The sequence below is a fragment of the Calliopsis andreniformis genome, unplaced genomic scaffold (assembly GCF_051401765.1).
Source record: "Calliopsis andreniformis isolate RMS-2024a unplaced genomic scaffold, iyCalAndr_principal scaffold0015, whole genome shotgun sequence".
Taxonomy (NCBI): domain Eukaryota; kingdom Metazoa; phylum Arthropoda; class Insecta; order Hymenoptera; family Andrenidae; genus Calliopsis; species Calliopsis andreniformis.
The window spans coordinates 6488548-6560636 of NW_027480428.1; positions in this window are offsets into that span (position 1 = coordinate 6488548).

Consider the following 72089-nt stretch of genomic DNA (forward strand, 5'->3'; position numbering starts at 1 on the left):
TCAACGCCAGAAGCATAAAACACAATATAAATACAACACCTTTTCCACCGTATATAATGTATATTTGTATACAGTGTGAAAGTAATGGTCATTTCCATGTTCCGGGCAACCTAGTCTTCACTCTAGGGCGTTGTTCCACCAGATCGAATAGTTAGGGCCTAAGAAGTCAACGTCAGAAGAATAAAATACAATATAAGTACAAAAGTTTTTCCATCGTATAAAATGAATAATTGCAAACATTGTGAAAGTAATGGTCATTTCTACGTTCCGAGCAACCTAGGCTTCACTCTAGTGCGGTGCTCCAACATATCGAATAGCTACGGCCTCAGATGTCTACGACTGAAGCATAAAATACAATAAAAATACAACAGTCTTTTCATCGTATAACAGGAATAATTGCAACAAGCGTGATAGTAATGATCATTTCGGCGTGTCGGGCATCCTAGACTTACCTCTGAGGCACTGCTCCACCAGATCGAATAGTTAGGGCCTAAGAAGTCAACGTCAGGAGCATAAAGTACAATATAAATACAACAGCTTTGCCATCGTATAAAATGAATAATTGCAAACAGTGCGAAAGATATGGACATTTCTACGTTCCGGGCTACCTAGGCTTCACTCTATGGCGTTCTTCCACCACATCGAATAGCAACGGCCTCAGAAGTCAACGCCAGAAGCATAAAATACGATATAAATATAACAGTTTTTCCATCGTATAAGACGAATAATTGCAACCAGTGTGAAAGTTGTGGTCATTTCTACTTTCCGGGCAACCTAGGCTTCACCCTAGGTCGTGGCTCCAACAGATTGAATAGTTAGGACCTTAGAAGTCAATGCCCGAAGCATAAAATGCAATAAAAATACAACAGTTTTTCCATCACACAACAGGAGTAATTGCAACCAGTTTGAAAGTGATGGTCATTTCTTCGTTCAGGGCAACCTAGGCTTCACTCTAGGGCGTTGTTCGACCAGATCAAACAGTTAGGGCCCTAGAAGTCAACGACCGCAGCATAAAACCCAAAATAAATAGAACAGTTTTTCCATCGTATAAAACGAATAATTGCTACCAGTGTGGAAGTAACGGTCGTTTCTACGTTCCGAGCAACCTAGGCGTCACTCTAGGGCGTTGCTCCACCAGATCGAATAGCTAGGGACTTATAATTCATCGCTAAAGGCATAAAATACAATTAAAATACAACAGTTTTTCCATCGTATAACAGGAATAATTGCAACCAGTGTGAAAGTAATGGTCATTTCTACGTTCCGAGCAACCTAGGCGTCACTCTAGGGCGTTGCTCCACCGGATCGAATAGCTAGGGATTTAGAATTCAACGCCATAAGAATAAAACACAATATAAGTACAACAGTTTTTCCATCGTATAAAATGATTAATTGCAACCAGTGTGAAAGTTATGGTCATTTCTACATTCCGAGCAACCTAGGCTTCACTCTAGGTCGTTGCTCCACCAGATCGAATAGTGAGGTCCTTAGAAGTCAACGCCAAAAGCATAAAATACAATATAAATACAACAGCTTTTCCATCGTATAAAAGGAATAGTTGCAAACAGTGTGAAAGTTATGGTCATTTCTACATTCCGAGCAACCTAGGCTTCACTCTAGGGCGTTGCTCCACCTGATCGAATAGTTAGGGCCTTAGAAGTCAACGCCAGAAGCATAAAATACAATAAAGATGCAACAGTTTTTCCATCGTATAGCAGGAATAATTTGCAACCAGTGTGGTAGTAGTGGTCATTTCTACGTACCGGGCAACCTAGGCTTCACTCTAGGGCGGTGCTCCAACATATCGAATAGCTACGGCCTTAGAAGTCTACGACTGAAGCTTAAAATACAATAAAAATACAACAGTCTTTTCATCGTATAACAGGAATAATTGCAACAAGCGTGACAGTAATGTTCATTTCGGCGTTTCGGGCATCCTAGACATATCTCTGAGGCATTGCTCCACCAGATCGAATAGTTAGGGCCTAAGAAGTCAACGCCAGAAGCATAAAATACAATATAAATACAACAGCTTTGCCACCGTATAAAATGAATAATTGCAAACAGTGCGAAAGATATGGACATTTCTACGTTCCGCGCTACCTAGGCTTCGCTCTATGGCGTTCTTCCACCACATCGAATAGCAACGGCCTCAGAAGTCAGCGCCAGAAGCATAAAATACAATATAAATATAACAGTTTTTCCATCGTATAAAACGAATAATAGCAACCAGTGTGAAAGTTATGTTCATTTCCACGTTCCGGGCAACCTAGGCTTCACTCTAGGGCGTTGTACCACCAGATCAAACAGTTAGGGCCCAAGAAGTCAACGCCCGAAGCATAAAACACAAAATAAATAGAACAGTTTTTCCATCGTATAAAACGAATAATTGCTTCGAGTGTGAAAGTTGTGGTCAATGCTACGTTCCGCGCAACCTAGGCTTCACACAAGGGCGTTGTTCCACCAGATGGAATAGTTAGGGCCTAAGAAGTCAACGCCAGAAGCATAAAATACGATATAAATACAACAGCTTTTCCATCGTATAAGACGGATAATTGCAACCAGTGTGAATGTAATGGTCATTTCTACGTTCCGGGCAACATAGGCTTCACTCTAGGGCGTTGCTCCACCAGATCGAGTAGTTAGGGCCTTAGAAGTCAACGCCAGAAGCATAAAATACAATAAAGATGCAAAAGTTTTTCCATCGTATAACAGGCATAACTGTAAACAGTGTGAAAGTAATGGTCATTTCTACGTTCCAGGCAACCTATGCTTCACTCTAGGGCGTTGCTCCACCAGATCGAGTAGTTAGGGCCTTAGAAGTCAACGCCAGAAGCATAAAATACAATAAAGATGCAAAAGTTTTTCCATCGTATAACAGGCATAACTGTAAACAGTGTGAAAGTAATGGTCATTTCTACGTTCCAGGCAACCTATGCTTCACTCTAGGGCGGTGCTCTACCAGATTAAATAGTTAGGGCCTAAGAAGTCAACGCCAGAAGCATAAAACACAATATAAATACAACACCTTTTCCACCGTATATAATGTATATTTGTATACAGTGTGAAAGTAATGGTCATTTCCATGTTCCGGGCAACCTAGTCTTCACTCTAGGGCGTTGTTCCACCAGATCGAATAGTTAGGGCCTAAGAAGTCAACGTCAGAAGAATAAAATACAATATAAGTACAAAAGTTTTTCCATCGTATAAAATGAATAATTGCAAACATTGTGAAAGTAATGGTCATTTCTACGTTCCGAGCAACCTAGGCTTCACTCTAGTGCGGTGCTCCAACATATCGAATAGCTACGGCCTCAGATGTCTACGACTGAAGCATAAAATACAATAAAAATACAACAGTCTTTTCATCGTATAACAGGAATAATTGCAACAAGCGTGATAGTAATGATCATTTCGGCGTGTCGGGCATCCTAGACTTACCTCTGAGGCATTGCTCCACCAGATCGAATAGTTAGGGCCTAAGAAGTCAACGTCAGGAGCATAAAGTACAATATAAATACAACAGCTTTGCCATCGTATAAAATGAATAATTGCAAACAGTGCGAAAGATATGGACATTTCTACGTTCCGGGCTACCTAGGCTTCACTCTATGGCGTTCTTCCACCACATCGAATAGCAACGGCCTCAGAAGTCAACGCCAGAAGCATAAAATACGATATAAATATAACAGTTTTTCCATCGTATAAGACGAATAATTGCAACCAGTGTGAAAGTTGTGGTCATTTCTACTTTCCGGGCAACCTAGGCTTCACCCTAGGTCGTTGCTCCAACAGATTGAATAGTTAGGACCTTAGAAGTCAATGCCCGAAGCATAAAATGCAATAAAAATACAACAGTTTTTCCATCACACAACAGGAGTAATTGCAACCAGTTTGAAAGTGATGGTCATTTCTTCGTTCAGGGCAACCTAGGCTTCACTCTAGGGCGTTGTTCGACCAGATCAAACAGTTAGGGCCCTAGAAGTCAACGACCGCAGCATAAAACCCAAAATAAATAGAACAGTTTTTCCATCGTATAAAACGAATAATTGCTACCAGTGTGGAAGTAACGGTCGTTTCTACGTTCCGAGCAACCTAGGCGTCACTCTAGGGCGTTGCTCCACCAGATCGAATAGCTAGGGACTTATAATTCATCGCTAAAGGCATAAAATACAATTAAAATACAACAGTTTTTCCATCGTATAACAGGAATAATTGCAACCAGTGTGAAAGTAATGGTCATTTCTACGTTCCGAGCAACCTAGGCGTCACTCTAGGGCGTTGCTCCACCGGATCGAATAGCTAGGGATTTAGAATTCAACGCCATAAGAATAAAACACAATATAAGTACAACAGTTTTTCCATCGTATAAAATGATTAATTGCAACCAGTGTGAAAGTTATGGTCATTTCTACATTCCGAGCAACCTAGGCTTCACTCTAGGTCGTTGCTCCACCAGATCGAATAGTGAGGTCCTTAGAAGTCAACGCCAAAAGCATAAAATACAATATAAATACAACAGCTTTTCCATCGTATAAAAGGAATAATTGCAAACAGTGTGAAAGTTATGGTCATTTCTACATTCCGAGCAACCTAGGCTTCACTCTAGGGCGTTGCTCCACCTGATCGAATAGTTAGGGCCTTAGAAGTCAACGCCAGAAGCATAAAATACAATAAAGATGCAACAGTTTTTCCATCGTATAGCAGGAATAATTTGCAACCAGTGTGGTAGTAGTGGTCATTTCTACGTACCGGGCAACCTAGGCTTCACTCTAGGGCGGTGCTCCAACATATCGAATAGCTACGGCCTTAGAAGTCTACGACTGAAGCTTAAAATACAATAAAAATACAACAGTCTTTTCATCGTATAACAGGAACAATTGCAACAAGCGTGACAGTAATGTTCATTTCGGCGTTTCGGGCATCCTAGACATATCTCTGAGGCATTGCTCCACCAGATCGAATAGTTAGGGCCTAAGAAGTCAACGCCAGAAGCATAAAATACAATATAAATACAACAGCTTTGCCACCGTATAAAATGAATAATTGCAAACAGTGCGAAAGATATGGACATTTCTACGTTCCGCGCTACCTAGGCTTCGCTCTATGGCGTTCTTCCACCACATCGAATAGCAACGGCCTCAGAAGTCAGCGCCAGAAGCATAAAATACAATATAAATATAACAGTTTTTCCATCGTATAAAACGAATAATAGCAACCAGTGTGAAAGTTATGGTCACTTCTACTTTCCGGGCAACCTAGGCTTCACCCTAGGGCGTTGTTCCACATGATGGAATAGTTAGGGCCTAAGAAGTCAACGCCAGAAGCATAAAATACGATATAAATACAACAGCTCTTCCATCGTATAAAACGAATTATTGCTAACAGTGTGAAAGTTATGGTCAGTGCTACGCTCCGCGCAACCTAGGCTCCACCCAAGGGCGTTGTTCCACCAGATGGAATAGTTAGGGCCTAAGAAGTCAACGCCAGAATCATAAAATACGATATAAATACAACAGCTTTTCCATCGTATAAGACGAATAATTGCAAGCAGTGTGAATGTAATGGTCATTTCTACGTTCCGGGCAACCTAGGCTTCACTCTAGGGCGTTGCTCCACCAGATCAAGTAGTTAGGGCCTTAGAAGTCAATACCAGAGGCATAAAATACAATAAAGATGCAAAAGCTTTTCCATCGTATAACAGGAATAACTGTAAACAGTGTGAAAGTAATGGTCATTTCCACGTTCCAGGCAACTTATGCTTCACTCTAGGGCGGTGCTCTACCAGATTAAATAGTTAGGGCCTAAGAAGTCAACGCCAGAAGCATAAAACACAATATAAATACAACTGCTTTTCCATCGTATATAATGTATATTTGCAAACAGTGTGAAAGTAGTGGTCATTTCCATGTTCCGGGCAACCAAGTCGTCACTCTAGGGCGTAGTTCCACCAGGTCGAATAGTTAGGGCCTAAGAAGTCAACGCCAGAAGAATAAAATACAATAAAGGTGCCACAGCTTTTCCATCGTATAAAACGAATAATTGCAACCAGTGTGAAAGTTATGGTCATTTCTACTTTCCGGGCAACCTAGGCTACACCCTAGGGCGTTGTTCCACCAGATCGGACAGTTAGGGCCTAAGAAGTCAACGCCAGAAGCGTAAAATACAATATAAATATAACAGTTTTTCTATCGTATAAAACGAATGATAGCAACCAGTGTAAAAGTTATGGTCATTTCTACGTTCCGGGCAACATAGGCTTCACTCTAGGGTGTTGCTCCACCATATCAAACAGTTGGGGCCTTGGAAGTCAACGCCCGAAGCATTAAACACAAAATAAATAGAACAGTATTTCCATTGTATATAATGTATATTTGCAAACAGTGTGAAAGTAATGGTCATTTCCATGTTCTGGGCAACCTATGCTTCACTCTAGGGAGGTGCTCTACCAGATTAAATAGTTAGGGCCTAAGAAGTCAACGCCAGAAGCATAAAACACAATATAAATACAACAGCTTTTCCATCATATATAATGTATATTTGCAAACAGTGTGAATGTAATGGTCATTTCCATGTTCCGGGCAATCTAGTCTTCACTCTAGGGCGTTGCTCCACCAGATCGAATGGCTAGGGCCTAAGCAGTGAACGCCAGAAGCATAAAATACAATATTAATACAACAGCATTTCCATCATATAAAACGAATAATTGCAACCAGTATTAAAGTCGTGGTCATTTCTACTTTCCGGGCAACCTAGGCTTCACGATAGGGCGTTGCTCCAACAGATTGAATAGTTAGGGCCTTAGGAGTCAATGCCCGAAGCATAAAATGCAATAAAAATACAACAGTGTTTCCATCATATAACAGGAATAATTGCAACCAGTTTGAAAGTGATGGCCAATTCTACGTTCCGGGCAACCTAGTCCTCACTCTAGGGCGTTGCTCCACCAGATCGAATAGTTAGGGCCTTAGAAGTCAATGCCCGAAGCATAAAATACATTATAAATACAACAGTTTTTCCATCATATAAAACGAATAATTGCAACTAGTATGAAAGTTATGGTCATTTCTACTTTCCGGGCAACCTAGGCTTCACCGTAGGGCGTTGCTCCACCAGATCGAATAGTTCGGGCCTAAGAAGTGATCGCCAGAAGCATAAAATACAATATAAATACAACAGTTTTTCCATCGTATAAAACGAATAATTGCAACCACTATGAAACTTGTGCGCATTTCTACGTTCCGGGCAACCTAGGCTTCACTCTATGGCCTTCTTCCACCACATCGAATAGCTGCGGCCTCAGAAGTCAACACCTGAAGTCTAAAATACAATAAAAATACAACAGTTTTTCCATTGTATAAAAGGAATAATTGCAAACAGTGTGAAAGTAGTGGTAATTTCTACGTTCCGGGCAACCTAGGCTTCACTCTACGGTGTTGTTCCAACAGATTGAATATTTAGGGCCTTAGAAGTCGACGCCCGAAGCATAAAATGCAATAAAAACACAACAGTTTTTCCATCGTATAACAGGGTTAATTGCAACCAGTTTGAAAGTGATGGTCATTTCTACGTTCCGAAACACCTAGGCTTCGCTCTAGGGCGTTGCTCCACCAGATCGAATAGTTAGGGCCTAAGAAGTGAACGCCAGAAGCATAAAATACAATATAAATGCAACAGTTTTTCCATCGTATAAAACGAATAATTGCAACCAGTGTGAAAGTAATGGTCATTTCTACGTTCCGAGCACCCTAGGCGACACTCTAGGGCGTTGCTCCACCACATCTAATAGCTACGGCCTTAGAAGTCAACGCCAGAGGCACAAAATACAATATAAGTACAACAGCTTTTCCATCGTATAAAACGAATGATTGCAACAAGTGTGAAAGTAATGATTATTTCTACATTCCGAGCAACCTAGGCTTCACTCTAGGGCGCTGCTCCACCAGATCGAATAGATAGGTCCTTAGATGTCAACGGCAGAAGCATAAAATACAATATTAATACAACAGCATTTCCATCATATAAAACGAATAATTGCAACCAGTATTAAAGTCGTGGTCATTTCTACTTTCCGGGCAACCTAGGCTTCACGATAGGGCGTTGCTCCAACAGATTGAATAGTTAGGGCCTTAGGAGTCAATGCCCGAAGCATAAAATGCAATAAAAATACAACAGTGTTTCCATCATATAACAGGAATAATTGCAACCAGTTTGAAAGTGATGGCCAATTCTACGTTCCGGGCAACCTAGTCCTCACTCTAGGGCGTTGCTCCACCAGATCGAATAGTTAGGGCCTTAGAAGTCAATGCCCGAAGCATAAAATACATTATAAATACAACAGTTTTTCCATCATATAAAACGAATAATTGCAACTAGTATGAAAGTTATGGTCATTTCTACTTTCCGGGCAACCTAGGCTTCACCCTAGGGCGTTGCTCCACCAGATCGAATAGTTCGGGCCTAAGAAGTGATCGCCAGAAGCATAAAATACAATATAAATACAACAGTTTTTCCATCGTATCAAACGAATAATTGCAACCACTATGAAACTTGTGCGCATTTCTACGTTCCGGGCAACCTAGGCTTCACTCTATGGCCTTCTTCCACCACATCGAATAGCTACGGCCTCAGAAGTCAACACCTGAAGTCTAAAATACAATAAAAATACAACAGTTTTTCCATTGTATAAAAGGAATAATTGCAAACAGTGTGAAAGTAGTGGTAATTTCTACGTTCCGGGCAACCTAGGCTTCACTCTACGGTGTTGTTCCAACAGATTGAATAGTTAGGGCCTTAGAAGTCGACGCCCGAAGCATAAAATGCAATAAAAACACAACAGTTTTTCCATCGTATAACAGGGTTAATTGCAACCAGTTTGAAAGTGATGGTCATTTCTACGTTCCGAAACACCTAGGCTTCGCTCTAGGGCGTTGCTCCACCAGATCGAATAGTTAGGGCCTAAGAAGTGAACGCCAGAAGCATAAAATACAATATAAATGCAACAGTTTTTCCATCGTATAAAACGAATAATTGCAACCAGTGTGAAAGTAATGGTCATTTCTACGTTCCGAGCACCCTAGGCGTCACTCTAGGACGTTGCTCCACCACATCTAATAGCTACGGCCTTAGAAGTCAACGCCAGAGGCACAAAATACAATATAAGTACAACAGCTTTTCCATCGTATAAAACGAATGATTGCAACAAGTGTGAAAGTAATGGTTATTTCTACATTCCGAGCAACCTAGGCTTCACTCTAGGGCGCTGCTCCACCAGATCGAATAGTTAGGTCCTTAGATGTCAACGGCAGAAGCATAAAATACGATATAAATACAACAGCTTTTCCATTGTATAAAAGGAATAAATGCAAACAGTGTGAAAGTAATGGTCATTTCTACGTTCCGGGCAACCTAGGCTTCACTCTACGGTGTTCTTCCACCAGATCGAATAGCTAGGGCCTAAGAAGTGAACGCCAGAAGCATAAAATACAATATAAATATAACAGTTTTTCCATCATATAAAACGAATAATAGCAACCAGTGTTAATGTTATGGTCATTTCTACGTTCCGGGCAAGCTAGGCTTCACTCTAGGGCGTTGCTCCACCAGATCAAACAGTTAGGGCCTTAGAAGTCAACGCCCGAACCATAAAATACAAAAAAAATACAACAGTGTTTCCATCGTATAAAACTAATAATTGCTACCAGTGTGAAAGTTATGGTCATTTCTACGGTCCGCGCAACCTGGGCTTTACCCTAAGGCGTTGTTCTACCAGATGGGACAGTTACGGCCTAAGAAGTCAACGCCAGAAGCATAAAATACGATATAAATACAACAGCTTTTCCATCGTATAAAGCGAATAATTGCAACCAGTGTGGAGGTTATGGTCATTTCTACGTTTCGGGAACCTAGGCTTCACTCTAGGGAGATGCTCCACAAGATCAAATAGTTAGGGCCTAAGAAGTCAACGCCACAAGCACAAAATACAACACAAATACAACAGATTTTCCATCATATATAATGTATATTTGCAAACAGTGTGAAAGTAATGGTCATTTCTACGTACCGGGGCAACCTAGGTTCTACTCTAGGGCGTTGCTCCACCAAACCGAATAGCTAGGGCCTTGGAAGTCAACGCCAGAAGCATAAAATAAATAAAGATGCAAAAGTTTTTCCATCCTATAACAGGAATAACTGCAAACAGTATGAAAGTACTGGTCATTTCTACGTTCCGGGTAACCTAGGTTTCACGCTAGGGCGTTGCTCCACCAGATCGAATAGCTAGGGACTTAGAATTCAACGCCATAAGAATAAAATACAAAATAAGTACAACAGTTTTTCCATCGTATAAAATGAATAATTGCAACCAGTGTGAAGGTTATGGTCATTTCTACGTTCCGGGCAGCCTAGGCTTCACCCTAGGGCGTTGTTCCACCAGATCGAATAGTTAGGGCCTAAGAAGTGAACGCCAGAAGCATAAAATACAATATAAATACAACAGTTTTTCATCGCATAAAACGAATAATTGCAACCAGTATTGAAGATGTGGTCATTTCTACTTTCCGGGCAACCTAGACTTCACCCTAGGGCGTTGCTCCAACAGATTGAATAGTTAGGGCCTTAGAAGTCAATGCCGGAAGCATAAAATGCAAAATAAATAGAACAGTTTTTCCATCGTATAAAACGAATAATTGCTACCAGTGTGAAAGTAGTGGTCATTTCTACGTTCCGAGCAACCTAGGCGTCACTCTAGGGCGTTGCTCCACCAGATCGAATAGCTAGGGACTTATTTTTCATCGCTAAAAGCATAAAATGCAATTAAAATACAACAGTTTTTCCATCGTATAACAGGAATAATTGCAACCAGTGTGAAAGTAATGGTCATTTCTACGTTCCGGGCAACCTAGGTTTCAATCCAGGGCGATGCTCCACCAGATTGAATAGTTATGTCCTAAGAAGTCAACGCCAGAAGCATAAAATACGATATAAATACAACAGCTTTACCATCGTATAAAACGAATAATTGCAACCAGTGTGAAAGTAATGGTCATTTCTACGTTCCGAGCAACCTAGGCGTCACTCTAGGGCGTTGCTCCTCCAGATCGAATAGCTAGGGACTTATAATTTATCGCTAAAAGCATAAAATACAATTAAAATACAACAGTTTTTCCATCGTATAACAGGAATAATTGCAACCAGTGTGTAAGTAATGGTCATTTCTACGTTCCGAGCAACCTAGGCGACACTCTAGGGCGTTGTTCCACCAGATCGAATAGCTAGGGACTTAGAATTCAACGCCATAAGAATAAAACACAATATAAGTACAACAGTTCTTCCACCGTATAACTGGAATAATTGCAACCAGTGTGAAAGTTATGGACATTTCTACATTCCGGCCAACCTAGGCTTCACTCTAGCGCGTTGCTCCACCAGATCGAATAGTTAGTACCTTAGAAGTCAGCGCCAGAAGCATAAAATACAATATGAATACAACAGTTTTTCCATCGTATAAAATGAATAATTGCAAACATTGTGAAAGTAATGGTCATTTCTACGTTCCGGGCAACCTAGGCATCACTCTAGGGCGTTGCTCCACCACATCTAATAGCTACGGCCTTAGAAGTCAACGCCAGAAGAATAAAATACAATAAAGTTTCAACAGCTTTTCAATCGTATAAAACGAATAATTGCAACCAGTGTGAAAGTTGTGGTCATTTCTACTTTCCGGGCAACCTAGGCTTCACCCTAGGTCGCTGTTCCAACAGATTGAATAGTTAGGACCTTAGAAGTCAATGCCCGAAGCATAAAATGCAATAAAAATACAACAGTTTTTTCATCATATAACAGGAATAATTGCAAGCAGTTTGAAAGTGATGGTCATTTCTTCGTTCCGGGCAACCTAGGCTTCACTCTAGGGCGTTGTTCCACTATATCGAACAGTTAGGGCCAAAGAAGTCAACGCCAGAAGCATAAAATACAATATAAATATAACAGTTTTTCCATTGTATAAAACGAATAATAGCAACCAGTGTGAATGTACTGATCATTTCTACGTTCCGGATAACCTAGGTATCACTCTAGGGCGTTGCTCTACCAGATCGAGTAGCTAGGGACTGAGAATTCAACGCCAGAACGATAAAACACAACATAAGTACAACAGTTATTCCATCGTATAAAATGAGTAGTTGCAAACATTGTGAACGTAATGGTCATTTCTACGTTCCGTGCAACCTAGGCGTCACTCTAGGGCGTTGCTCCACGACATCTAATAGCTACGGCCTTAGAAGTCAACGCCAGAGGCATAAAATACAATATAAATACAACAGCTTTTCGATCGTACAAAATGAATAATAGCAAACAGTGTGAATGTAATGGTCATTTCTACGTTCCGGGCAACCTAGGCTTCACTCTATGTCGTTGCTCCACCAGATCAAATAGCTAGTGACTTAGAAGTCAACGCAAGAAGCATAAAATACGATATAAATACAACAGCTTTTCCATCGTATAAAAGGAATAATTGCAAACAGGGTGAAAGTAATGGTCATATCTACGTTCCGGGCAACCTAGGCTTCACTCTGCGGCGTTGTTCCACCAGATCGAATAGTTAGGGCCTAAGAAGTCAACACCAGAAAAATAAAGTACAAAATAAATACAACAGCCTTTACACCGTATAAAACGAATAATTGCAACCTGTGTGAAGGTTATGGTCATATCTACGTACCGGGCAACCTAGGCTTCACTGTAGGGCGTTGCTCCACCAGATCGAAATGTTAGGGCCTAAGAAGTCAACGCCCGAAGCATAAAATACGATATAAATACAACAGCATTTCCATCGTATTAAATGAATAATTGCAAACAGTGTGAAAGTAGTGGTCATTTCTACGTTCCGAGCAACCTAGGCTTCACGCTAGGGCAGTGCTCCAACATATCGAATAGCTACGACCTTAGAAGTCTACGACCGAAGCATAAAATACAATAAAAATACAACAGTCTTTTCATCGTATAACAGGAATAATTGCAATAAGCGTGATAGTAATGATCATTTCAGCGTTTCGGGCATCCTAGACTTATCTCTGAGGCATTGCTCCACCAGATCGAATAGTTAGTACCTTAGAAGTCAACGCCAGAAGCATAAAATACAATATGAATACAACTGTTTTTCCATCGTATAAAATGAATAATTGCAAACATTGTGAAAGTAATGGTCATTTCTACGTTCCGGGCAACCTAGGCTTCACTCTAGGTCGTTGCTCCACCAGATCAAATAGCTAGTGACTTAGAATTAAACGCCAGAAGCATAGAATACAATAAAAATGCAACAGTTTTTCCACCGTATAACAGGAATAGTAGCAAACAGTGTGAATGTAATGGTCATTTCTACGTTCCGGGCAACCTAGGATTCACTCTAGGGCGTTGCTCCAACAGATTGAATAGTTAGGGCCTTAAAAGTCAATACCCGAAGCATAAAATACAAAATAAATAAAACAGTTTTTCCATCGTATAAAACGAATAATAGCAACCAGTGTGAAAGTTATGGTCATTTCTACGTTCCGTGCAGCCTAGGCTTCACTCTAGGGCGTTGCTCCACCAGATGGAATAGTTAGGGCCTTAGAAGTCAACGCCGGAAGCATAAAATACAATATAAATACAACAGTTTTTTCATCGTATAAAACGAATAATTGCAACCAGTATTGAAGATGTGGTCATTTCTACTTTCCGGGCAACCTAGACTTCACCCTAGGGCGTTGCTCCAACAGATTGAATAGCTAGGGCCTTAGAAGTCAATGCCGGAAGCATAAAATGCAAAATAAATAGATCAGTTTTTCCATCGTATAAAACGAATAATTGCTACCAGTGTGAAAGTAATGGTCATTTCTACGTTCCGAGCAACCTAGGCGTCACTCTAGGGCGTTGCTGCACCAGATCGAATAGCTAGGGACTTATAATTCATCGCTAAAAGCATAAAATACAATTAAAATACAACAGTTTTTCCATCGTATAACAGGAATAATTGCAACCAGTGTGAAAGTAATGGTCATTTCTACGTTCCGGGCAACCTAGGTTTCAATCCAGGGCGATGCTCCACCAGATTGAATAGTTATGTCCTAAGAAGTCAACGCCAGAAGCATAAAATACGATATAAATACAACAGTTTTACCATCGTATAAAACGAATAATTGCAACCAGTGTGAAAGTAATGGTCATTTCTCTGTTCCGAGCATCCTAGGCGTCACTCTAGGGCGTTGCACCTCCAGATAGAATAGCTAGGGACTTATAATTCATCGCTAAAAGCATAAAAAACAATTAAAATACAACAGTATTTCCTTCGTATAACAGGAATACTTGCAACCAGTGTGTAAGTAATGGTCATTGCTACGTTCCGAGCAACCTAGGCGTCACTCTAGGGCGTTGCTCCACCAGATCGAATAGCTAGGGACTTATAATTCATCGCTAAAAGCATAAAATACAATTAAAATACAACAGTTTTTCCATCGTATAACAGGAATAATTGCAACCAGTGTGAAAGTTATGGACATTTCTACATTCCGGCCAACCTAGGCTTCACTCTAGGGCGTTGCTCCACCAGATCGAATAGTTAGGGCCTCAGAAGTCAACACCAGAAGCATAAAATACAATAATGATGCAACAGTTTTTCCATCGTTTAACAGGAATAACTGCAACCAGTGTGAATGTACTGGACATTTCTACGTTCCGGATAACCTAGGTTTCACTCTAGGGCGATGCTCTACCAGATCGAATAGCTAGGGACTTAGAAATCAACGCCAGAAGCACAAAATACAATATAAATACAACAGTCTTTTCATCGTATAACAGGAATAATTGCAATAAGCGTGATAGTAATGATCATTTCAGCGTTTCGGGCATCCTAGACTTATCTCTGAGGCATTGCTGCACCAGATCGAATAGTTAGTACCTTAGAAGTCAACGCCAGAAGCATAAAATACAATATGAATACAACAGTTTTTCCATCGTATAAAATGAATAATTGCAAACATTGTGAAAGTAATGGTCATTTCTACGTTCCGGGCAACCTAGGCTTCACTCTAGGTCGTTGCTCCACCAGATCAAATAGCTAGTGACTTAGAATTAAACGCCAGAAGCATAGAATACAATAAAAGTGCAACAGTTTTTCCACCGTATAACAATAATAATAGCAAACAGTGTGAATGTAATGGTCATTTCTACGTTCCGGGCAACCTAGGATTCACTCTAGGGCGTTGCTCCAACAGATTGAATAGTTAGGGCCTTAAAAGTCAATACCCGAAGCATAAAATACAAAATAAATAAAACAGTTTTTCCATCGTATAAAACGAATAATAGCAACCAGTGTGAAGGTAATGGCCATTTCTGCGTTCCGAGCAACCTAAGCTGCACTCTAGGGTGTTGCTCCACCAGATGGAATAGTTAGGGCCTTAGAAGTCAACGCCAGAAGCATAAAATACAATAAAGATGCAACAGTTTTTGCATCGTATAACAGGAATAATTGCAACCAGTGTGAAGGTAATGGTATGTTCTACGTTCCGGGCAACCTATGCTTCACTCTAGGGCGGTGCTCTACCAGATTAAATAGTTAGGGCCTAGGAAGTCAACGCCAGAAGCATAAAACACAATATAAGTACAACAGCTTTTCCATCGTATATAATGTATATTTGCAAACAGTGTGAAAGTAATGGTCATTTCCATGTTCCGGGCAACCTAGTCTTCACTCTAGGGCGTCGTTCCACCAGATCGAATATTTAGGGCCTATGAAGTCAACGCCAGAAGAATAAAATACAATATAAGTACAATAGTTTTTCCATCGCATAAAATGAATAATTGCAAACATTGTGAAAGTAATGGTCATTTCTACGTTCCGGGCAACCTTGGCGTCACTATAGGGCGTTGCTCCACCACACCTAATAGCTATGGCCTTAGAAGTCAACCCCAGATGAATAAAATACAATAAAGGTGCCACAGCTTTTCCATCGTGTAAAACGAATAATTGCAACCAGTGTGAAAGTTATGGTCATTTCTACTTTCCGGGCAACCTAGGCTTCACCCTAGGGCGTTGTGCCGCCAGATCGAACAGTTAGGGCCTAAGAAGTCAACGCCAGGAGCATAAAATACAATATAAATATAACAGTTTTTCTATCGTATAAAACGAATGATAGCAACCAGTGTGAAAGTTATGGTCATTTCTACGTTCCGGGCAACCTAGGCTTCACCCTAGAGAGTTGCTCAACCAGATCGAATAGTTAGGGCCTTAGAAGACAACGCCTGAAGCATAAAATACAAAATGAATAAAACAGTTTTTCCATCGTATAAAACTAATAATTGCTACCAGTGTGAAAGTTATGGTCACTTCTACGGTCCGCGCAACCTGGGCTTTACCCTAGAGCGTTGTTCCACCAGATGGAACAGTTAGGGCCTAGGAAGTCAACGCCAGAAGCATAAAATACGATATAAATAAAACAGCTTTTCCATCGTATAAAGCGAATAATTGCAACCAGTGTGGAAGTTATGGTCATTTCTACGTTTCGGGCAACCTAGGCTTCACTCTAGGGCGTTGCTCCACCAGATGGAATAGTTAGGGCCTTAGAAGTCAACGCCAGAAGCATAAAATACAATAAAGATGCAACAGTTTTTGCATCGTATAACAGGAATAATTGCAACCAGTGTGAAGGTAATGGTCATTTCCATGTTCCGGGCAACCTAGTCTTCACTCTAGGGCGTTGTTCCACAAGATCGAATATTTAGGGCCTATGAAGTCAACGCCAGAAGAATAAAATACAATATAAGTACAATAGTTTTTCCATCGCATAAAATGAATAATTGCAAACATTGTGAAAGTAATGGTCATTTCTACGTTCCGGGCAACCTAGGCGTCACTATAGGGCGTTGCTCCACCACACCTAATAGCTATGGCCTTAGAAGTCAACCCCACATGAATAAAATACAATATAAATACAACAGCTTTTCCATCGTACAAAATGAATAATAGCAAACAGTGTGAAAGTAATGGTCATTTCTACGTTCCGGGCAACCTAGGCTACACTCTAGGTCGTTGCTCCACCAGATCAAATAGCTAGTGACTTAGAATTAAACGCCAGAAGCATAGAATACAATAAAAATACAACAGTTTTTCCTTCGTATAACAGGAATAATAGCAAACAGTGTGAATGTAATGGTCATTTCTACGTTCCGGGCAACCTAGGATTCACTCTAGGGCGTTGCTCCAACAGATTGAATAGTTAGGTCCTTAAAAGTCAATGCCCGAAGCATAAAATACAAAATAAATAAAACAGTTTTTCCATCGTATAAAACGAATAATTGCTAGCAGTGTGAAAGTTATGGTCATTTCTACGTTCCGCGCAACCTAGGCTTCACTCTAGGGCGGTGCTCCATAAGAGCAAATAGTTAGGGCCTAAGAAGTCAACGCCAGAAGCATAAAATACAACATAAATACAACAGATTTTCCACCATATATAATGTATATTTGCAAACAGCGTGAAAGTAATGGTCATTTCTACGTACCGGGCAACCTAGGTTCCACTCTAGGGCGTTGCTCCACCAAACCGAATAGCTAGGGCCTTAGAAGTCAACGCCAGAAGCATAAAATACAATAAAGATGCAAAAGTTTTTCCATCGTATAACAGGAATAACTGCAAACAGTATGAAAGTACTGGTCATTTCTCCGTTACAGGTAACCTAGGTTTCACTCTAGGGTGTTGCTCCACCAGATCGAATAGCTAGGGACTTAGAATTCAACGCCATAAAAATAAAATACAAAATAAGTACAACAGTTTTTCCATCGTATAAAATGAATAATTGCAACCAGTGTGAAAGTTGTGGTCATTTCTACATTCCGAGGATCGTAGGCTTCACTGTAGGGCGGTGCTACAACATATCGAGTAGCTACGCACTTAGAAGTCTACGACTCAAGCATAAAACACAATAAAAATACAACAGTCTTTTCATCGTATAACAGGAATCATTGCAACAAGCGTGATAGTAATGACCATTTCGGCGTTTCGGGCATCCTAGACTTATCTCTGAGGCATTGCTCCACCAGATCGAATAGTTAGGGCCTAAGAAGTCAACGCCAGAAGCATGAAATACAATATAAATACAACAGCTTTTCCATCGTACAAAATGAATAATAGCAAACAGTGTGAAAGTAATGGTCATTTCTACGTTACGGGCAACCTAGGCTTCACTCTAGGTCGTTGCTCCACCAGATAAAATAGCTAGTGACTTAGAATTAAACGCCAGAAGCATAGAATACAATAAAAATACAACAGTTTTTCCATCGTATAACAGGAATAACTGCAAACAGTGTGAAAGTACTGGCAATTTCTACGTTCCGGGCAGCCTAGGATTCACTCTAGGGCGTTGCTCCAACAGATTGAATAGTTAGGGCCTTAAAAGTCATTGCCCGAAGCATAAAATACAAGATAAATAAAAAAGTTTTTCCATCGTATAAAACGAATAATTGCTACCAGTGTGAAAGTTATGGTCATTTCTACGTTCCGCGCAACCTGGGCTTTACCCTAGGGCGTTGTTCCACCAGATGGAACAGTTAGGGCCTAAGAAGTCAACGCTAGAAGCATAAAATACGATAAAGATGCAACAGTTTTTCCATCGTATAAAACGAATAAATGCAAGCAGTGTGAAAGTTATGGTCATTTCTACATTCCGAGCAACCTAGGCTTCACTCTAGGGCGTTGCTGCACCAGATCGAATAGTTAGGTCCTTAAAAGTCAATGACCGAAGCATAAAATGCAATAAAAGCACAACAGTTTTTCCATCATATAACAGGAATAACTGCAAACAGTTTGAAAGTGATGGCCATTTCTACGTTCCGGGTAACCTAGGCTTCACCCTAGGGCGTTGTTCCACCAGATCGAAAAGTTAGGCCCTAAGAAGTCAACGCCAGAAGCATAAAATACGATATAAATACAACAGCTTTTCCATCGTATAAAGCGAATAATTGCAACCAGTGTGGAAGTTATGGTCATTTCTACGTTTCGGGCAACCTAGGCTTCACTCTAGGGAGATGCTCCACAAGATCAAATAGTTAGGGCCTAAGAAGTCAACGCCAGAAGCACAAAATACAACACAAATACAACAGATTTTCCATCATATATAATGTATATTTGCAAACAGTGTGAAAGGAATGGTCATTTCTACGTACCGGGCAACCTAGGTTTCAATCCAGGGCGATACTCCACCAGATTGAATAGTTATGTCCTAAGAAGTCAACGCCAGAAGCATAAAATACGATATAAATACAACAGCTTTACCATCGTATAAAACGAATAATTGCAACCAGTGTGAAAGTAATGGTCATTTCTACGTTCCGAGCAACCTAGGCGTCACTCTAGGGCGTTGCTCCTCCAGATCGAATAGCTAGGGCTTATAATTTATCGCTAAAAGCATAAAATACAATTAAAATACAACAGTTTTTCCATCGTATAACAGGAATAATTGCAACCAGTGTGTAAGTAATGGTCATTTCTACGTTCCGAGCAACCTAGGCGACACTCTAGGGCGTTGCTCCACCAGATCGAATAGCTAGGGACTTAGAATTCAACGCCATAAGAATAAAACACAATATAAGTACAACAGTTTTTCCACCGTATAACTGGAATAATTGCAACCAGTGTGAAAGTTATGGACATTTCTACATTCCGGCCAACCTAGGCTTCACTCTAGCGCGTTGCTCCACCAGATCGAATAGTTAGTACCTTAGAAGTCAACGCCAGAAGCATAAAATACAATATGAATACAACAGTTTTTCCATCGTATAAAATGAATAATTGCAAACATTGTGAAAGTAATGGTCATTTCTACGTTCCGGGCAACCTAGGCATCACTCTAGGGCGTTGCTCCACCACATCTAATAGCTACGGCCTTAGAAGTCAACGCCAGAAGAATAAAATACAATAAAGTTTCAACAGCTTTTCAATCGTATAAAACGAATAATTGCAACCAGTGTGAAAGTTGTGGTCATTTCTACTTTCCGGGCAACCTAGGCTTCACCCTAAATCGCTGTTCCAACAGATTGAATAGTTAGGACCTTAGAAGTCAATGCCCGAAGCATAAAATGCAATAAAAATACAACAGTTTTTTCATCATATAACAGGAATAATTGCAAGCAGTTTGAAAGTGATGGTCATTTCTTCGTTCCGGGCAACCTAGGCTTCACTCTAGGTCGTTGCTCCACCAGATCAAATAGCTAGTGACTTAGAATTAAACGCCAGAAGCATAGAATACAATAAAAATGCAACAGTTTTTCCACCGTATAACAGGAATAGTAGCAAACAGTGTGAATGTAATGGTCATTTCTACGTTCCGGGCAACCTAGGATTCACTCTAGGGCGTTGCTCCAACAGATTGAATAGTTAGGGCCTTAAAAGTCAATACCCGAAGCATAAAATACAAAATAAATAAAACAGTTTTTCCATCGTATAAAACGAATAATACCAACCAGTGTGAAAGTTATGGTCATTTCTACGTTCCGTGCAGCCTAGGCTTCACTCTAGGGCGTTGCTCCACCAGATGGAATAGTTAGGGCCTTAGAAGTCAACGCCGGAAGCATAAAATACAATATAAATACAACAGTTTTTTCATCGTATAAAACGAATAATTGCAACCAGTATTGAAGATGTGGTCATTTCTACTTTCCGGGCAACCTAGACTTCACCCTAGGGCGTTGCTCCAACAGATTGAATAGCTAGGGCCTTAGAAGTCAATGCCGGAAGCATAAAATGCAAAATAAATAGATCAGTTTTTCCATCGTATAAAACGAATAATTGCTACCAGTGTGAAAGTAATGGTCATTTCTACGTTCCGAGCAACCTAGGCGTCACTCTAGGGCGTTGCTGCACCAGATCGAATAGCTAGGGACTTATAATTCATCGCTAAAAGCATAAAATACAATTAAAATACAACAGTTTTTCCATCGTATAACAGGAATAATTGCAACCAGTGTGAAAGTAATGGTCATTTCTACGTTCCGAGCAACCTAGGTTTCAATCCAGGGCGATGCTCCACCAGATTGAATAGTTATGTCCTAAGAAGTCAACGCCAGAAGCATAAAATACGATATAAATACAACAGTTTTACCATCGTATAAAACGAATAATTGCAACCAGTGTGAAAGTAATGGTCATTTCTCTGTTCCGAGCATCCTAGGCGTCACTCTAGGGCGTTGCACCTCCAGATAGAATAGCTAGGGACTTATAATTCATCGCTAAAAGCATAAAAAACAATTAAAATACAACAGTATTTCCTTCGTATAACAGGAATACTTGCAACCAGTGTGTAAGTAATGGTCATTGCTACGTTCCGAGCAACCTAGGCGTCACTCTAGGGCGTTGCTCCACCAGATCGAATAGCTAGGGACTTATAATTCATCGCTAAAAGCATAAAATACAATTAAAATACAACAGTTTTTCCATCGTATATCAGGAATAATTGCAACCAGTGTGAAACTTATGGACATTTCTACATTCCGGCCAACCTAGGCTTCACTCTAGGGCGTTGCTCCACCAGATCGAATAGTTAGGGCCTCAGAAGTCAACACCAGAAGCATAAAATACAATAATGATGCAACAGTTTTTCCATCGTTTAACAGGAATAACTGCAACCAGTGTGAATGTACTGGACATTTCTACGTTCCGGATAACCTAGGTTTCACTCTAGGGCGATGCTCTACCAGATCGAATAGCTAGGGACTTAGAAATCAACGCCAGAAGCACAAAATACAATATAAATACAACAGTCTTTTCATCGTATAACAGGAATAATTGCAATAAGCGTGATAGTAATGATCATTTCAGCGTTTCGGGCATCCTAGACTTATCTCTGAGGCATTGCTGCACCAGATCGAATAGTTAGTACCTTAGAAGTCAACGCCAGAAGCATAAAATACAATATGAATACAACAGTTTTTCCATCGTATAAAATGAATAATTGCAAACATTGTGAAAGTAATGGTCATTTCTACGTTCCGGGCAACCTAGGCTTCACTCTAGGTCGTTGCTCCACCAGATCAAATAGCTAGTGACTTAGAATTAAACGCCAGAAGCATAGAATACAATAAAAGTGCAACAGTTTTTCCACCGTATAACAATAATAATAGCAAACAGTGTGAATGTAATGGTCATTTCTACGTTCCGGGCAACCTAGGATTCACTCTAGGGCGTTGCTCCAACAGATTGAATAGTTAGGGCCTTAAAAGTCAATACCCGAAGCATAAAATACAAAATAAATAAAACAGTTTTTCCATCGTATAAAACGAATAATAGCAACCAGTGTGAAGGTAATGGCCATTTCTGCGTTCCGAGCAACCTAGGCTGCACTCTAGGGTGTTGCTCCACCAGATGGAATAGTTAGGGCCTTAGAAGTCAACGCCAGAAGCATAAAATACAATAAAGATGCAACAGTTTTTGCATCGTATAACAGGAATAATTGCAACCAGTGTGAAGGTAATGGTATGTTCTACGTTCCGGGCAACCTATGCTTCACTCTAGGGCGGTGCTCTACCAGATTAAATAGTTAGGGCCTAGGAAGTCAACGCCAGAAGCATAAAACACAATATAAGTACAACAGCTTTTCCATCGTATATAATGTATATTTGCAAACAGTGTGAAAGTAATGGTCATTTCCATGTTCCGGGCAACCTAGTCTTCACTCTAGGGCGTTGTTCCACCAGATCGAATATTTAGGGCCTATGAAGTCAACGCCAGAAGAATAAAATACAATATAAGTACAATAGTTTTTCCATCGCATAAAATGAATAATTGCAAACATTGTGAAAGTAATGGTCATTTCTACGTTCCGGGCAACCTTGGCGTCACTATAGGGCGTTGCTCCACCACACCTAATAGCTATGGCCTTAGAAGTCAACCCCAGATGAATAAAATACAATAAAGGTGCCACAGCTTTTCCATCGTGTAAAACGAATAATTGCAACCAGTGTGAAAGTTATGGTCATTTCTACTTTCCGGGCAACCTAGGCTTCACCCTAGGGCGTTGTGCCGCCAGATCGAACAGTTAGGGCCTAAGAAGTCAACGCCAGGAGCATAAAATACAATATAAATATAACAGTTTTTCTATCGTATAAAACGAATGATAGCAACCAGTGTGAAAGTTATGGTCATTTCTACGTTCCGGGCAACCTAGGCTTCACCCTAGAGAGTTGCTCAACCAGATCGAATAGTTAGGGCCTTAGAAGACAACGCCTGAAGCATAAAATACAAAATGAATAAAACAGTTTTTCCATCGTATAAAACTAATAATTGCTACCAGTGTGAAAGTTATGGTCACTTCTACGGTCCGCGCAACCTGGGCTTTACCCTAGAGCGTTGTTCCACCAGATGGAACAGTTAGGGCCTAGGAAGTCAACGCCAGAAGCATAAAATACGATATAAATAAAACAGCTTTTCCATCGTATAAAGCGAATAATTGCAACCAGTGTGGAAGTTATGGTCATTTCTACGTTTCGGGCAACCTAGGCTTCACTCTAGGGCGTTGCTCCACCAGATGGAATAGTTAGGGCCTTAGAAGTCAACGCCAGAAGCATAAAATACAATAAAGATGCAACAGTTTTTGCATCGTATAACAGGAATAATTGCAACCAGTGTGAAGGTAATGGTCATTTCCATGTTCCGGGCAACCTAGTCTTCACTCTAGGGCGTTGTTCCACCAGATCGAATATTTAGGGCCTATGAAGTCAACGCCAGAAGAATAAAATACAATATAAGTACAATAGTTTTTCCATCGCATAAAATGAATAATTGCAAACATTGTGAAAGTAATGGTCATTTCTACGTTCCGGGCAACCTAGGCGTCACTATAGGGCGTTGCTCCACCACACCTAATAGCTATGGCCTTAGAAGTCAACCCCACATGAATAAAATACAATATAAATACAACAGCTTTTCCATCGTACAAAATGAATAATAGCAAACAGTGTGAAAGTAATGGTCATTTCTACGTTCCGGGCAACCTAGGCTACACTCTAGGTCGTTGCTCCACCAGATCAAATAGCTAGTGACTTAGAATTAAACGCCAGAAGCATAGAATACAATAAAAATACAACAGTTTTTCCTTCGTATAACAGGAATAATAGCAAACAGTGTGAATGTAATGGTCATTTCTACGTTCCGGGCAACCTAGGATTCACTCTAGGGCGTTGCTCCAACAGATTGAATAGTTAGGTCCTTAAAAGTCAATGCCCGAAGCATAAAATACAAAATAAATAAAACAGTTTTTCCATCGTATAAAACGAATAATTGCTAGCAGTGTGAAAGTTATGGTCATTTCTACGTTCCGCGCAACCTAGGCTTCACTCTAGGGCGGTGCTCCATAAGAGCAAATAGCTAGGGCCTAAGAAGTCAACGCCAGAAGCATAAAATACAACATAAATACAACAGATTTTCCACCATATATAATGTATATTTGCAAACAGCGTGAAAGTAATGGTCATTTCTACGTACCGGGCAACCTAGGTTCCACTCTAGGGCGTTGCTCCACCAAACCGAATAGCTAGGGCCTTAGAAGTCAACGCCAGAAGCATAAAATACAATAAAGATGCAAAAGTTTTTCCATCGTATAACAGGAATAACTGCAAACAGTATGAAAGTACTGGTCATTTCTCCGTTACAGGTAACCTAGGTTTCACTCTAGGGTGTTGCTCCACCAGATCGAATAGCTAGGGACTTAGAATTCAACGCCATAAGAATAAAATACAAAATAAGTACAACAGTTTTTCCATCGTATAAAATGAATAATTGCAACCAGTGTGAAAGTTATGGTCATTTCTACATTCCGAGAATCGTAGGCTTCACTCTAGGGCGTTGCTCCACCTGATCGAGTAGTTAGGGCCTTAGAAGTCAACGCCAGAAGCATAAAATACAATAAAGATGCAACAGTTTTTCCATCGTATAACAGGAATAACTGCAAACAGTGTGAAAGTAATGGTCAATTCTACGTTCAGAGCAACCTAGGCTTCACTGTAGGGCGGTGCTACAACATATCGAGTAGCTACGGACTTAGAAGTCTACGACTCAAGCATAAAACACAATAAAAATGCAACAGTCTTTTCTTCGTATAACAGGAATCATTGAAACAAGCGTGATAGTAATGACCATTTCGGCGTTTCGGGCATCCTAGACTTATCTCTAAGGCATTGCTCCACCAGATCGAATAGTTAGGGCCTTAAAAGTCAATGCCCGAAGCATAAAATACAAGATAAATAAAAAAGTTTTTCCATCGTATAAAACGAATAATTGCTACCAGTGTGAAAGTTATGGTCATTTCTACGTTCCGCGCAACCTGGGCTTTACCCTAGGGCGTTGCTCCACCAGATGGAACAGTTAGGGCCTAAGAAGTCAACGCCAGAAGCATAAAATACGATAAAGATGCAACAGTTTTTCCATCGTATAAAACGAATAAATGCAAGCAGTGTGAAAGTTATGGTCATTTCTACATTCCGAGCAACCTAGGCTTCACTCTAGGGCGTTGCTGCACCAGATCGAATAGTTAGGTCCTTAAAAGTCAATGACCGAAGCATAAAATGCAATAAAAGCACAACAGTTTTTCCATCATATAACAGGAATAACTGCAAACAGTTTGAAAGTGATGGCCATTTCTACGTTCCGGGTAACCTAGGCTTCACCCTAGGGCGTTGTTCCACCAGATCGAAAAGTTAGGCCCTAAGAAGTCAACGCCAGAAGCATAAAATACAATATAAATATAACAGTTTTTCCATCGTATAAAACGAATGATAGCAACCAGTGTGAAAGTTATGGTCATTTCTACGTTCCGCGCAACCTAGGCTTCACTCCAGAGAGTTGCTCCACCAGATCGAATAGTTAGGGCCTTAGAAGTCAACGCCTGAAGTATAAAATACAAAATAAATAAAACAGTTTTTCCATCGTATAAAACTAATAATTGCTACCAGTGTGAAAGTTATGGTCATTTCTACGGTCCGCGCAACCTGGGCTTTACCCTAGGGCGTTGTTCCACCAGATGGAACAGTTAGGGCCTAAGAAGTCAACGCCAGAAGCATAAAATACGATAAAGATGCATCAGTTTTTCCATCGTATAAAACGAATAAATGCAAGCAGTGTGAAAGTTATGGTCATTTCTACATTCCGAGCAACCTAGGCTTCACTCTAGGGCGTTGCTGCACCAGATCGAATAGTTAGGTCCTTAAAAGTCAATGACCGAAGCATAAAATGCAATAAAAGCACAACAGTTTTTCCATCATATAACAGGAATAACTGCAAACAGTTTGAAAGTGATGGCCATTTCTACGTTCCGGGCAAACTAGGCTTCACCGTAGGGCGTTGTACCACCAGATCGAATAGTTAGGGCCTAAGAAGTCAACGCCAGAAGCATAAAATACAATATAAATATAACAGTTTTTCCATCGTATAAAACGAATGATAGCAACCAGTGTGAAAGTTATGGTCATTTCTACGTTCCGCGCAAGCTAGGCTTCACTCTAGGGCGTTGCTCCACCAGATCGAATAGTTAGGTCCTTAGAAGTAAACGCCAGAAGCATAAAATACGATATAAATACAACAGCTTTAACATCGTATAAAAGGAATAATTGCAAACAGTGTTAAAGTAATGGTCATTTCTACGTTCCGGCCAACCTGGGCTTCACCCTAGGCCGTTGTTCCACCAGATCGATAGTTAGGGCCTAAGAAGTGAACGCCAGAACCATAAAATGCAATAAAAATACAACAGTTTTTCCATCTTATAACAGGATTAATAGCAACCAGTTTGAAAGTGATGGTCATTTCTCCTTTCCGGGCAACCTAGGCTTCACTCTAGGGCGTTGCTCCACCAGATCAAACAGTTAGGGCCTCAGAAGTCAACGCCCGAAGCATAAAATACAAGATAAACAGAAGAGTTTTTCCATTGTGTAAAACGAGTAATTGCTACCAGTGTAAAAGTTATGGTCATTTCTACGTTCCGGGCAACCTAGGCTTCACTCTATGGCGTTCTTCCACCACATCGAATAGCTACGGCCTCAGAAGTCAATACTTGAAGTCTAAAATACAATAAAAATACAACAGTCTTTCCATCCTATAACAGGAATAATTGCAACCCGTGTGAAGGTATTGATCATTTCTGCGTTCCAGGCAACCTAGGCTTCACCCTAGGGCGTTGTTCCACCTGATGGAATAGTTAGGGCCTAAGAAGTCAACGCCAGAAGCATAAAATACGATATAAATACAACAGCGTTTCAATCGTATAAAACGAATAATTGCAACCAGTTTGAAAGTGATGGTCATTTCTACGTACCGGGCAACCTAGCCTTCACTCTAGGGCGTTGCTCCACCAGATCAAACAGTTAGGGCCTTAGAAGTCAACGCCCGAAGCATAAAATACAAAATAATAGAACAGTTTTTCCATTGTATAAAACGAATAATTGCTACCAGTGTAAAATTTATGGTCTATTCTACGTTCCGGGCAACCTAGGCTTCACCCTAGGGCGTTGTTCCACCAGATCGAATAGTTCGGGCCTAAGAAGTGAACGCCAGAAGAATAAAATACAATATAAATATATCAGTTTTTCCAACGTATAAAACGAATAATAGCAACCAGTGTGAAAGTTGTGGTCATTTCTACGTTCCGGGCAACCTAGGTTTCACTCTAGGGCGTCGCTCCACCAGATCAAACAGTTAGGGCCTTAGGAACCAACGCCCGAAGCATTAAATACAAAATAAATAGAACAGTTTTTCCATTTTATACAACGAATAATTGCTACCAGTGTAAAAGATATGGTCATTTCTACGATCCGGGCAACCTAGGCTTCACCCTAGGCCGTTGTTCCACCAGATCGAATAGTTAGGGCCTAAGAAGTGAACGCCAGAAGCATAAAATACAATATAAATACAACAGTTTTTCCATCATATAAAACGAATAATTGCAACCTGTATGAAAGTTATGGTCATTTCTACGTTCCGGGCAACCTAGGCTTCACTCTATGCCGTTCTTCCACCACATCGAATAGCTACGGCCTCAGAAGTCAATACTTGAAGTCTAAAATACAATAAAAATACAACAGTCTTTCCATCCTATAACAGGAATAATTGCAACCCGTGTGAAGGTATTGATCATTTCTGCGTTCCAGGCAACCTAGGCTTCACCCTAGGGCGTTGTTCCACCTGATGGAATAGTTAGGGCCTAAGAAGTCAACGCCAGAAGCATAAAATACGATATAAATACAACAGCGTTTCAATCGTATAAAACGAATAATTGCAACCAGTTTGAAAGTGATGGTCATTTCTACGTACCGGGCAACCTAGCCTTCACTCTAGGGCGTTGCTCCACCAGATCAAACAGTTAGGGCCTTAGAAGTCAACGCCCGAAGCATAAAATACAAAATAATAGAACAGTTTTTCCATTGTATAAAACGAATAATTGCTACCAGTGTAAAATTTATGGTCTATTCTACGTTCCGGGCAACCTAGGCTTCACCCTAGGGCGTTGTTCCACCAGATCGAATAGTTCGGGCCTAAGAAGTGAACGCCAGAAGAATAAAATACAATATAAATATATCAGTTTTTCCAACGTATAAAACGAATAATAGCAACCAGTGTGAAAGTTGTGGTCATTTCTACGTTCCGGGCAACCTAGGTTTCACTCTAGGGCGTCGCTCCACCAGATCAAACAGTTAGGGCCTTAGGAACCAACGCCCGAAGCATTAAATACAAAATAAATAGAACAGTTTTTCCATTTTATACAACGAATAATTGCTACCAGTGTAAAAGTTATGGTCATTTCTACGATCCGGGCAACCTAGGCTTCACCCTAGGCCGTTGTTCCACCAGATCGAATAGTTAGGGCCTAAGAAGTGAACGCCAGAAGCATAAAATACAATATAAATACAACAGTTTTTCCATCATATAAAACGAATAATTGCAACCTGTATGAAAGTTATGGTCATTTCTACGTTCCGAGCACCCTAGGCGTCACTCGAGGGCGTTGCTCCACCAGATCAAACAGTTAGGGCCTTAGGAGCCAACGCCCGAAGCATTAAATACAAAATAAATAGAACAGTTTTTCCATCGTATAAAACGAATAATTGCTACCAGTGTGAATGTTATGGTCATTTCTACTTTCCGGGCAACCTAGGCTTCACTCTAGGGCGTTGCTCCACCAGATCAAACAGTTAGGGCCTCAGAAGTCAACGCCCGAAGCATAAAATACAAGATAAATAGAATAGTTTTTCCATTGTGTAAAACGAATAATTGCTACCAGTGTAAAAGTTATGGTCATTTCTACGTTCCGGGCAACCTAGGCTTCACTCTATGGCGTTCTTCCACCACATCGAATAGCTACGGCCTCAGAAGTCAACACCTGAAGTCTAAAATACAATAAAAATACAACAGTCTTTCCATCCTATAACAGGAATAATTGCAACCCGTGTGAAGGTGATGGTCATTTCTGCGTTCCAGGCAACCTAGGCTTCACTCTAGGGCGTTGTTCCACCAGATCGAATAGTTAGGGCCTAAGAAGTCAACGCCAGAAGCATAAAATACGATATAGATACAACAGCTTTTCCATCGTGTAAAACGAATTATTGCTACCAGTGTGAAAGTTATGGTCATTTCTACTTTCCGGCCAACCTAGGCTATACCCTAGGGCGTTGTTCCACCTGATGGAATAGTTCGGGCCTAAGAAGTCAACGCCAGAAGCATAAAATACGATATAAATACAACAGCTTTTCCATCGTATAAAACGAATAATTGCAACCAGTTTGAAAGTGATGGTCATTTCTACGTACCGGGCAACCTAGGCTTCACTCTAGGGCGTTGCTCCACCAGATCAAACAGTTAGGGCCTCAGAAGTCAACGCCCGAAGCATAAAATACAAGATAAATAGAAGAGTTTTTCCATTGTGTAAAACGAATAATTGCAACCAGTTTGAAAGTGATGGTCATTTCTACGTACCGGGCAACCTACGCTTCACTCTAGGGCGTTGCTCCACCAGACGAAACAATTAGGGCCTTAGAAGTCAACGCCCGAAGCATAAAATACAAATTAAATAGAACAGTTATTCCATTGTATAAAACGCATAATTGCTACCAGTGTAAAAGTTATGGTCATTTCTACGTTCCGGGCAACCTAGGCTTCACCCAAGGGCGTTGTTCCACCAGATTGAATAGTTCGGGCCTAAGATGTGAACGCCAGAAGAATAAAATACAATATAAACATAACAGTTTTTACAGCGTATAAAACGAATAATAGCAACCAGTGTGAAAGTTATGGTCATTTCTACGTTCCGGGCAACCTAGCTTTCACTCTAGGGCGTTGCTCCACCAGATGAAACAGTTAGGGCCTTAGAAGCCAACGCCCGAAGCATTAAATACAAAATAAATAGAACAGTTTTTCCACTGTATAAAACGAATAATTGCTAACAGTGTAAAAGTTATGGTCATTTCTACGTTCCGGGCTACCTAGGCTTCACCCTAGGCCGTTGTTCCACCAGATCGAATAGTTAGGGCCTAAGGAGTGAACGCCCGAAGCATAAAATACAGAATAAATAGAACAGTTTTTCCATTGTATAAAACGGATAATTGCTACCAGTGTGAAAGTTATGGTCATTTCTACTTTCCGGGCAACCTAGGCTTCACCCTAGGGCGTTGCTCCAACAGATTGAATAGTTAGGGTCGTAGAAGTCAACGCCCGAAGCATAAAATACAGGTTAAATAGAACAGTTTTTCCATCGTATAAAACGAATAATGCTACCAGTGTAAAAGTTATGGCCAATTCTACGTTCCGGGCAACCTAGGCTTCTCCCTAGGCCGTTGTTCCACCAGATCGAATAGTTAGGGCCTAAGAAGTGAACGCCAGAAGCATAAAATAAGATATAAATACAACAGGTTTTCCATCATATAAAACGAATAATTGCAACCAGTATGAAAGTTATGGTCATTTCTACTTTCCGGGCAACCTAGGCTTCACGCTAGGGCGTTGCTCCAACAGATTGAATAGTTAGGGCCTTCGAAGTCAATGCCCGAAGCATAAAATGCAATAAAAATACAACAGTTTTTCCATCGTATAACAGGATTAATTGCATCCAGTTTGAAAGTGATGGTCATTTCTACGTTCCGGGCAACCTAGTCTTCACTCTATGGCGTTGCTCCACCAGATCGAATAGTTAGGGCCTAAGAAGTGAACGCCAGAAGCATAAAATACAATATAAATGCAACAGTTTTTCCATCGTATAAAACGAATAATTGCAACCAGTGTGAAAGTAATGGTCATTTCTTCGTTCCGAGCACCCTAGGCGTCACTCTAGGGCGTTGCTCCACCACATCTAATAGCTACGGCCTTAGAAGTCAACGCCAGAGGCATAAAATACAGTATAAATACAACAGCTTTTCCATCGTATAAAACGAATGATTGCAACCAGTGTGAAAGTAATGGTCATTTCTACATTCCGAGCAACCTAGGCTTCACTCTAGGGCGCTGCTGCACCAGATCGAATAGTTAGGTCCTTAGATGTCAACGCCAGAAGCATAAAATACGATATAAACACAACAGCCTTTCCATTGTATAAAAGGAATAATTGCAAACAGTGTGAAAGTAATGGTCATTTCTACGTTCCGGGCAACCTAGGCTTCACTCTACGGTGTTGTTCCACCAGATCGAATAGTTAGGGCCTAAGAAGTGAACGCCAGAAGAATAAAATACAATATAAATATAACAGCTTTAACATCGTATAAAAGGAATAATTGCAAACAGTGTTAAAGTAATGGTCATTTCTACGTTCCGGCCAACCTGGGCTTCACCCTAGGCCGTTGTTCCACCAGATCGATAGTTAGGGCCTAAGAAGTGAACGCCAGAACCATAAAATGCAATAAAAATACAACAGTTTTTCCATCTTATAACAGGATTAATAGCAACCAGTTTGAAAGTGATGGTCATTTCTCCTTTCCGGGCAACCTAGGCTTCACTCTAGGGCGTTGCTCCACCAGATCAAACAGTTAGGGCCTCAGAAGTCAACGCCCGAAGCATAAAATACAAGATAAACAGAAGAGTTTTTCCATTGTGTAAAACGAGTAATTGCTACCAGTGTAAAAGTTATGGTCATTTCTACGTTCCGGGCAACCTAGGCTTCACTCTATGGCGTTCTTCCACCACATCGAATAGCTACGGCCTCAGAAGTCAATACTTGAAGTCTAAAATACAATAAAAATACAACAGTCTTTCCATCCTATAACAGGAATAATTGCAACCCGTGTGAAGGTATTGATCATTTCTGCGTTCCAGGCAACCTAGGCTTCACCCTAGGGCGTTGTTCCACCTGATGGAATAGTTAGGGCCTAAGAAGTCAACGCCAGAAGCATAAAATACGATATAAATACAACAGCGTTTCAATCGTATAAAACGAATAATTGCAACCAGTTTGAAAGTGATGGTCATTTCTACGTACCGGGCAACCTAGCCTTCACTCTAGGGCGTTGCTCCACCAGATCAAACAGTTAGGGCCTTAGAAGTCAACGCCCGAAGCATAAAATACAAAATAATAGAACAGTTTTTCCATTGTATAAAACGAATAATTGCTACCAGTGTAAAATTTATGGTCTATTCTACGTTCCGGGCAACCTAGGCTTCACCCTAGGGCGTTGTTCCACCAGATCGAATAGTTCGGGCCTAAGAAGTGAACGCCAGAAGAATAAAATACAATATAAATATATCAGTTTTTCCAACGTATAAAACGAATAATAGCAACCAGTGTGAAAGTTGTGGTCATTTCTACGTTCCGGGCAACCTAGGTTTCACTCTAGGGCGTCGCTCCACCAGATCAAACAGTTAGGGCCTTAGGAACCAACGCCCGAAGCATTAAATACAAAATAAATAGAACAGTTTTTCCATTTTATACAACGAATAATTGCTACCAGTGTAAAAGTTATGGTCATTTCTACGATCCGGGCAACCTAGGCTTCACCCTAGGCCGTGGTTCCACCAGATCGAATAGTTAGGGCCTAAGAAGTGAACGCCAGAAGCATAAAATACAATATAAATACAACAGTATTTCCATCATATAAAACGAATAATTGCAACCTGTATGAAAGTTATGGTCATTTCTACGTTCCGAGCACCCTAGGCGTCACTCGAGGGCGTTGCTCCACCAGATCAAACAGTTAGGGCCTTAGGAGCCAACGCCCGAAGCATTAAATACAAAATAAATAGAACAGTTTTTCCATCGTATAAAACGAATAATTGCTACCAGTGTGAATGTTATGGTCATTTCTACTTTCCGGGCAACCTAGGCTTCACTCTAGGGCGTTGCTCCACCAAATCAAACAGTTAGGGCCTCAGAAGTCAACGCCCGAAGCATAAAATACAAGATAAATAGAATAGTTTTTCCATTGTGTAAAACGAATAATTGCTACCAGTGTAAAAGTTATGGTCATTTCTACGTTCCGGGCAACCTAGGCTTCACTCTATGGCGTTCTTCCACCACATCGAATAGCTACGGCCTCAGAAGTCAACACCTGAAGTCTAAAATACAATAAAAATACAACAGTCTTTCCATCCTATAACAGGAATAATTGCAACCCGTGTGAAGGTGATGGTCATTTCTGCGTTCCAGGCAACCTAGGCTTCACTCTAGGGCGTTGTTCCACCAGATCGAATAGTTAGGGCCTAAGAAGTCAACGCCAGTAGCATAAAATACGATATAAATACAACAACTTTTCCATCGTATAAAACGAATAATTGCAACCAGTTTGAAGGTGATGGTCATTTCTACGTGCCGGGCAACCTAGGCTTCACTCTAGGGCGTTTCTCCACCAGACGAAACAGTTAGGGTCTTAGAAGTCAACGCCCGAAGCATAAAATACAAAATAAATAGAACAGTTATTCCATTGTATAAAACGCATAATTGCTACCAGTGTAAAAGTTATGGTCATTTCTACGTTCCGGGCAACCTAGGCTTCACCCAAGGGCGTTGCTCCACCAGATCGAATAGTTCGGGCCTAAGATGTGAACGCCAGAAGAATAAAATACAATATAAACATAACAGTTTTTACAGCGTATAAAACGAATAATAGCAACCAGTGTGAAAGTTATGGTCATTTCTACGTTCCGGGCAACCTAGCTTTCACTCTAGGGCGTCGCTCCACCAGATCAAACAGTTAGGGCCTTAGAAGCCAACGCCCGAAGCATTAAATACAAAATAAATAGAACAGTTCTTCCACTGTATAAAACGAATAATTGCTAACAGTGTAAAAGTTATGGTCATTTCTACGTTCCAGGCTACCTAGGCTTCACCCTAGGCCGTTGTTCCACCAGATCGAATAGTTAGGGCCTAAGGAGTGAACGCCAGAAGCATAAAATACAATATAAATACAACAGTTTTTCCATCATATAAAACGAATAATTGCAACCAGTATGAAAGTTATGGTCATTTCTACTTTCCGGGCAACCTAGGCTTCACCCAGGGGCGTTGCGCCAACAGATTGAATAGTGTGGGCCTTAGAAGTCAATGCCCGAATCATAAAATGCAATAAAAATACAACAGTTTTTCCATCGTATAACAGGATTAATTGCAACCAGTTTGAAAGTGATGGTCATTTCTACGTTCCGGGCAACCTAGGCTTCACTCTAGGGCGTTGCTCCACTAGATCGAAAAGCTAGGGCCTTAGAAGTCAACGCCAAAGCATAAAATACAATATAAATACAACAGCTTTTCAATCGTATAAAACGAATAATTGCTACCAGTGTAAAAGTTATGGTCATTTCAACGTTTCGGGCGACATAGGCTTCACCCTAGGCCGTTGGTCCAGCAGATCGAATAGTTAGGGCCTAAGAAGTGAACGCCAGAAGCATAAAATACAATATAAATACAACAGTTTTTCCATCGTATAAAACGAATAATAGCAACCAGTGTGAAAGTTGTGTTCATTACTACGTTCCGGGCAACCTAGGTTTCACTCTAGGGCGTCGCTTCACCAGATGAAACAGTTAGGGCCTTAGAAGCCAACGCCCGAAGCATTAAATACAAAATAAATAGAACAGTTTTTCCATTGTATAAAACGAATAATTGCTACCAGTGTAGAAGTTATGGTCATTTCTACGTTCCGGGCAACCTAGGCTTCACCCTAGGCCGTTGTTCCACCAGATCGAATAGTTAGGGCCTAAGAAGTAAACGCCAGAAGCATAAAATACAATATAAATACAACAGTTTTTCCATCATATAAAACGAATAATTGCAACCAGTATGAAAGTTATGGTCAGTTCTACGTTCCGAGCACCCTAGGCGTCACTCTAGGGCGTTGCTCCACCAGATCGAATAGTTATGGCCTTAGAAGTCAAGCCAGAAGCATAAAATACGATATAAATACAACAGCTTTTCCATCGTATAAAACGAATAATTGCTACCAGTGTGAAAGTTATGGTCATTTCTACATTCCGGGCAACCTAGGCTTCACCCTAGGGCGTTGTTCCTCCTGATGGAATAGTTAGGGCCCAAGAAGTCAACGCCAGAAGCATAAAATACGATATAAATAGAACAGCTTTTCCATCGTATAAAACGAATAATAGCAACCAGTGTTAATGTTATGGTCATTTCTACGTTCCGGGCAAGCTAGGCTTCACTCTAGGGCGTTGCTCCACCAGATCGAATAGTTAGGTCCTTAGAAGTAAACGCCAGAAGCATAAAATACGATATAAATACAACAGCTTTAACATCGTATAAAAGGAATAACTGCAAACAGTGTTAAAGTAATGGTCATTTCTACGTTCCGGCCAACCTGGGCTTCACCCTAGGCCGTTGTTCCACCAGATCGAATAGTTAGGGCCTAAGAAGTGAACGCCAGAACCATAAAATGCAATAAAAATACAACAGTTTTTCCATCGTATAACACGATTAATTGCAACCAGTTTGAAAGTGATGGTCATTTCTCCTTTCCGGGCAACCTAGGCTTCACTCTAGGGCGTTGCTCCACCAGATCAAACAGTTAGGGCCTCAGAAGTCAACGCCCGAAGCATAAAATACAAGATAAATAGAAGAGTTTTTCCATTGTGTAAAACGAGTAATTGCTACCAGTGTAAAAGTTATGGTCATTTCTACTTTCCGGGCGACCTAGGCTTCACCCTAGGGCGTTGCTCCAACAGATTGAATAGTTAGGGCCTTAGAAGTCAATGCCCGAAGCATAAAATACATTATAAATACAACAGTTTTTCCATCATATAAAACGAATAATTGCAACTAGTATGAAAGTTATGGTCATTTCTACTTTCCTGGCAACCTAGGCTTCACCGTAGGGCGTTGCTCCAACAGATTGAATAGCTAGGGCCTTAGAAGTCAAAGCCCAAAGCATAAAATGCAATAAAAATACAACAGCCTTTCCATCATATAACAGGAATAATTGCAACCCGTGTAAGTTATGGTCATTTCTACTTTCCGGGCAACCTAGGCTTCACCCTAGGGCGTTGTTCCACATGATGGAATAGTTAGGGCCTAAGAAGTCAACGCCAGAAGCATAAAATACGATATAGATACAACAGCTTTTCCATCGTGTAAAACGAATTATTGCTACCAGTGTGAAAGTTATGGTCATTTGTACTTTCCGGCCAACCTAGGCTATACCCTAGGGCGTTGTTCCACCTGATGGAATAGTTCGGGCATAAGAAGTCAACGCCAGAAGCATAAAATACGATATAAATACAACAGCTTTTCCATCGTATAAAACGAATAATTGCAACCAGTTTGAAAGTGATGGTCATTTCTACGTACCGGGCAACCTAGGCTTCACTCTAGGGCGTTGCTCCACCAGATCAAACAGTTAGGGCCTCAGAAGTCAACGCCCGAAGCATAAAATACAAGATAAATAGAAGAGTTTTTCCATTGTGTAAAACGAATAATTGCAACCAGTTTGAAAGTGATGGTCATTTCTACGTACCGGGCAACCTAGGCTTCACTCTAGGGCGTTGCTCCACCAGACGAAACAATTAGGGCCTTAGAAGTCAACGCCCGAAGCATAAAATACAAATTAAATAGAACAGTTATTCCATTGTATAAAACGCATAATTGCTACCAGTGTAAAAGTTATGGTCATTTCTACGTTCCGGGCAACCTAGGCTTCACCCAAGGGCGTTGTTCCACCAGATCGAATAGTTCGGGCCTAAGATGTGAACGCCAGAAGAATAAAATACAATATAAACATAACAGTTTTTACAGCGTATAAAACGAATAATAGCAACCAGTGTGAAAGTTATGGTCATTTCTACGTTCCAGGCAACCTAGGCTTCACCCTAGGGCGTTGTTCCACCTGATGGAATAGTTAGGGCCTAAGAAGTCAACGCCAGAAGCATAAAATACGATATAAATACAACAGCGTTTCAATCGTATAAAACGAATAATTGCAACCAGTTTGAAAGTGATGGTCATTTCTACGTACCGGGCAACCTAGCCTTCACTCTAGGGCGTTGCTCCACCAGATCAAACAGTTAGGGCCTTAGAAGTCAACGCCCGAAGCATAAAATACAAAATAATAGAACAGTTTTTCCATTGTATAAAACGAATAATTGCTACCAGTGTAAAATTTATGGTCTATTCTACGTTCCGGGCAACCTAGGCTTCACCCTAGGGCGTTGTTCCACCAGATCGAATAGTTCGGGCCTAAGAAGTGAACGCCAGAAGAATAAAATACAATATAAATATATCAGTTTTTCCAACGTATAAAACGAATAATAGCAACCAGTGTGAAAGTTGTGGTCATTTCTACGTTCCGGGCAACCTAGGTTTCACTCTAGGGCGTCGCTCCACCAGATCAAACAGTTAGGGCCTTAGGAACCAACGCCCGAAGCATTAAATACAAAATAAATAGAACAGTTTTTCCATTTTATAAAACGAATAATTGCTACCAGTGTAAAAGTTATGGTCATTTCTACGATCCGGGCAACCTAGGCTTCACCCTAGGCCGTTGTTCCACCAGATCGAATAGTTAGGGCCTAAGAAGTGAACGCCAGAAGCATAAAATACAATATAAATACAACAGTTTTTCCATCATATAAAACGAATAATTGCAACCTGTATGAAAGTTATGGTCATTTCTACGTTCCGAGCACCCTAGGCGTCACTCGAGGGCGTTGCTCCACCAGATCAAACAGTTAGGGCCTTAGGAGCCAACGCCCGAAGCATTAAATACAAAATAAATACAACAGTTTTTCCATCGTATAAAACGAATAATTGCTACCAGTGTGAATGTTATGGTCATTTCTACTTTCCGGGCAACCTAGGCTTCACTCTAGGGCGTTGCTCCACCAGACGAAACAGTTAGGGTCTTAGAAGTCAACGCCCGAAGCATAAAATACAAAATAAATAGAACAGTTATTCCATTGTATAAAACGCATAATTGCTACCAGTGTAAAAGTTATGGTCATTTCTACGTTCCGGGCAACCTAGGCTTCACCCAAGGGCGTTGCTCCACCAGATCGAATAGTTCGGGCCTAAGATGTGAACGCCAGAAGAATAAAATACAATATAAACATAACAGTTTTTACAGCGTATAAAACGAATAATAGCAACCAGTGTGAAAGTTGTGGTCATTTCTACGTTCCGGGCAACCTAGCTTTCACTCTAGGGCGTCGCTCCACCAGATCAAACAGTTAGGGCCTTAGAAGCCAACGCCCGAAGCATTAAATACAAAATAAATAGAACAGTTTTTCCACTGTATAAAACGAATAATTGCTAACAGTGTAAAAGTTATGGTCATTTCTACGTTCCGGGCTACCTAGGCTTCACCCTAGGCCGTTGTTCCACCAGATCGAATAGTTAGGGCCTAAGGAGTGAACGCCAGAAGCATAAAATACAATATAAATACAACAGTTTTTCCATCATATAAAACGAATAATTGCAACCAGTATGAAAGTTATGGCCATTTCTACTTTCCGGGCAACCTAGGCTTCACCCAGGGGCGTTGCGCCAACAGATTGAATAGTGTGGGCCTTAGAAGTCAATGCCCGAATCATAAAATGCAATAAAAATACAACAGTTTTTCCATCGTATAACAGGATTAATTGCAACCAGTTTGAAAGTGATGGTCATTTCTACGTTCCGGGCAACCTAGGCTTCACTCTAGGGCGTTGCTCCACTAGATCGAAAAGCTAGGGCCTTAGAAGTCAACACCAAAGCATAAAATACAATATAAATACAACAGCTTTTCAATCGTATAAAACGAATAATTGCTACCAGTGTAAAAGTTATGGTCATTTCAACGTTTCGGGCGACATAGGCTTCACCCTAGGCCGTTGTTCCACCAGATCGAATAGTTAGGGCCTAAGAAGTGAACGCCAGAAGCATAAAATACAATATAAATGCAACAGTTTTTCCGTCATATAAAACGAATAATTGCAACCAGTATGAAAGTTATGGTCATTTCTACTTTCCGGACAACCTAGGCTTCACCCTAGGGCGCTGCACCAACAGATTGTATAGTTAGGGCCTTAGAAGTCAATGCCCGAAGCATATAATGCAATAAAAATACAACAGTATTTCCATCATATAACAGGAATAATTGCAACCAATTTGAAAGTGATGGTCATTTATACGTACCGGGCAACCTACGCTTCACTCGAGGGCGTTGCTCCACCAGATCGAATAGTTAGGGCCTTAGCAGTCAACTCCCGTAGCATAAAATACAAGATAAATAGAACAGTTTTTCCATCGTATAAAACGAATAATTCCTGCCAGTGTGAAAGTTATGGTCATTTCTACGTTCCGGGCGACATAGGCTTCACCCTAGGCCGTTGTTCCAGCAGATCGAATAGTTAGGGCCTAAGAAGTGAACGCCAGAAGCATAAAATACAATATAAATACAACAGTTTTTCCATCATATAAAACGAATAATTGCAACCAGTATGAAAGTTATGGTCATTTCTACTTTCCGGGCAACCTAGGCTTCACCCTGGGGTGCTGCTCCAACAGATTGTATAGTTAGGGCCTTAGAAGTCAATGCCCGAAGCATATAATGCAATAAAAATACAACAGTATTTCCATCATATAACAGGAATAATTGCAACCAATTTGAAAGTGATGGTCATTTATACGTACCGGGCAACCTACGCTTCACTCGAGGGCGTTGCTCCACCAGATCGAATAGTTAGGGCCTTAGCAGTCAACTCACGTAGCATAAAATACAAGATAAATAGAACAGTTTTTCCATCGTATAAAACGAATAATTGCTACCAGTGTAAAATTTATGGTCAATTCTACGTTCCGGGCAACCTAGGCTTCACCCTAGGGCGTTGTTCCACCAGATCGAATAGTTCGGTCCTAAGAAGTGGACGCCAGAAGAATAAAATACAATATAAATACAACAGTTTTTCCATCGTATAAAACGAATAATAGCAACCAGTGTGAAAGTTGTGTTCATTTCTACGTTCCGGGCAACCTAGGTTTCACTCTAGGGCGTCGCTCCACCAGATGAAACAGTTAGGGCCTTAGGAGCCAACGCCCGAAGCATTAAATACAAAATAAATAGAACAGTTTTTCCATTGTATAAAACGAATAATTGCTACCAGTGTAGAAGTTATGGTCATTTCTACGTTCCGGGCAACCTAGGCTTCACCCTAGGCCGTTGTTCCACCAGATCGAATAGTTAGGGCCTAAGAAGTGAACGCCAGAAGCATAAAATACAATATAAATACAACAGTTTTTCCATCATATAAAACGAATAATTGCAACCAGTATGAAAGTTATGGTCAGTTCTACGTTCCGAGCACCCTAGGCGTCACTCTAGGGCGTTGCTCCACCAGATCGAATAGTTATGGCCTTAGAAGTCAAGCCAGAAGCATAAAATACGATATAAATACAACAGCTTTTCCATCGTATAAAACGAATAATTGCTACCAGTGTGAAAGTTATGGTCATTTCTACTTTCCGGGCAACCTAGGCTTCACCCTAGGGCGTTGTTCCTCCTGATGGAATAGTTAGGGCCTTAGCAGTCAACTCCCGTAGCATAAAATACAAGATAAATAGAACAGTTTTTCCATCGTATAAAACGAATAATTGCTGCCAGTGTGAAAGTTATGGTCATTTCTACTTGCCGGGCAACCTAGGCTTCACCCTATGGCGTTGTTCCACCAGATCGAATAGTTCGGGCCTAAGAAGTGAACGCCAGAAGAATAAAATACAATATAAATATAACAGATTTTCCATCGCAAAAAACGAATAATAGCAACCAGCGTGAAAGTTGTGGTCATTTCTACGTTCCGGGCAACCTAGGTTTCACTCTAGGGCGTCGCTCCACCAGATGAAACAGTTAGGGCCTTAGGAGCCAACGCCCGAAGCATTAAATACAAAATAAATAGAACAGTTTTTCCATTGTATAAAACGAATAATTGCTACCAGTGTAAAAGTTATGGTCATTTCTACGTTCCGGGCAACCTAGGCTTCACCCTAGGCCGTTGTTCCACCAGATCGAATAGTTAGGGCCTAAGAAGTGAACGCCAGAAGCATAAAATACAATATAAATACAACAGTTTTTCCATCATATAAAACGAATAATTGCAACCAGTATGAAAGTTATGGTCATTTCTACGTTCCGAGCACCCTAGGCGTCACTCTAGGGCGTTGCTCCACCAGTTCGAATAGTTACGGCCTTAGAAGTCAACGCCAGAAGCATAAAATACGATATAAATACAACAGCTTTTCCATCGTATAAAACGAATAATTGCTACCAGTGTGAAAGTTATGGTCATTTCTACTTTCCGGGCAACCTAGGCTTCAGTCTAGGGCGTTGTTCCTCCTGATGGAATAGTTAGGGCCCAAGAAGTCAACGCCAGAAGCATAAAATACGATATAAATAGAACAGCTTTTCCATCGTATAAAACGAATAATTGCAACCAGTTTGAAAGTGATGGTCATTTCTACGTACCGGGCAACCTAGGCTTCGCTATAGGGCGTTGCACCACCAGGTCAAACTGTTAGGGCCTTAGAAGCCAACGCCCGAAGAATTAAATACAAAATAAATAGAACAGTTTTTCCATTGTATAAAACGAATAATTGCTACCTGTGTAAAAGTTATGGTCATTTCTACGTTCCGGGCGACCTAGGCTTCACCCTAGGCCGTTGTTCCACCAGATCGAATAGTTAGGGCCTAAGAAGTGAACGCCAGAAGCATAAAATACAATATAAATACAACAGTTTTTCCATCATATAAAACGAATAATTGCAACCAGTATGAAAGTTATGGTCATTTCTACTTTCCGGGCAACCTAGGCTTCACCCTAGGCCGTTGTTCCACCAGATCGAATAGTTAGGGCCTAAGAAGTCAACGCCAGAAACATAAAATACGATATAAATACAACAGCTTTTCCATCGTAGAAAACGATTAATGGCAACCAGTGTGAATGTTATGGTCATTTCTACGTTCCGGGCAACCTAGGCTTCAGTCTAGGGCCTTCCTCCACCAGATCGAATAGATAGGGCCTTAGAAGTCAACGCCAGAAGCATAAAATACCATAAAGATGCAACAGCTTTCCTTCGTATAACAGGAATAACTGCAAACAGTGTGAAAGTAATGGTCATTTATACGTTCCGGGCAACCTAGGCTTCACTGTAGGGCGTTGCTCCACCAAATCGAATAGTTAGGGCCTTAGAAGTCAACGCCCGAAGCATAAAATACAATATAAGTACAACAGCTTTGCCATCGTATAAAATGAATAATTGCAAACAGTGTGAAAGTTGTGTTCATTTCTACGTTCCGGGCAACCTAGGTTTCACTCTAGGGCGTCGCTCCACCAGATGAAACAGTTAGGGCCTTAGGAGCCAACGCCCGAAGCATTAAATACAAAATAAATAGAACAGTTTTTCCATTGTATAAAACGAATAATTGCTACCAGTGTAGAAGTTATGGTCATTTCTACGTTCCGGGCAACCTAGGCTTCACCCTAGGCCGTTGTTCCACCAGATCGAATAGTTAGGGCCTAAGAAGTGAACGCCAGAAGCATAAAATACAATATAAATACAACAGTTTTTCCATCATATAAAACGAATAATTGCAACCAGTATGAAAGTTATGGTCATTTCTACGTTCCGAGCACCCTAGGCGTCACTCTAGGGCGTTGCTCCACCAGTTCGAATAGTTACGGCCTTAGAAGTCAACGCCAGAAGCATAAAATACGATATAAATACAACAGCTTTTCCATCGTATAAAACGAATAATTGCTACCAGTGTGAAAGTTATGGTCATTTCTACTTTCCGGGCAACCTAGGCTTCAGTCTAGGGCGTTGTTCCTCCTGATGGAATAGTTAGGGCCCAAGAAGTCAGCGCCAGAAGCATAAAATACGATATAAATAGAACAGCTTTTCCATCGTATAAAACGAATAATTGCAACCAGTTTGAAAGTGATGGTCATTTCTACGTACCGGGCAACCTAGGCTTCGCTATAGGGCGTTGCACCACCAGGTCAAACAGTTAGGGCCTTAGAAGCCAACGCCCGAAGAATTAAATACAAAATAAATAGAACAGTTTTTCCATTGTATAAAACGAATAATTGCTACCTGTGTAAAAGTTATGGTCATTTCTACGTTCCGGGCGACCTAGGCTTCACCCTAGGCCGTTGTTCCACCAGATCGAATAGTTAGGGCCTAAGAAGTGAACGCCAGAAGCATAAAATACAATATAAATACAACAGTTTTTCCATCATATAAAACGAATAATTGCAACCAGTATGAAAGTTATGGTCATTTCTACTTTCCGGGCAACCTAGGCTTCACCCTAGGCCGTTGTTCCACCAGATCGAATAGTTAGGGCCTAAGAAGTCAACGCCAGAAACATAAAATACGATATAAATACAACAGCTTTTCCATCGTAGAAAACGATTAATGGCAACCAGTGTGAATGTTATGGTCATTTCTACGTTCCGGGCAACCTAGGCTTCAGTCTAGGGCCTTCCTCCACCAGATCGAATAGATAGGGCCTTAGAAGTCAACGCCAGAAGCATAAAATACCATAAAGATGCAACAGCTTTCCTTCGTATAACAGGAATAACTGCAAACAGTGTGAAAGTAATGGTCATTTATACGTTCCGGGCAACCTAGGCTTCACTGTAGGGCGTTGCTCCACCAAATCGAATAGTTAGGGCCTTAGAAGTCAACGCCCGAAGCATAAAATACAATATAAGTACAACAGCTTTGCCATCGTATAAAATGAATAATTGCAAACAGTGTGAAAGTTGTGTTCATTTCTACGTTCCGGGCAACCTAGGTTTCACTCTAGGGCGTCGCTCCACCAGATGAAACAGTTAGGGCCTTAGGAGCCAACGCCCGAAGCATTAAATACAAAATAAATAGAACAGTTTTTCCATTGTATAAAACGAATAATTGCTACCAGTGTAGAAGTTATGGTCATTTCTACGTTCCGGGCAACCTAGGCTTCACCCTAGGCCGTTGTTCCACCAGATCGAATAGTTAGGGCCTAAGAAGTGAACGCCAGAAGCATAAAATACAATATAAATACAACAGTTTTTCCATCATATAAAACGAATAATTGCAACCAGTATGAAAGTTATGATCAGTTCTACGTTCCGAGCACCCTAGGCGTCACTCTAGGGCGTTGCTCCACCAGATCGAATAGTTATGGCCTTAGAAGTCAAGCCAGAAGCATAAAATACGATATAAATACAACAGCTTTTCCATCGTATAAAACGAATAATTGCTACCAGTGTGAAAGTTATGGTCATTTCTACTTTCCGGGCAACCTAGGCTTCACCCTAGGGCGTTGTTCCTCCTGATGGAATAGTTAGGGCCCAAGAAGTCAACGCCAGAAGCATAAAATACGATATAAATAGAACAGCTTTTCCATCGTATAAAACGAATAATAGCAACCAGTGTTAATGTTATGGTCATTTCTACGTTCCGGGCAAGCTAGGCTTCACTCTAGGGCGTTGCTCCACCAGATCGAATAGTTAGGTCCTTAGAAGTAAACGCCAGAAGCATAAAATACGATATAAATACAACAGCTTTAACATCGTATAAAAGGAATAATTGCAAACAGTGTTAAAGTAATGGTCATTTCTACGTTCCGGCCAACCTGGGCTTCACCCTAGGCCGTTGTTCCACCAGATCGAATAGTTAGGGCCTAAGAAGTGAACGCCAGAACCATAAAATGCAATAAAAATACAACAGTTTTTCCATCGTATAACAGGATTAATTGCAACCAGTTTGAAAGTGATGGTCATTTCTCCTTTCCGGGCAACCTAGGCTTCACTCTAGGGCGTTGCTCCACCAGATCAAACAGTTAGGGCCTCAGAAGTCAACGCCCGAAGCATAAAATACAAGATAAATAGAAGAGTTTTTCCATTGTGTAAAACGAGTAATTGCTACCAGTGTAAAAGTTATGGTCATTTCTACGTTCCGGGCAACCTAGGCTTCACTCTATGGCGTTCTTCCACCACATCGAATAGCTACGGCCTCAGAAATCAACACTTGAAGTCTAAAATACAATAAAAATACAACAGTCTTTCCATCCTATAACAGGAATAATTGCAACCCGTGTGAAGGTATTGATCATTTCTGCGTTCCAGGCAACCTAGGCCTCACTCTAGGGCGTTGTTCCACCAGTTCGAATAGTTAGGGCCTAAGAATTCAACGCCAGTAGCATAAAATACGATATAAATACAACAACTTTTCCATCGTATAAAACGAATACTTGCAACCAGTTTGAAGGTGATGGTCATTTCTACGTACCGGGCAACCTAGGCTTCACTCTAGGGCGTTGCTCCACCAGACGAAACAGTTAGGGCCTTAGAAGTCAACGCCCGAAGCATAAAATACAAAATAAATAGAACAGTTATTCCATTGTATAAAACGCATAATTGCTACCAGTGTAAAAGTTATGGTCATTTCTACGTTCCGGGCAACCTAGGCTTCACCCAAGGGCGTTGTTCCACCAGATCGAATAGTTCGGGCCTAAGATGTGAACGCCAGAAGAATAAAATACAATATAAATATAACAGTTTTTCGATCGTATAAAACGAATAATTGCTGCCAGTTTGAAAGTTATGGTCATTTCTACTTGCTGGGCAACCTAGGCTTCACCCTAGGGCGTTGTCCACCTGATGGAATAGTTAGGGCCTAAGAAGTCAACGCCAGAAGCATAAAATACGATATAAATACAACAGCGTTTCAATCGTATAAAACGAATAATTGCAACCAGTTTGAAAGTGATGGTCATTTCTACGTACCGGGCAACCTACGCTTCACTCGAGGGCGTTGCTCCACCAGATCGAATAGTTAGGGCCTTAGCAGTCAGCTCCCGTAGCATAAAATACAAGATAAATAGACCAGTTTCTCCATCGTATAAAACGAATAATTCCTGCCAGTGTGAAAGTTATGGTCATTTCTACGTTCCGGGCGACATAGGCTTCACCCTAGGCCGTTGTTCCAGCAGATCGAATAGTTAGGGCCTAAGAAGTGGACGCCAGAAGAATAAAATACAATATAAATATAACAGTTTTTCCATCGTATAAAACGAATAATAGCATCCAGTGTTAATGTTATGGTCATTTCTACGTTCCGGGCAAGCTAGGCTTCACTCTAGGGCGTTGCTCCACCAGATCGAATAGTTAGGTCCTTAGAAGACAACGCCAGAAGCCTAAAATACGATATAAATACAACAGCTTTTCCATCGTATAAAAGGAATAATTGCAAACAGTGTGAAAGTATGGTCATTTCTACGTTCCGGGCAACCTAGGCTTCACTCTAGGGCGTTGCTCCACCAGATCGAATAGTTAGGGCCTAAGAAGTGAACGCCAGAAGCATAAAATACAATATAAATGCAACAGTTTTTCCATCATATAAAACGAATAATTGCAACCAGTATGAAAGGTATGGTCATTTCTACTTTCCGGGCAACCTAGGCTTCACCCTAGGGCGCTGCTCCAACAGATTGTATAGTTAGGGCCTTAGAAGTCAATGCCCGAAGCATATAATGCAATAAAAATACAACAGTATTTCCATCATATAACAGGAATAATTGCAACCAATTTGAAAGTGCTGGTCATTTATACGTACCGGGCAACCTACGCTTCACTCGAGGGTGTTGCTCCACCAGATCGAATAGTTAGGGCCTTAGCAGTCAACTCCCGTAGCATAAAATACAAGATAAATAGAACAGTTTTTCCATCGTATAAAACGAATAATTGCTGCCAGTGTGAAAGTTATGGTCATTTCTACTTGCCGGGCAACCTAGGCTTCACCCTAGGGCGTTGTTCCACCAGATCGTATAGTTCGGGCCTAAGAAGTGAACGCCAGAAGAATAAAATACAATATAAATATAACAGTTTTTCCATCGCAAAAAACGAATAATAGCAACCAGCGTGAAAGTTGTGGTCATTTCTACGTTCCGGGCAACCTAGGTTTCACTCTAGGGCGTCGCTCCACCAGATGAAACAGTTAGGGCCTTAGGAGCCAACGCCCGAAGCATTAAATACAAAATAAATAGAACAGTTTTTCCATTGTATAAAACGAATAATTGCTACCAGTGTAAAAGTTATGGTCATTTCTACGTTCCGGGCAACCTAGGCTTCACCCTAGGCCGTTGTTCCACCAGATCGAATAGTTAGGGCCTAAGAAGTGAACGCCAGAAGCATAAAATACAATATAAATACAACAGTTTTTCCATCATATAAAACGAATAATTGCAACCAGTATGAAAGTTATGGTCATTTCTACGTTCCGAGCACCCTAGGCGTCACTCTAGGGCGTTGCTCCACCAGTTCGAATAGTTACGGCCTTAGAAGTCAACGCCAGAAGCATAAAATACGATATAAATACAACAGCTTTTCCATCGTATAAAACGAATAATTGCTACCAGTGTGAAAGTTATGGTCATTTCTACTTTCCGGGCAACCTAGGCTTCAGCCTAGGGCGTTGTTCCTCCTGATGGAATAGTTAGGGCCCAAGAAGTCAACGCCAGAAGCATAAAATACGATATAAATAGAACAGCTTTTCCATCGTATAAAACGAATAATTGCAACCAGTTTGAAAGTGATGGTCATTTCTACGTACCGGGCAACCTAGGCTTCGCTATAGGGCGTTGCACCACCAGGTCAAACAGTTAGGGCCTTAGAAGCCAACGCCCGAAGAATAAAAATACAAAATAAATAGAACAGTTTTTCGATTGTATAAAACGAATAACTGCAACCAGTCTGAAAGTACTGGTCATTTCTACGTTCCGGGTAACCTAGGTTTCACACTAGGGCGTTGCTCCACCAGATCGAATAGCTAGGGACTTCGAACTCAACACCAGAAGGATAAAATACAATATAAGTACAAAAGTTTTTCCATCGTATAAAATGAATAATTGCAGACATTGTGAAAGTAATGGTCATTTCTACGTTCCGGTCAACCCAGGTGCCACTCTAGGGCGTCGCTCGACCACATCTAATAGCTACGGCTTTAGAAGTCGACGCCAGGAGCATAAAATACAATATAAATACAACAGCTTTGCCATCGTATAAAATGAATAATTGCAAACAGTGTGAAAGTAATGGTCATTTCTACGTTCCGGTCAACCTAGGTGTCACTCTAGGGCGTTGCTCCACCACATCTAATAGCTACGGCCTTAGAAGTCACCGCCAGGAGCATAAGATACAATATAAATACAACAGCTTTTCCATCGTATAAAATGAATAATTGCAAACAGTGTGAAAGTAATGGTCATTTCTACGTTCCGGGCAACGTCGGCTGCACTCTAGGGTGTTGCTCCACCAGATGGAATAGCTAGGGCCTTAGAAGTCAACGCCCGAAGCATAAAATGCAAAATAAATATAACAGCTTTTCCATCGTATGAAACGAATAACAGCAACCAGTCTGAAAGTACTGGTCATTTCTACGTTCCGGGTAACCTAGGTTTCACACTAGGGCGTTGCTCCAACAGATCGAATAGCTAGGGACTTAGAATTCAACGCCAGAAGGATAAAATACCATATAAGTACAACAGTTTTTCCATCGTATGTAATGAATAAATGCAGACATTGTGAAAGTAATGGTCATTTCTACGTTCCGGGCAACCTAGGCTGCACTCTAGGGTGTTGCTCCACCAGATGGAATAGATAAAGACTTAGAATTCAATGCCGGAAGCATAAAATGCAATATAAATATAACAGCTTTTCCATCGTATAAAACGAATAATAGCAACCAGTGTGAAAGTTATGGTCATTTCCACGTTCCGGGCAACCTAGGCATCACTCTAGGGCGTTGCTCCACCTGTTCGAATAGTTAGGGCCTTAGAAGTCAACGCCCGAAGCATAATATGCAAAATAAATAGAACAGTTTTTCCATTGTATATAACGAATAACTGTAACCAGTGTGAAAGTACTGGTCATTTCTACGTTCCGGGCAACCTAGGCTTCACTGTAGGGCGTTGCTCCACCAAATCGAATAGTTAGGGCCTTAGAAGTCAACGCCAGAAGCATAAAATACGATAAAGATGCAACAGCTTTCCATCGTATAACAGGAATAACTGCAAACAGTGTGATAGTACTGGTCATTGCTACGTTCCGGGTAATCTAGGCTTCACTCTAGGGCGTTGCTCCACCAGACCGAATAGTTAGTGCCTTAGAAGTCAACGCCAGAAGCGTAAAATACAATATAAATACAACAGTTTTTCCATCGTATAAAACGAATAATTGCTACCCGTATGGAAGTGATGGTCATTTCTACGTCCCGGGCAACCTAGGCTTCACTGTAGAGTGATGCTCCACAAGATCGAATAGGTAGTGCCTTAGAAGGCAACGCCAGAAGCATAATATACAACATAAATATAACAGTTTTTCGATCGTATAAAACGAATAATAGCAATCAGTGTGAAAGTTGTGGTCATTTCTACGTTCCGGGCTACCTAGGCTGCACTCTAGGGCGTTGCTCCACCAGATCGAATAGGTAGGGCCATAGAAGTCAACGCCAGAAGCATAAAACGCAATAAAAATGCAACAGTTTTTCCATCGTATAGCATGACTGATTGCAACCAGTGCGAAAGTAACGATCATTTCTACGTTCCGGGCAACCTAGGCTTCACTCTAGAGCGTTTCTCCACCAGACGAAACAGTTAGGGCCTTAGAAGTCAACGCCCGAAGCATAAAATGCAAAATAAATATAACAGCTTTTCCATCGTATGAAACGGATAACAGCAACCAGTCTGAAAGTACTGGACATTTCTACGTTCCGGGTAACCTAGGTTTCACACTAGAGCGTTGCTCCACCAGACCGAATAGCTAGGGACTTAGAATTCAGCGCCAGAAGGATAAAATACAATATAAGGCCACAGTTTTTCCATCGTATGAAATGAATAATTGCAGACATTGTGAAAGTAATGGTCATTTCTACGTTCCGGGTAACCTAGGTTTCACTCTAGGGCGCTGCTCCACCAGACCAAACAGTTAGGGCCTTAGAAGTCAACGCCCGAAGCATAAAACGCAAAATAAATATAACAGCTTTTCCATCGTATGAAACGGATAACAGCAACCAGTCTGAAAGTACTGGACATTTCTACGTTCCGTGTAACCTAGGTTTCACACTAGGGCGTTGCTTCACCAGATCGAATAGCTAGGGACTTAGAAGTCAACGCCAGGAGCATAAAATACAATATAAATACAACAGCTTTTCCATCGTATAAAATGAATAATTACAAACAGTGTGAAAGTAATGGTCATTTCTACGTTTCGGTCAACCTAGGTGTCACTCTAGGGCGTTGCTCCACCACACCTAATAGCTACTGCCTTAGAAGTCAACGCCAGGAGCATAAAATACAATATAAATACAACAGCTTTTCCATCGCATAAAATGAATAATTGCACACAGTGTAAAAGTAATGGTCATTTATACGTTCCGGGCAACCTAGGCTTCACTGTAGGGCGTTGCTCCACCAAATCGAGTAGTTAGGGCCTTAGAAGTCAACGCCCGAAGCATAAAATACAATATAAATACAACAGCTTTTCCATCGTATAAAACGAATAATAGCAACCAGTGTGAAAGTTACGGTCATTTCTACGTTCGGGGCAACCTAGGCTTCACCCCATGGCGTTGTTCCACCAGACTGAATAGTTAGGGCCTAAGAAGTGAACGCCAGCAGCATAAAATACAAAAAAATACATCAGTTCTTCCATCATATAAAACGAATGATTGCAACCAGTATGATAGTTATGGTCATTTCTTCGTTCCGAGCAACCTAGGCTTCACTCTATGGCGTTCATCCACCACATCGAATAGCTACGGCCTCAGAAGTCAACGCCCGAAGCATAAAATGCAATAAAAGTACAACAGCGTTTCCACCATATAACAGGAATAATTGCAACCAGTTTGAAAGTGATGGCCGATTCTACGTTCCGGGCAACCTAGGCCTCAGTCTAGGTCGTTGCTCCACCAGATCGAATAGTTTGGGCCTAAGAAGTGAACGCCAGCAGCATAAAATACAATATAAATACAACAGCTTTTCCATCATATAAAACGAATAATGCAACCAGTATGAAAGTTCTGGTCATTTCTACGTTCCGGGCAACCTAGGCATCACTCTATGGCGCTCTTCCACCACATCGAATAGCTACGGCCTCAGAAGTCAACGCCTGAAGCATAAAATACAATAAAAATACAACAGTCTTTCCATCCTATAACAGGAATAATTGCAACCCGTGTGAAAGTGATGGTCATTCCTACGTTCCGGGCAACTTAGGCTTCACTCTATGGCGTTTTTCCTCCACATCGAATAGCTACGGCCTCAGAAATCAACGCCTGAAGCATAAAATGCAATAAAAATACAACACTCTTTCCATCCTATAACAGGAATAATTGCAACCCGTGTGAAAGTGATGGTCATTTCTACGTTCCGGGCAACCTCGGCTTCACTCTAGGGCGTTGCTCCACCAGATCAAACAGTTAGGGCCTTAGAAGTCAACGTCAGAAGCATAAGATACAGTATAAATATAACAGTTTTTCCATCATATAAAACGTGTAATTGCAACCAGTATGAAAGTTATGGTCATTTCTACTTTCCGGGCAACCTAGGCTACACCCTAGGACGTTGCTCCTGCAGATTGAATAGTTAGGGCCTTAGAAGTCAATGCCCGAAGCATAAAATACGATATAAGTACAACAGTTTTTTCATCGTATGAAATGAATAATTGCAAACATTGTGAAAGTAATGGTCATTTGTACGTTCCGGGCAACCTAGGCTTCACTCTAGGGCGTTGCGCCACCAGATCGAATAGTTAGGGCCTTAGAAGTCAACGCCCGAAGCACAAAATACAAAATAACTAAAACAGTTTTTCCATCGTATAAAACGAATAATTGCAACCAGTATGAAAGTTAACGTCATTTCTACTTTCCGGGCAGCATAGGCTTCACCCTTGGGCGTTGCACCAACAGATTGAATAGTTAGGGCCTTAGAAGTAAACACCCGAAGCATAAAATACAAAATAAATAGAACAGCTTTTCCATCGCATAAAACGAATAATAGCAACCAGTGTGAAAGTTATGGTCATTTCTACGTTCCGGGCTACCTAGGCTGCACTCTAGGGCGTTGCTCCACCAGATCGAATAGGTAGGGCCATAGAAGTCAACGCCAGAAGCATAAAACGCAATAAAAATGCAACAGTTTTTCCATCGTATAGCATGACTGATTGCAACCAGTGCGAAAGTAACGATCATTTCTACGTTCCGGGCAACCTAGGCTTCACTCTAGAGCGTTTCTCCACCAGACGAAACAGTTAGGGCCTTAGAAGTCAACGCCCGAAGCATAAAATGCAAAATAAATATAACAGCTTTTCCATCGTATGAAACGGATAACAGCAACCAGTCTGAAAGTACTGGACATTTCTACGTTCCGGGTAACCTAGGTTTCACACTAGAGCGTTGCTCCACCAGACCGAATAGCTAGGGACTTAGAATTCAGCGCCAGAAGGATAAAATACAATATAAGGCCACAGTTTTTCCATCGTATGAAATGAATAATTGCAGACATTGTGAAAGTAATGGTCATTTCTACGTTCCGGGTAACCTAGGTTTCACTCTAGGGCGCTGCTCCACCAGACCAAACAGTTAGGGCCTTAGAAGTCAACGCCCGAAGCATAAAACGCAAAATAAATATAACAGCTTTTCCATCGTATGAAACGGATAACAGCAACCAGTCTGAAAGTACTGGACATTTCTACGTTCCGTGTAACCTAGGTTTCACACTAGGGCGTTGCTTCACCAGATCGAATAGCTAGGGACTTAGAAGTCAACGCCAGGAGCATAAAATACAATATAAATACAACAGCTTTTCCATCGTATAAAATGAATAATTACAAACAGTGTGAAAGTAATGGTCATTTCTACGTTTCGGTCAACCTAGGTGTCACTCTAGGGCGTTGCTCCACCACACCTAATAGCTACTGCCTTAGAAGTCAACGCCAGGAGCATAAAATACAATATAAATACAACAGCTTTTCCATCGCATAAAATGAATAATTGCACACAGTGTAAAAGTAATGGTCATTTATACGTTCCGGGCAACCTAGGCTTCACTGTAGGGCGTTGCTCCACCAAATCGAGTAGTTAGGGCCTTAGAAGTCAACGCCCGAAGCATAAAATACAATATAAATACAACAGCTTTTCCATCGTATAAAACGAATAATAGCAACCAGTGTGAAAGTTACGGTCATTTCTACGTTCGGGGCAACCTAGGCTTCACCCCATGGCGTTGTTCCACCAGACTGAATAGTTAGGGCCTAAGAAGTGAACGCCAGCAGCATAAAATACAAAAAAATACATCAGTTCTTCCATCATATAAAACGAATGATTGCAACCAGTATGATAGTTATGGTCATTTCTTCGTTCCGAGCAACCTAGGCTTCACTCTATGGCGTTCATCCACCACATCGAATAGCTACGGCCTCAGAAGTCAACGCCCGAAGCATAAAATGCAATAAAAGTACAACAGCGTTTCCACCATATAACAGGAATAATTGCAACCAGTTTGAAAGTGATGGCCGATTCTACGTTCCGGGCAACCTAGGCCTCAGTCTAGGTCGTTGCTCCACCAGATCGAATAGTTTGGGCCTAAGAAGTGAACGCCAGCAGCATAAAATACAATATAAATACAACAGCTTTTCCATCATATAAAACGAATAATGCAACCAGTATGAAAGTTCTGGTCATTTCTACGTTCCGGGCAACCTAGGCATCACTCTATGGCGCTCTTCCACCACATCGAATAGCTACGGCCTCAGAAGTCAACGCCTGAAGCATAAAATACAATAAAAATACAACAGTCTTTCCATCCTATAACAGGAATAATTGCAACCCGTGTGAAAGTGATGGTCATTCCTACGTTCCGGGCAACTTAGGCTTCACTCTATGGCGTTTTTCCTCCACATCGAATAGCTACGGCCTCAGAAATCAACGCCTGAAGCATAAAATGCAATAAAAATACAACACTCTTTCCATCCTATAACAGGAATAATTGCAACCCGTGTGAAAGTGATGGTCATTTCTACGTTCCGGGCAACCTCGGCTTCACTCTAGGGCGTTGCTCCACCAGATCAAACAGTTAGGGCCTTAGAAGTCAACGTCAGAAGCATAAGATACAGTATAAATATAACAGTTTTTCCATCATATAAAACGTGTAATTGCAACCAGTATGAAAGTTATGGTCATTTCTACTTTCCGGGCAACCTAGGCTACACCCTAGGACGTTGCTCCTGCAGATTGAATAGTTAGGGCCTTAGAAGTCAATGCCCGAAGCATAAAATACGATATAAGTACAACAGTTTTTTCATCGTATGAAATGAATAATTGCAAACATTGTGAAAGTAATGGTCATTTGTACGTTCCGGGCAACCTAGGCTTCACTCTAGGGCGTTGCGCCACCAGATCGAATAGTTAGGGCCTTAGAAGTCAACGCCCGAAGCACAAAATACAAAATAACTAAAACAGTTTTTCCATCGTATAAAACGAATAATTGCAACCAGTATGAAAGTTAACGTCATTTCTACTTTCCGGGCAGCATAGGCTTCACCCTTGGGCGTTGCACCAACAGATTGAATAGTTAGGGCCTTAGAAGTAAACACCCGAAGCATAAAATACAAAATAAATAGAACAGCTTTTCCATCGCATAAAACGAATAATAGCAACCAGTGTGAAAGTTATGGTCATTTCTACGTTCCAGGCAACCTAGGCTTCACTCTAGGGCGTTGTTCCACCAGATCGAATAGTTAGGGCCTAAGAAGTCAACGTCAGAAGCATAAAATACAATATAAATATAACAGTTTTTCCATCGTATAAAACGAATAATAGCAACCAGTGTGAAAGTTATGGTCATTTCGACGTTCCGGGCAACTTAGGCTTCACTCTAGGGCGTTGTTCCACCATATCGAACAGTTAGGGCCAAAGAAGTCAACGCCTGAAGCATAAAATGCAATATAAATATGTCAGTTTTTCCATTGTATAAAACGAATAATAGCAACCACTGTGAAAGTTATGGTCACTTCTTCGTTCCGGGCAACCTAGGATTCACACTAGGGCGTTGCTCCACCAGATCGAATAGTTAGGGCCTTAGAAGTCAACGCCCGAAGCATAAAATACAAAATAAATAAAACAGCTTTTCCATCGTATAAAACGAATAATTGCAACCAGTGTGAATGTAATGGTCATTTCTACGTTCCGGGCAACCTAGGATTCACTCTAGGGCGTTGCTCCACCAGATTGAATTGTTAGGACCTTTCAAATCAACGCCAGAAGCATAAAATACAATAAAGATGCAACAGTTTTTCCATCATATAACAGGAATAACTGCAAACAGTGTGAAAGTAATTGTCATTTCTACGTTCCAGGCAACCTAGGCTTCACTCTAGGGCGTTGTTGCACCAGATCGAATAGTTAGGGCCTAAGAAGTCAACGTCAGAAGCATAAAATACAATATAAATATAACAGTTTTTCCATCGTATAAAACGAATAATAGCAACCAGTGTGAAAGTTATGGTCATTTCGACGTTCCGGGCAACCTAGGCTTCACCCTAGGACGTTGTTCCACCAGATCGAACAGTTAGGGCCTAAGAAGTGAACGCCAGAAGCTTAAAATACAATATAAATACAACAGTTTTTCCATCATATAAAACGAATAATTGCAACCAGTATGAAAGTTATGGCCATTTCTACTTTCCGGGCGACCTAGGCTTCACCCTAGGGCGTTGCTCCAACCGGTGGAATAGCTAGGGCCTTAGAAGTCAATGCCCGACGCATAAAATGCAATAAAAATACAACTGTTTATACATCCTATAACAGGAATAATTGCAACCAGTTTGAAAGTGATGGTCATTTCTACGTACCGGGCAACCTAGGCTTCACTCTAGGGCGTTGCTCCACCAGACCGAATAGTTAGGGCCTTAGAAGTCAACGCCAGAAGCATAAGATACAGTATAAATATAACAGTTTTTCCATCGTATAGAACGAATAATAGCAACCAGTATGAAAGTTATGGTCATTTCTACGTTCCGGGCAACCTAGGCTTCACTCTATGGCGTTCTTCCACCACATCGAATAGCTACGGCCTCAGAAGTCAATGCCCGAAGCATAAAATGCAATAAAAATACAACAGTTTTTCCATCATATAACAGGAATAATCGCAACCAGTTTGAAAGTGATGGTCATTTCTACGTTCCGGGCAACCTCGGCTTCACTCTAGGGCGTTGCTCCGCCAGTTCGAATAGTTAGTGCCTTAGAAGGCAACGCCAGAAGCATAATATACAATATAAATATAACAGTTTTTCCATCGTATAGAACGAGTAATAGCAATCAGTGTGAAAGTTGTGGTCATTTCTACGTTCCGGGCTACCTAGGCTTCACCCAAGGGCGTTGTTTAACCAGATCGAATAGCTAGGGCCTAAGAAGTGAACTCCAGCAGCATAACATACAATATAAATACAACAGTTTTTCCATCACATAAAACGAATAATTGCAACCAGTATGAAGGTTATGGTCATTTCTACGTTCCGGGCAACCTAGGCTTCACTCTATGGCGTTCTTCCACCACACCGAATAGCTACGGCCTCAGATGTCAACGCCTGAAGCATAAAATACAATAAAAATCCAACAGTCTTTCCATCCTATAACAGGAATAATTGCAACCCGTGTGAAAGTGATGGCCATTTCTACGTTCCGGGCAACCTAGGCTTCACTGTATGGCGTTCTTCCTACACGTCGAATAGATACGGCCTCAGAAGTCAACGCCTGAAGCATAAAATACAATAAAAATACAACAGTCTTTCCATACTATAACAGGAACAATTGCAACCCGTGTGAAAGTGGTGGTCATTTGTACGTTCCAGGCAACCTAGGCTTCACTCTAGGGCGTTGCTCCACCAGATCGAATTGTTAGGGCCTAAGAAGTCAACGCCAGAAGCATAAGATACAATATAAATATAACAGTTTTTCCATTGTATAAAACGAATAATTGCTACCAGTGTAAAAGTTATGGTCATTTCTGCGTTCCGGGCAACGTAGGTTTCACTCTACGGAGTTGATCCGCCAGAGGGAATAGTTAGGGCCAAAGAATTCAACGCCAGAAGGATAAAATACGATATAAATACAACAGCTTTTCCATCGCATAAAACGAATAAGTGCAACCACTGTGAAAGTTATGGTCATTCCTCCATTCCGAGCAACCTAGACTTCACTCTAGAGCGTTGCTCCACCAGATCGAATAGTTAGGTCCTTAGAAGTCAACGCCAGAAGCATAAAATACGATATAAATACAACAGCTTGTCCATCGTAGAACAGGAATAATTGCAACCAGTGTGAAAGTTATGGTCATTTCTGCGTTCCGGGCAACCTAGGCTTCACTCTAGGGCGTTGCGCCACCAGATCGAATGGTTAGGGCCTTAGAAGTCAACGCCCGAAGCACAACATACAAAATAACTAAAACAGTTTTTCCATTGTATAAAACGAATAATTGCAACCAGTATGAAAGTTAACGTCATTTCTACTTTCCTGGCAGCATAGGCTTCACCCTTGGGCGTTGCACCAACAGATTGAATAGTTAGGGCCTTAGAAGTCAACACACGAAGCATAAAATACAAAATAAATAGAACAGCTTTTCCATCGCATAAAACGAATAATAGCAACCAGTGTGAAAGTTATGGTCATTTCTACGTTCTAGGCAACCTAGGCTTCACTCTAGGGCGTTGTTCCACCAGATCGAATAGTTAGGGCCTAAGAAGTCAACGCCAGAAGCATAAAATACGATATAAATACAACAGCTTTTCCATCGTATAAAACGAATAATTGCAACCACTGTGAAAGTTATGGTCATTTCTACGTTCCGGGCAACCTAGGCTTCACCCTAGGGCATTGCTCCAACAGATTGAATAGTTAGGGCCTTAGAAGTCAACGCCAGAAGCATAAAATACAATAAAGATGCAACAGTATCTCCATCGTATAACAGGAGTAATTGCAACCAGTGTGAAGGTAATGGTATGTTCTAAGTTCCGGGCAACCTAGGCTTCACTCTAGGGCGGTGCTCCACCAGATCGAATAGCTAGGGCCTAAGAAGTCAACGCCAGAAGCATAAAATACAATATAAATACAACAGCTTTTACCTCGTATATAATGTCTAATTGCAAACAGCGTGAAAGTAATGATCATTTCTACGTTCCGGGCAACCTAGGCTTCACTCTAGGGCGTAGGTCCACCACATGGAATAGCTCCGGCCTTAGAAGTCAACGCCTGAAGCATAAAATGCAATAAAAATACAACAGGTTTTTCATCGTATAACAGGAATAATTGCAACAAGCGTGAAGGTAATGGTTATTTCTACATTCCGAGCAACCAAGGCTTCACTCTAGGGCGTTGCTCCACTAGATCAAATAGTTAGGGCCTTAGAAGTCGACGCCAGAGGCAGAAAAAGCAATATAAATACAACAGTTTTTCCATCGTATAACAGGAATAATTCCAACCAGTGTAAAGGTATGGTATGTTCTACGTTCCGGGCAACCTAGGCTTCACTCTAGAGCGGTGCTCCAGCAGATCGAATAGCTAGGGCCTAAGAAGTCAGCGCCAGATGAATAAAATACAATATAAGTACAACAGTTTTTCCATCGTATGAAATGAATAATTGCAAACCTTGTGAAAGTAATGGACATTTCCACGTTCCGGGCAACCTAGGCGTCACTCTAGGGCGTTGCTCCACCGCAGCTAACAGCTACGGCCTTAGAAGTCAACTCCAGAAGCATAAAATACAATATAATTAAAACAGTTTGTCCCTCGTATAAAACGAATAATGGTAACCAGTGTGAAAGTTATGGTCATTTCTGCGTTCCGGGCAACCTAGGCGTCACTCTAGGGCATTGCTCCGCCACAGCTAATAGCTACGGCATTAGAAGTCAACGCCAGAAGCATAAAATACAATAAAAATGCAACTGATTTTTCATCGTATGAAATGAATAATTGCAAACATTGTGAAAGTAATGGACATTCCTACGTTCCGGGCAACCTAGGCATCACTCTAGGGCGTTGCTACACCAGACCGAATAGTTAGGGCCTAAGAAGTCATCGCCAGAAGCATATAATACAATATAAATACAACAGTTTTTCCATCGTATAAAACAAATAATTGCAACCAGTATGACAGTTAAGGTCATTTCTACGTTCCGGGCAACCTAGGCCTCACTCTAGGGCGTTGTTCCACCAGACCGAATAGATAGGGCCTTAGAAGTCAACGCCCGAAGCATAAAATACAATAAAAATCCAACCGGTTTTCCTTCGTATAGCAGGAATAATTGCAAACAGTGTGAAACTAATTGTCATTTCTTCGTTCCGGGCAACCTAGGCTTCACTCTAGGGCGTTGCTCCACCAGATCAAACAGTTAGGGCCTTAGAAGTCAGCGCCCGAAGCATAAAATACAAAATAAATAGAACAGTTTTTCCATTGCATAAAACGAATAATTGCTACCAGTGTAAAAGTTATGGTTATTTCTACGTTCCGGGCAACCTAGGCTTCACCCTAGGGCGTTGTTCCACCAGATCGAATAGCTAGTGCCTAAGAAGTGAACGCCAGAAGCATAAAATACAATATAAATACAACAGTTTTTCCATCGTATAAAACGAATAATTGCAACCAGTGTAAAAGCTATGGTCATTTCTACGTTCCGAGCAACCTGGGCTTCACCTTAGGGCGTTGCTCCAACAGATTGAATAGTCAGGGCCTTAGAAGTCAACGCCCGAAGCATAAAATACAAAATAAATAGAACAGTTTTTCCATCGTAAAAAACGAATAATTGCAAACAGTGTGAAAGTTATGGTCATTTCTACATTCCCAGCAACCTAGGCTTCACTCTAGGGCGTTGCTCCACCAGATCGAATAGTTAGGTCCTTAGAAGTCAACGCCAGAAGCATAAAATACGATATAAATACAGCAGCTTTTCCATCGTATAAAAGGAATAATTGCAAACAATGTGAAAGTAATGGTCATTTCTACGTTCCGGGCAACCTAGGCTTCACTCTACGGCGCTGTTCCACCAGGTCGAATAGTTAGGGCCTAAGAAGTCAACACCAGAAGAATAAAATACAAAATGAATACAACAGCCTTTACACCGTATAAAACGAATAATTGCAAACTGTGTGAAGGTTATGGTCATATCTACGTTCCGGGCAACCTAGGCTTCACTGTAGGGCGTTGCTCCACCAGACCGAAGTGTTAGGGCCTAAGAAGTCAACGCCCGAAGCATAAAATACAACAGAAATACAACAGTTTTTCCATCGTATAAAACGAATAATTGCAACCATTATGAAACTTATGGTCATTTCTACGTTCCGGGCTACCTAGGCTTCACTCTAGGGCGTTGTTCCACCAGATCGAATAGTTAGGGCCTAAGAAGTGAACGCCAGAAGCATAAAATGCAATAAAAATACAACAGTTTTTCCATCGTATAACAGGATTAATTGCAACCAGCTTGAAAGTAATGGTCATTTCTACGTTCCGGGCAACCTAGGCTTCACTCTAGGGCGTTCCTCCACCAGATGAAACAGTTAGGGCCTTAGAAGTCAACGCCCGAAGCATAAAATACGAAATAAATAGAACAGTTTTTCCATTGTATAAAACGAATAATTGCTACCAGTGTAAAAGTTATGGTCATTTCTACGTTCCGGGCAACCTAGGCTTCACCCTAGGGCGTTGTTCCACCAGATCGAATAGTTAGGGCCTAAGAAGTGAACGCCAGAAGCATAAAATACAATATAAATACAACAGTTTTTCCGTCGTATAAAACGAATAATTGCAACCAGTGTGAAAGCTATGGTCATTTGTACATTCCGAGCAACCTAGGCTTCACTCTAGGGCGTTGCTCCAACAGATTGAATAGTCAGGGCCTTAGATGTCAACGCCCGAAGCATAAAATGCAATAAAAATACAACAGTTTTTCCATCGTATAACAGGATTAATTGCAACCAGTTTGAAAGTGATGGTCATTTCTACGTTCCGGGCAACCTAGGCTTCACTCTAGGGCGTTGCTCCACTAGATCGAATAGTTAGGTCCTTAGAAGTCACCGCCAGAAGAATAAAATACAAAATAAATACAACAGCATTTACACCGTATAAAACGAATAATTGCAACCTGTGTGAAGGTTATGGTCATATCTACGATCCGGGCAACCTAGGCTTCACTGTAGGGCGTTGCTCCACCAGATCAAACCGTTAGGTCCTTAGAAGTCAACGCCCGAAGCATAAAATACAAAATAAATAGAACAGTTTTCCCAATGTATAAAACGAATAATTGCTACCCGTGTAAAAGTTATGGTCATTTCTACGTTCCGGGCAACCTAGGCTTCACTCTAGGGCGTTGCTCCACCAGATCGAATTATTAGGTCCAAAGAAGTCAACGCCCGAAGCATAAAATACAAAATAAATAGAACAGTTTTTCCATTGTATAAAACGAATAATTGCAACCTGTGTGAAGGTTATGGTCATATCTACGTTCCGGGCAACCTAGGCTTCACTGTAGGGCGTTGCTCCACCAGATCGAATAGTTAGGGTCTAAGAAGTGAACGCCAGAGGCATAAAATGCAATAAAAATGCAACAGTTTTTCCATCGTATAACAGGATTAATTGCAACCAGTTTGATAGTGAAGGTCATTTCTACGTTCCGGGCAACCTAGGCATCACTCTAGGGCGTTGCTCCACTAGATGGAATAGCTAGGGCCTTAGAAGTCAACGCCAGAAGCATAAAATACAATATAAATACAACAGCTTTTCCATCGTATAAAAGGAATAAATGCAAACAGTGTGAAAGTAATGGTCATTTCTACGCTCCGGGCAAGCTAGGCTTCACCCTAGGGCGTTGTTCCACCAGATCGAATAGTTAGGGCCTAAGAAGTCAACGTCAGAAGCATAAAATACAATATAAATATAACAGTTTTTCCATCGTATAAAACGAATAATAGCAACCAGTGTGAAAGTTATGGTCATTTCTATTTTCCGGGCGACCTAGGCTTCACCGTAGGGCGTTGCTCCAACCGGTGGAATAGCTAGGGCCTTAGAAGTCAATGCCCGACGCATAAAATGCAATAAAAATACAACAGTTTTTACATCCTATAACAGGAATAATTGCAACCAGTTTGAAAGTGATGGTCATTTCTACGTACCGGGCAACCTAGGCTTCACTCTAGGGCGTTGCTCCACCAGATCGAATAGTTAGGTCCTTAGCAGTCAACGCCAGAAGCATAAAATACAAAATAAATAGAACAGTTTTTCCATCGTATAAAACGAATAATTGCTACCAGTGTGAAAGTTATGGTCATTTCTACTTTCCGGGCAACCTAGGCTTCACCCCAGGGCGTTTTTCCACCAGATGGAATAGTTAGGGCCTAAGAAGTCAACGCCAGAAGCATAAAATAGAATAAAGATGCAACAGTTTTTATATCGTATAACAGGAATAACTGCAAACAGTATGAAAGTACTGGTCATTTCTACGTTCCGGGTAACCTAGGTTTCACTCTAGGATGTTGCTCCACCAGATCGAATAGTTAGGGCCTTAGAAGTCTACACCAGAAGCATAAAATACGATAAAGATGCAACAGTTTTTCCATCGTATAAAATGAATAATTGCAACCAGTGTGAAATTTATGGTCATTCCTACATTGCGAGCAACCTAGACTTCACTCTAGAGCGTTGCTCCACCAGATCGAATAGTTAGGTCCTTAGAAGTCAACGCCAGATGCATAAAATACGATATAAATACAACAGTTTGTCCATCGTAGAACAGGAATAATTGCAACCAGTGTGAAAGTTATGGTCATTTCTGCGTTCCGGGCAACCTAGGCTTCACTCTAGATCGTTGCTCCACCAGAACAAACAGTTAGGGCCTTAGAAGTAAACGCCCGAAGCATAAAATACAAAATAAATAGAACAGTTTTTCCACCGTGTAAAACGAATAATTGCTACCAGTGTGAAAGTTATGGTCATTGCTACGTTCCGCGCTACCTAGGCTTCACCCAAGGGCGTTGTTCGACCAGATGGAATAGTTAGGGCCTAAGATGTCAACGCCAGAAGCATAAGATACGATATAAATACAACAGCATTTCCCTCGTATAGAACGAATAATTGCAACCAGGGTGAATGTAATGGTCATTTCTACGTTCCGGGCAACCTAGGCTTCACTCTAGGGCGTTGCTCCACCAGATTGAATAGTTAGGGCCTTAGAAATCAACGCCAGAAGCATAAAATACAATAAAGATGCAACAGTTTTTCCATCGTAAAACAGGAATAATTGCAACCAGTGTGAAGGCAATGGTCTTTTCTACGTTCCGGGCAACCTAGGCTTCACTCTAGGGCGGTGCTCCACCAGATCAAATAGTTAGGGCCTAAGAAGTCAACGTCAGAAGCATAAAATACAACATAAATACAACAGATTTTCCATCGTATATAATGTATATTTGCAAACAGTGTGAACGTAATGGTCATTTCTACGTACCGGGCAACCTAGGCTTCACTCTCGGGCGTTGCTTGACCAGATCGAATAGCTGGGGCCTTAGAAGTCAACGCCTGAAGTATAAAATGCAATAAAAATGCAACAGTCTTTCCATCCTATAACAGGAATAATTGCAACCCGTGTGAAAGTGATGGTCATTCCTACGTTCCAGGCAACCTACGCTTCACCCATGGGCGTTGTTCCACCAGATGGAATAGTTAGGGCCTAAGAAGTCAACGCCAGAAGCAAAAAACGCTATATAAATACAACAGTTTTTCCATCATATAAAACGAATAATTGCTACCAGGATTAAAGTTATGGTCATTTCTACGTTCCGCGCAACCTAGGCTTCACCCTAGGGCGTTGTTCCACCAGATGGAATAGTTAGGGCCTTAGAAGTCAACGCCCGAAGCATAAAATACAAAATAAATGGAACAGCTTTTCCATCGTATAAAACGAGTAATTGCAACCAGTGTGAAAGTAATAGTCATTTCTACGTTCCGGGCAACGTAGGTTTCACTCTAGGGCGTTGATCCGCCAGAGGGAATAGTGAGGGCATAAGAAGTCAACGCCAGAAGCATAAAATACAAAATAAATAAAACAGTTTTACCATCGTATAAAACGAATAATTGCTACCAGTGTGAAACTTATGGTCATTTCTACGTTCCGCGCAACCTAGGCTTGACCCTAGGGCGTTGTTCCACCAGATCGAATCGTTAGGGCCTTAGGAGTCAACGCCCGAAGCATAAAATACAAAATAAATGGAACAGCTTTTCCATCGTATAAAACGAATAATTGCAACCAGTGTGAAAGTAATAGTCATTTCTACGTTCCGGGCAACGTAGGTTTCACTCTAGGGCGTTGATCCGAGAGAGGGAATAGTTAGGGCATAAGAAGTCAACGCCAGAAGCATAAAATACAAAATAAATAAAACAGTTTTTCCATCGTATAAAACGAATAATTGGAACCAGTATGAAAGTTAACGTCATTTCTACATTCCGGGCAACATAGGCTTCACCCTTGGGCGTTGCACCAACAGATTGAATAGTTATGGCCTTAGGAGTCAGCGCCCGTAGCATAAAATACAAAATAAATAGAACAGTTTTTCCATCGAATAAAACGAATAATTGCAACCCGTGTGAGAGTGATGGTCATTTCTATGTTCCAGGCACCCTAGGCTTCACCGTAGGGCGTTGCTCGACCAGATCGAATAGCTAGGGCCTTAGAAGTCAACGCCTGAAGTATAAAATACAATAAAAATACAACAGTCTTTCCATCCTATAACAGGAATAATTGCAACCCGTGTGAAAGTGATGGTCATTTCTACGTTCCAGGCAACCTACGCTTCACACTAGGGCGTTGTTCCACCAGATGGAATGGTTAGGGCCTAAGAAGTTAACGCCTGAAGCATAAAACCCTATATAAATACAACAGTTTTTCCATCATATAAAACGTATAATTGCAACCAGGATGAAAGTTATGGTCATTTCTACTTTCCGGGCAACCTTGGCTTTGCTCTAGGGCGTTGCCCCACCAGATCGAATAGTTAGGGTCTTAGAAGTCAACGCCCGAAGCATAAAATACAAAATAAATAGAACAGTTTTTCCATCGTATAAAGAGAATAATTAACAACCAGTGTGAATGTTATGGTCATTTTTATATTCCGAGCAACCTAGGCTTCACTCTAGGGCATTGATCCAACAGAATGAATAGTTAGGGCCTTAGAAGTCAACGCCCGAAGCATAAAATACAATATAAATACAACAGATTTTCCATCGTATATAATGTATATTTGCAAACAGTGTGAACGTAATGGTCATTTCTACGTTCCGGGCAACTTGGGCGTCACTCTAGGGCGTTGCTCCACCACATCTAATAGCTACGGCTTTAGAAGTCAACCCCAGATGAATAAAATACAATAAAGATGCCACAGCTTTTCCATCGTATAAAACGAATAATTGCAACCAGTGTGAAAGTTATGGTCATTTCTACTTTCCGGGCAACCTAGGCTTCATCCTAGGACGCTGTTCCGCCAGATCGAACAGTTAGGGCCTAAGTAGTCAACGCCAGAAGCATAAAATACAATATAAATATAACAGTTTTTCCATCGTATAAAACGAATGATAGCAACCAGTGTGAAAGTTATGGTCATTTCTACGTTCCGGGCAACCTAGGGTTCACTCTAGGGCGTTGCTCCACCAGATCGAATAGTTAGGGCCCTAGAAGTCAACGCCAGAAGCATAAAATACAAAATAAATAAAACAGTTTTTCAATCGTATAAAACGAATAATTGCTACCAGTGTGAAAGTAATGGACATTTCTACGTTCCCCGCTACCTTGGCTTCACCCAAGCGCGTTGTTCCACCAGATGGAATAGTTAGGGCCTAAGAAGTCAACGCCAGAAGCATAAAATACGATATAAATACAACAGCCTTTCCATCGTATAAGACGAATAATTGCAACCTGTGTGAATGTAATGGTCATTTCTACGTTCCGGGCAACCTAGGCTTCACTCTCGGGAGTTGCTCCACCAAATCGAATAGCTAGGGCCTTAGAAGTCAACGCCAGAAGCATAAAATACAATAAAGATGCAAAAGTTTTTCCATCGTATAACAGGAATAACTGCAAACAGTGTGAAAGTAATGGTCATTTCCATGTTCCGGGAAACCAAGTCTTCACTCTAGGGCGTTGTTCCACTAGATCGAACAGTTAGGGCCTAAGAAGTCGACGCCAGAAGAATAAAATACAATATAAGTACAAAAGCTTTTCCATCGTATAAAACGAATAATTGCAAACATTGTGAAAGTGATGGTCATTTCTACGTTCCGGGCAACCTAGGCGTCACTCTAGGGCGTTGCGCCACCAGATCGACTAGTTAGGGCCTTAGAAGTCAACGCCCGAAGCACAAAATACAAAATAACTAAAACAGTTTTTCCATCGTATAAAACGAATAATTGCAACCAGCATGAAAGTTAACATCGTTTCTACTTTCCGGGCAACCTAGGCTTCACCCTAGGGCGTTGCACCAACAGATTGAATAGTTAGGGCCTTAGAAGTCAACGCCCGAAGCATAAAATACAAAATAAACAGAACAGTTTTACCATCGTATAAAACGAATAATTGCTACCGGTGTGAAAGTTATGGTCATTTCTCCGTTCCGGGCAACCAAGGCTTCACTCTAGGGCGTTGCTCCACCAGATCGAATAGTTAGGGCCCTAGAAGTCAGCGCCCGAAGCATAATATACAACATAAATATAACAGTTTTTCGATCGTATAAAACGAATAATTGCTACCAGTGTGAGAGTTATGGTCATTTCTACGTTCCGGGCAACCTAGGCTTCACTCTAGGGCGTTGCTCCACCAGATCGAATAGGTAGGGCCATAGAAGTCAACGCCAGAAGCATAAAACGCAATAAAAATGCAACAGTTTTTCCATCGTATAGCATGACTGATTGCAACCAGTGCGAAAGTAATGATCATTTCTACGTTCCGGGCAACCTAGGCTTCACTCTAGAGCGTTTCTCCACCAGACGAAACAGTTAGGGCCTTAGAAGTCAACGCCCGAAGCATAAAATGCAAAATAAATATAACAGCTTTTCCATCGTATGAAACGGATAACAGCAACCAGTCTGAAAGTACTGGACATTTCTACGTTCCGGGTAACCTAGGTTTCACACTAGAGCGTTGCTCCACCAGACCGAATAGCTAGGGACTTAGAATTCAGCGCCAGAAGGATAAAATACAATATAAGGCCACAGTTTTTCCATCGTATGAAATGAATAATTGCAGACATTGTGAAAGTAATGGTCATTTCTACGTTCCGGGCAACCTAGGCTGCACTCTAGGGTGTTGCTCCACCAGATGGAAAAGATAGGGACTTAGAATTCAATGCCAGAAGCATAAAATGCAATATAAATATAACAGCTCTTCCATCGTATAAAACGAATAATAGCAACCAGTGTGAAAGTTATGGTCATTTCTACGTTCCGGGCAACCTAGGCTTCACTCTAGGGCGTTGCTCCACCAGATCGAATAGTTAGGGCCTTAGAAGTCAACGCCCGAAGCATAAAATGCAAAATAAATAGAACAGTTTTTCCATTGTATATAACGAATAACTGTAACCAGTGTGAAAGTACTGGTCATTTCTACGTTCCGGGCAACCTAGGCTTCACTGTAGGGCGTTGCTCCACCAGATCGAATGGTTAGGGCCTAAGAAGTCAACGCCAGAAGCATAAAATACGATATAAATACAACAGCTTTACCATCGTAGAAAACGATTAATGGCAACCAGTGTGAATGTTATGGTCATTTCTACGTTCCGGGCAACCTAGGCTTCAGTATAGGGCCTTCCTCCACCAGATCGAATAGATAGGGCCTTAGAAGTCAACGCCAGAAGCATAAAATACCATAAAGATGCAACAGCTTTCCTTCGTATAACAGGAATAACTGCAAACAGTGTGATAGTACTGGTCATTACTACGTTTCGGGTGATCTAGGCTTCACTCTAGGGCGCTCCTCCACCAGATCGAGTAGCTAGGGACTAAGAATTCAACGCCAGAAGAATAAAATGCAATATAAGTACAACAGTTCTTCCATCATCTAAAACGAATGATTGCAACCAGTATGAAAGTTATGGTCATTTCTACGTTCCGGGCAACCTAGGCTTCACTCTATGGCGTTCTTCCACCACATCGAATAGCTACGGCCTCAGAAGTCAACGCCCGAAGCATAAAATGCAATAAAAGTACAACAGTGTTTCCATCGTATAACAGGAATAATTGCAACCAGTTTGAAAGTGATGGCCGATTCTACGTTCCGGGCAACCTAGGCTTCACCCTAGGGCGTTGCACCACCAGATCGAGTAGTTAGTGCCTTAGCAGGCAACGCCAGAAGCATAATATACAACATAAATATAACAGTTTTTCCATCGTATAGCATGACTAATTGCAACCAGTGCGAAAGTAATGATCATTTCTACGTTCCGGGCAACCTAGGCTTCACTCTAGGGCGTTGCTCCACCAGACCAAACAGTTAGGGCCTTAGAAGTCAACGCCCGAAGCATAAAATGCAAAATAAATATAACAGCTTTTCCATCGTATGAAACGGATAACAGCAACCAGTCTGAAAGTACTGGTCATTTCTACGTTCCGGGTAACCTAGGTTTCACACTAGGGCGTTGCTCCACCAGATCGAATAGCTAGGGACTTCGAACTCAACACCAGAAGGATAAAATACAATATAAGTACAAAAGTTTTTCCATCGTATAAAATGAATAATTGCAGACATTGTGAAAGTAATGGTCATTTCTACGTTCCGGGCAACCTAGGCTGCACTCTAGGGTGTTGCTCCACCAGATGGAATAGATAAAGACTTAGAATTCAATGCCGGAAGCATAAAATGCAATATAAATATAACAGCTTTTCCATCGTATAAAACGAATAATAGCAACCAGTGTGAAAGTTATGGTCATTTCCACGTTCCGGGCAACCTAGGCTTCACTCTATGGCGTTCTTCCACCACATCGAAAAGCTACGGCCTCAGAAGTCAACGCCCGAAGCATAAAATGCAATAAAAGTACAACAGTGTTTCCATCATATAACAGGAATAATTGCAACCAGTTTGAAAGTGATGGCCGATTCTACGTTCCGGGCAACCTAGGCTTCACCCTAGGGCGTTGCACCACCAGATCGAGTAGTTAGTGCCTTAGCAGGCAACGCCAGAAGCATAATATACAACATAAATATAACAGTTTTTCCATCGTATAGCATGACTAATTGCAACCAGTGCGAAAGTAATGATCATTTCTACGTTCCGGGCAACCTAGGCTTCACTCTAGGGCGTTGCTCCACCAGACCAAACAGTTAGGGCCTTAGAAGTCAACGCCCGAAGCATAAAATGCAAAATAAATATAACAGCTTTTCCATCGTATGAAACGGATAACAGCAACCAGTCTGAAAGTACTGGACATTTCTACGTTCCGTGTAACCTAGGTTTCACACTAGGGCGTTGCTCCACCAGATCGAATAGCTAGGGACTTAGAAGTCAACGCCAGGAGCATAAAATACAATATAAATACAACAGCTTTTCCATCGTATACAATGAATATTTGCAAACAGTGTGAAGGTAATGGCCATTTCTACGTTCCGGGTAACCTAGGTTTCACACTAGGGCGTTGCTCCACCAGATCGAATAGCTAGGGACTTAGAATTCAACGCCAGAAGGATAAAATACAATATAAGTACAACAGTTTTTCCATCGTATAAAATGAATAATTGCAGACATTGTGAAAGTAATGGTCATTTCTACGTTTCGGTCAACCTAGGTGTCACTCTAGGGCGTTGCTCCCCCACATCTAATAGCTACGGCCTTAGAAGTCAACGCCCGAAGCATAAAATGCAATAAAAGTACAACAGTGTTTCCATCATATAACAGGAATAATTGCAACCAGTTTGAAAGTGATGGCCGATTCTACGTTCCGGGCAACCTAGGCTTCACCCTAGGGCGTTGCACCACCAGATCGAATAGTTAGTGCCTTAGCAGGCAACGCCAGAAGCATAATATACAACATAAATATAACAGTTTTTCCATCGTATAGCATGACTAATTGCAACCAGTGCGAAAGTAATGATCACTTCTACGTTCCGGGCAACCTAGGCTTCACTCTAGGGCGCTGCTCCACCAGACCAAACAGTTAGGGCCTTAGAAGTCAACGCCCGAAGCATAAAACGCAAAATAAATATAACAGCTTTTCCATCGTATGAAACGGATAACAGCAACCAGTCTGAAAGTACTGGACATTTCTACGTTCCGTGTAACCTAGGTTTCACACTAGGGCGTTGCTTCACCAGATCGAATAGCTAGGGACTTAGAAGTCAACGCCAGGAGCATAAAATACAATATAAATACAACAGCTTTTCCATCGTATAAAATGAATAATTACAAACAGTGTGAAAGTAATGGTCATTTCTACGTTTCGGTCAACCTAGGTGTCACTCTAGGGCGTTGCTCCACCACACCTAATAGCTACTGCCTTAGAAGTCAACGCCAGGAGCATAAAATACAATATAAATACAACAGCTTTTCCATCGCATAAAATGAATAATTGCACACAGTGTAAAAGTAATGGTCATTTATACGTTCCGGGCAACCTAGGCTTCACTGTAGGGCGTTGCTCCACCAAATCGAGTAGTTAGGGCCTTAGAAGTCAACGCCCGAAGCATAAAATACAATATAAATACAACAGCTTTTCCATCGTATAAAACGAATAATAGCAACCAGTGTGAAAGTTACGGTCATTTCTACGTTCGGGGCAACCTAGGCTTCACCCCATGGCGTTGTTCCACCAGACTGAATAGTTAGGGCCTAAGAAGTGAACGCCAGCAGCATAAAATACAAAAAAATATATCAGTTCTTCCATCATATAAAACGAATGATTGCAACCAGTATGATAGTTATGGTCATTTCTTCGTTCCGAGCAACCTAGGCTTCACTCTATGGCGTTCATCCACCACATCGAATAGCTACGGCCTCAGAAGTCAACGCCCGAAGCATAAAATGCAATAAAAGTACAACAGCGTTTCCACCATATAACAGGAATAATTGCAACCAGTTTGAAAGTGATGGCCGATTCTACGTTCCGGGCAACCTAGGCCTCAGTCTAGGTCGTTGCTCCACCAGATCGAATAGTTTGGGCCTAAGAAGTGAACGCCAGCAGCATAAAATACAATATAAATACAACAGCTTTTCCATCATATAAAACGAATAATGCAACCAGTATGAAAGTTCTGGTCATTTCTACGTTCCGGGCAACCTAGGCATCACTCTATGGCGCTCTTCCACCACATCGAATAGCTACGGCCTCAGAAGTCAACGCCTGAAGCATAAAATACAATAAAAATACAACAGTCTTTCCATCCTATAACAGGAATAATTGCAACCCGTGTGAAAGTGATGGTCATTCCTACGTTCCGGGCAACTTAGGCTTCACTCTATGGCGTTTTACCTCCACATCGAATAGCTACGGCCTCAGAAATCAACGCCTGAAGCATAAAATGCAATAAAAATACAACACTCTTTCCATCCTATAACAGGAATAATTGCAACCCG